Genomic DNA, 60,948 nt, shown 5'->3' on the forward strand with positions numbered 1-60,948 from the left:
GAAACTTCTCATTAAACATTCTTTAATTGTTACTACCTCCTTAGGGTTGCCTCTCTGTCCTTCTGGAACTCCAATAATTCCTATGTTGTTTCTCTTTCATTCATCTCATATGTCTCTTACTCACCCCTGAGCTATTTTAAAGTATTTTTCCATCTTTCTGCAGCTCATCTTCAAGCTCACTGATTCTGTCTTCAGCTATTGTTATTCTACTGTTGAGGGCACTCACTGAGTTTTTAATTACATCTACCAAATATTTCACTGGTGACACTTCTGTTTGTAGCTTTCTTATTTCTGCTCTCATTTCTTAAAGTATTTTATTGTCTGTCCGTTTTACTGTTTCTTTTATAAACTCTTGTATTTTTGGATGCCCATTCCACTATTCCTTTGAGCTCATTAAACATCCTCACCATTTCATCTCTGAATTCTTTATCAGATAGATTATGTTTGTGGGTATTCCTTGTTAAGGCTTTAGGGCTCTTTTCTCCAATCACTCCTGTAGTGGAGATCTGACTCTTTCATCATGATGCTTTAGTTGTATGGAGGTGAATTCCTCAAGTTCACCAATATAACATAGTTTTAAAGAACAGAAAAACCTCAAAATACATCCCCTCAACCAGGGCTATGGACCAAATGGAAGAACAGTTGTATGACTGAGGCCCTGGGTTCAATTCATAGCACTAACTATCCCTCCCCAGTACTGCCAGGTGTGGTCCTCTTAGCAATTAAGCACCAAAGTAATGGTAGTACTTATGGGTAGGCCGCTGCTATTAAATATATGTGTATAAACATATATACATATATATTTGTGCACACATAGATAAATATAACATAGTTACTTTTATGTATTAAATACTTTCAGCAGAAGGAAATTTATCATGTATAAGGAAGGGGTCAGTTCTCCAAGAATATATAACAATCCATAATGTATATGTGAGCTGGAGCGATAGCACAGCAGGTAGTGCATTTGCCTTGCACACGGCCGACCCGGGTTTGATTCCTCTGTCCCACTCAGAGAGCCCGGCAAGCTACCAAGAGTATCCCACCCGCACGGCAGAGTCTGGCAAGCTGCCCGTGGCTGTATGTGATATGTCAAAAACAGTAACAACAAGTCTCACAATGTAGAAGTTACTGGTGCCCGCTTGAGCAAACCAATGAGCAATGGGATGGCAGTGATTAAATATTTTATCAAAAATATTAAAATTTGGGGTACACAAAATGTTAAAACTTTCAATGATTGAAAATTGAGTTTGAATAGATTCAACACTTTAGTTTTAGAACTGTTCTGGCTATAACTGAATATGGAGAGGGTTAGAATTTTGAATGCAAGGAAAATATCAAAAAGGCAGTCCCATATAGATAACCATACAAGTAAGTGATATGTGTATACATGGGAAACTGTGCAAATTTGTAGTACATAAAACTAATGGTATTTTAACTTCTAATCTTTCATTAGGAGCAGTAGAAATGAGCAATGGAAGTTCTATCATGGACTTCACCCTTCTGGGGTTCTCTGAATGGCCCCAACTGGAACGCATCATCTCGGTGATTGTCCTCATCTTCTATGTTGTGATTCTGGTAGGAAACACAATGATCATCCTGGTGTCAAAACTAGATCCCAAGCTCCACACACCCATGTACTTCTTCCTCTCCAATCTGTCCTTCTTGGATCTCTGTTTTACCAACAGTGTTATCCCCCAGATGCTAGTAAATCTGTGGGGTTCAGATAAATCCATTTCTCATCTTAGGTGTATGCTCCAAGCTGTCATCGCTCTGGACCTGGGCGCCACAGAGTGTCTGCTCTTGGCTGTGATGGCCTATGACCGCTATGCTGCTGTGTGCCAGCCTCTGCACTACACGGTGATAATGCACCCTCAGCTCTGCCACAGGATGGTCATAATTTCCTGGTTAGGTGCTTTGGGTGCCTCATTATCTATTTCACTGCTGACATTCTCATTGCCAAGATGTGGGCACCAAGAGGTGGATAATTTCTTCTGTGAGATCCTGGATCTCATCAAGACTGCTTGTGTCTATTCAAAAGTACTTGAGGTAGTTATCCTTTCTCTCTCAGTGGTATTTCTTCTGGCACCACTATCAGCAATTCTCGTCTCCTATGGTGTCATCACTCGCACTGTCATGAGAATCAAGTCAGCAACAAGATGGCAGAAGCTCCTCAACACGTGTGGCTCCCACCTCACCGTGGTGACCCTCTTTTATGGAGCTCTCATGTCTATGTACATGAAGCCACAGAACAGCTCCACCCAAAATGAGGGAAAATTCATTGCTCTGGTGTACATGATACTTATACCAAGCCTTAACCCACTCATCTACTCCTTAAGAAACAAAGATGTAAAGAATGCAGTCAAGAAAATCCTGTGTGTCAAAATCTGGTCAGCAAAATTATGAGAAACATGAAAAATCAGTGCAGTGAGCTACAGAAAAAAATACTGGTCTTGAACAACAGAAAGAGATATTGTTCAATATTTTTCAAAGACAATTGCCTGGGATTTTGCAATGTACCAATAATTTTACTATAGATGTTTTGTAGAGCGACATGGTAAGAAGAGATTCAAATGTATAAATGAAATACAACTCATTAAATTTCACAGTAGGAAAATTTGGAAAAATTTCACAGTTCTTGGTAAATGCATAGAGAAAAATGTAATGAATGCGTGTGGTAAGCCAGTTCTAGATATGTGTACTAATTTTGGAGAATACATTTTAAGTAACACTTGTTCTAATATTGGATAACTCTGGACAATGACTTTATTTCACATGGTTGCCACTCTCTTCCATTCACCCATTACTAACTTTCTTCTACCTTCAGATCCAATTTAGCTTGGCAACATACATAGGTGAATTTTTTTTTGAAGAAAAGACATTAGTGAGCTTTTCCTCAATGTAGATTTCTCTGTGTGTAATCTGTTTTCTCACAAAAATATTCCAAAAATGCCTGAGTGAGCAATAACAAGTTCAAAAAAATCTATAAAAAATTGTTATGTATTTTATACATATAACAAATGTTTTTTAATGCTGTCATATTGGGTGCTCTTTCTGCATCAGGCAAATGAGGCCCATTGTTGTTACTGTTGTTGGCATATTGAATTCGCCACAGGTAGCTTGCCAGGCTCTGCCATGCGACAGGGTACTCTCGATAGCTTGCTGCGCTCTCAGAAAGGGATGGAAGTTTTTAGGGCGGCCCCTAACTGCCCTTACTGGTGTTCCTATGTTTCAGACTATGTTTGAAGTCCATCAAATATATGGAAAGTGGGTATTAAGTGTTCTATGCTGTGTCAAGCAACTGAATTGCGGCGGCACGGTCTGGAAAACATCCTGGAGTGTGGTGGTGGCTGGGTAGTGGAGGAGTAAAAGGAGCAAGGCTGGGTAGCAAGGAGAGGCTGATAAAATCTCAAGGATGAACTAGACTGCCAAAACGAAGAAAGACTAAAATGACTGTCTGTACTTTCAATGCACGTACGCTCGCACCAGAAGCATACATCAAGGATCTGATGGTGCAAGCACAAAAGATCAAGTACGACATCATTGGTCTGACCAAAACAAGAAGGCATCAATCACATCCCGCCATTTTTGACACTGGAGATGAACTGTTCCTCAAAACATGCAACAACAGAGGCGTCGGTGGTGTCAGTGTCCTTGTCAACATGAACTTGGCCATGAGCACTGATTCATTCAAATGCCTAACAATCCAAATCAGACGATTATGCTTGAATAGATGTGACTCACTGCTGGCAATTTCTATCTTCATCATCTACACACCAACATCCAACTACGATGAAGAAAAAATTGAGAGGTTCTACATGAAGCTGGAGAACTTCTATAAAGAAGCCCACACCTTCTCTAAAATCATTGTTGGTGATTTTAATGCCAAGATAGGATCAAGAATGTCGCCCAAAGAACTCTACATTGGGTCCCATGGCCTAGAATGGAACGAACAGAGTGAGAGACTGTCTGAGTTCATCATGTCAACCAAGACCATGCATGGCAACTCACAGTTCCAGAAGGCTGAATCTAAACATTGGACATGGGTGTCTCCGGTGGACAGTTCCACAATGAAACTGACCACATCGTATTCAATAAAAGGTTTTGCCTGGTGGATGTCGCTGTTGTCCCAAAATTCCAAACGGGATTGGACCACCATCTCCTTCATGCAAATTTCTGCTTAACAGAGCAGGGAGAAAGGACTGCAAAGTTTAAGTTTGAGAACTCCCAGAATGACCACCAACTGGGAGCTCTTTGGCACTATTGCAGCAATGTGGGAAAATGCCATCATTGACAACATCGACAAGGAATTTGATTGACTGGTTCAGCACCTCCATGATTGTGCAAAAAATGCCAAGAGTAGGAAAGCCACAAACAGATGCCTTTCCTTGGAAACTCTTGAGCTCATTAGCCAACGTGGTTTGACACGAGCCTCATGCAACCACAAGCTAATGTCCGAGCTCACAAAGCTATGCAGAGAAGTGATAAAGGAAGACCTCAAAGAGAGAAGAGCAGCAGTGTTGGCCAATGCGGCATGCTCGCCTGTCCTTCGCCAACTACAAGACCAAGATGACTGTCCTCCGACTGACCTGATGGATCTACCGCATCTTCCAGAGGGGCAATAGAGATGATTATTCACGACTTCTACTCGGATCTCTTCGACAGCCACATCCATCTGCCCACATACCAAATTCCACAGGATGGATATGTCATTCCCAACGTCCTCCCTTCCAAAATCCGATACGCCATTTTGTCAGTAAAGATGAATACAGCACCCAGTCCAGACAAGGTCAGACCCAAACACCTGAGGAATCTGCTACCAGTACTCATCAATACACTGGCCCTGCTCTTCACACGCTACCTGTCTGTATGCAAGGTTCCATCCCAATGGAAATCTAGCAGGACCATTCTGTTGTACAAGAAGGCAGACATCCAGGATATCGGCAACTATCGCCCAATCTGCCTGTTATCCATCATCTACAAGTTGTTCACTCAAGTCATCCTGAATAGAATAGGCAGAAAACTAGACAAAGGGCAACCATGCAAGCAAACTGGGTTCCAAAAAGGATTTAGCATGATCGACCATATCCACATGGTGACCAAACTGATAGAAGTTTTGCGAGAGTTCAAGATGCTGCTCTGTCTAAACGTTCATTGATTTAAAGAAGGTCTTTGATTCTGTTGAGACTGAAGCAGTCTTCAGAGCCCTAGCCAAACAGGCATTCAAACTCAATACATCAAGATCCTCCACTAGCTGTATTACAGATTCACCACCAGGATCTCACCATTCTACAAGGAAGTTATCATTGACATAAAGAAAGGGGTTTGTCAAGGTGATACAACTACCCTTTCTGAAAACATCACAAGGTAGCAACATAAAAGTTGTCTTACAAAAATAGAAGCTAATAGACTAAAAATACCTACACAAAACCATGTTTGGTTGGGTCAAGAATCAAGAGACCCGGAGTTGTTAACATGATCACTATCACGAAATCCCGTTAATCTTCGATTTCTCGAGTGGGCTCAGTAACCTCTCATTTCGTCCTTTCCCTGAGATCTTAGAAGTCTATCTCGACTCAGCCCTCCCAACAATGTCTCACTGGGGGCTTTTTCAAAGTCTGGGGAATGAGATCCAGCTTGTTACTGGATTTAGCATATGAATACACCATGGGAAGCTTGCAAGGCTGTCCCATGTGGGCAGGAAACTTTCAGAAGCTTGCCAGTTTCTCCCAGAGGGAGAAGTAGGCTACTGGATATCACGCAGCCACAAAGTGGCCGCGTGCTTCTGAAAGCTTGCTTTTAAGTCTCTCTCTGGATGTTGGCCATTGATGGGATTACACACACCTGGGTTCCTCTGCCGGTACCTTCATGCATGAGGCCTGTCCAAACATGTGCAGAGGTGCCTCAAGCATGGCTGTAGTTAGGTTCCGGTAGTCTTCGGCCGCTGGAAGCTCTGCTCTGGGTGGGGAGGGAAGCTGGAGCCCATCCCCTCCAAGGGGTCCCAGGGAAGACAGCCAGGCGTGCGGGCAAGAGACTCTCTATAGTTGTTAACAGGTTATATATATAACCTGTCTGTAGTAGGCTGCACCATCGATTCATCTCATTGTAATATACAATACTTGAACAAAACAAAATCAACTAACTGTGCATTCCTCTGAATATATGCCCTATCCATCCACCCTGACCATCTGACAGACCCTCTCATGGCTGAGTGTCATCAAAATAGAGGTAGAAGGGCTGGAGCGATAGCACAGCGGGTAGGGCGTTTGCCTTGCACGCGGCCGACCCGGGTTCGATCCCCGGCATCCCATATGGTCCCCCAAGCACCGCCAGGGGTGATTCCTGAGTGCATGAGCCAGGAGTAACCCCTGAGCATAGCTGGGTTGTGACCCAAAAAGCAAAAAAAAAAAAAAATAGAGGTAGAAGGCCGAGGGAGATGGCACATGTCTTCATGAGCAAAGATCTGTTTATAATCCAAAGCCGAGCAATCACTCTCACAGAAATGTCCCAAGTGACATACACAACATTGTCCATCATAACTCAGTCTTCCATAGAGGCCAAAAGTGTAAATTTTTAAAATTACCATCAAGGTGTCAACAGACAAAAATCACTGTATTATCTGAATGAAATCTTAGCAGTAGGAAATAATAGAGCACGGGTATATTAAATCAACATAGCAATAAAAGGTTAAGTGAAAAAGAAAATGACCAAAATCATAGATTCAGTAAAGTCCCATGTAAAGCTCAAAACCAATTCAGATTGACTCATCGTCTAGGAATCAGGTGACCTGTATCACTTGGGGAGCCATTTAGAAGAAAACCGAGGTATCTGCAAGAGAAGAATTTCCAGGAAAATAAAGAAAAGAAAAATAAAATTTTTGAAAATTTTAAAAAGAAAAATTTCCAGTAACTCCATGAAAGTTTTACCATGTGTGTTTTAACAAGAGCCCAATAAGCAATTTCTGGACTCTATTAAGACTATGGTAGCATGAGATTTTACACCATACTTACATACACCTACATTTTTCACCAGCATAAATAGCTCCAGAAAAAGAAACTTAACCATACTCTCATTAAATCTTTAAAAGAGTGAAATCCCCAAGGGAAATATAAATCATGCAGGCAGGTAGGGGGCCCTGAGTTTCTTTGAAATCATTGTATTTCTTTCATCCCGTTGCTAATCGATTTGCTCGAGCAGGCACCAGTAATGTCTCCATTGTGAGACTTGTTACTGTTTTTGGCATACAGAGAAATTTCTTTGTCACCAGCCATGAAGTAACCTAACGGCACACAAGCTATAGACTTCTGAAGGTGCAGAAACAGACACCAGCCAAATCAGTAGAGACCCCACAGGAAAGGAGAAGCCTTAACATGAACAGAAGTCTGTGGTAAGAACATGAAAAGACCACTGAAATGTCAAAACTCTTCCCCTGAAGACAATGCCCTACCAACAGACTATTTTCTTCATAGAAAGGCCAATAGTGACGATTAGGAAAAACCCTATTTAAAATTTACCATAGCAAATAAGACATAAACCCTATTCTGTCGGCGCTCATATCTTAACCTGTGTCATTCCTTTCTTATACTTTATGTATCTCAATTCTTATAATTCCCTAAGTTGGCAACAATATAAATTCTGCAGGCTATTTGTTCAATAAAATGTAATTAAATGCAACGATTTATATATTAATAATGTAATCACCCACAAGAGTTTCACATGCATATCCAATTGACATTGACAATACACAAAATTGTTTTCCATAACTCAGTCTTTCACCTAAGTAAAAAGGAGAATTAGCAAAAATTACTATCCATGAGCTAAATGGCATATAATTATAATATATTTTCCCAATGGAATCTAATACAGAAGTTAAAATAAAAGAACTACAGCTATACCAAATATATTGGATCATCCTAGCAATAAAATATTAAGTAAAAATAAATTCCAAACCAGACGTCAAATATAGTCTTCTTGTAAATTCAAAAGCAACTAAACTGGGGCCAGAGCAATAGCACAGCGGTTAGGACATTTGCCTTGCACGCGGCAGACCCAAGTTTGATTTCCCCAAGTGCCACCAGGAGTAATTTCTGAGTGCAAAGCCAGGAATAGCCCCTGTGCATTGCAGGGTGTGACCCAAAAAACAAACAAACAACAACAACAAAAAAAAAACTAAACTTTAAGTACATGCTCTCTAGGCAATGTTGTGTATATGAGTGTGTTAATACATAAATTATATCCAAAACCAATATATAATAAACAAAATTTTTCAGGTGTGAAGGAGAGTTTATTAAAAAAAACACTTATACAGTTCTAATAAGTAATATGGTACATTTCAGTACTGAATTGATTGCAAGCCTCCAGATATTCATACTATTATTTTAATTATTTTCAATATCATAAAGATATAGCTCATGGGGGCTGGAGTGAAAGCACGGCAGGTTGGACGTTTGCCTTGCAAGTGGCCAATCCGGGTTAGGTTCCCAGCATCCCATATGGTCCTCTGAGCACCGCCAAGGGTAATTCCTGAGTGCAGAGCCAGGAGTGACCCCTGTGCATGGCCAAGTGTGACCTAAAAAGCAAAAAAAAATAATAAAAATAAAAAGATATAGCTCATGAGCCTAGAGTTTTAATTATTCTGGATTCATATTTTTAATCAAGGACAACCTTGTGGAGATAACTCCTAGATAGTTGCCTGTAATTTCCAACTTGTTGAAACTGAATTCATTGGATAAATCAAATTTATATATATAATATATATATTGATATATATAATATATAATATAAATTGATATATAATATCAATTGATATAATAAATGTGTTAATTTCTTACATTCAATCACAAAAAGCAAATTTGAAACAAGTCAATTTATCCGATAAAAATTCTTTGTCAAAATAATAGAAAAATATAGTACCTAAGGATATATCCATAGCATGGCTATTTGGGTAAAGCTTTGCTGCTAGACATAGGTTTCTTAATCACCTCTGAGAGCACAAGTCCCTGTGGTCTAAATGCTTCGACATTGTCACCTTTAGTATTGCACATAAATACTTCCTGGCTGCGAAGTAATGAGTCTTGAAGTGCAGAGAGATCAAAATACCCTCCTTATTCATTTAGGCAAAAATCTACCTATACATGTGTCCAATAAGAATATATTAACAGAGTATCTTGGGCCAAAATGTAGCTCAATGGTAGAGCACCTTAGCACATGTAAGGCCCTGGGATTAATCCCTGGCAATACAAAAAAATAAGAGTGTCCTATCAAATATGCATATGCCTAAATTCATCAACTCTGACTTGCATCAGTCTTACCTTTAACTTTGGTCCATTATCTATATTCTGTATTTAGTTCAGCCTGTGCATTCACAAGTGAATGTGATTACAGCAGTAACTGAAGAAACTGATAACTAATCCAATATTTAGAGATGGTCATTTCTAACCAAGAACTTTTCTGAATACCCAGTGAAGGATCATTAGAATTAAAACGTGAATACATTTGAACCACAAGAGATCATGACAACTGTGAATTCTTCCCTGATCAAAACAAGATAATTTTGCATATTTGGCTCATCTGGTAAGTGTTCTCTGCTATCTCACAAAAAATACAGTCAGACTGATCTAATGTTGCAAAGATCTCAGCATAGGCCTCAGTATAGGGAATAAAAGAGGTAATCAATGTGTGAGTTAAAAAATAATTACCAAAGTTGTAGAGATAGAAATAGTAGGTAAGGTGCTTACTTTGCACATAAGCTACCTGAGTTCAATTCCTGGAATCCCATATGGTCCCTGAGCACTGACCAGAGTGATTGCTGAGTGCAGAGCCAGAAGTAACCCCTGAGCATCACCAGGTGTAGCCCAAAAACAAACAAAATAATTATTTTTAATAATTAAATTTCTTAATTAAATAAAAATTAATTTTTAAATAATAATGTTATCTCAGGGATACTGATTATATTAAATGTTTGCAAGACAGTAGTTTTTCAATTGCTGAATAGTTGCTGATGTGTAAACAGGCACACAATATTTTCTATTTCATGCACTGCACTGTAGCACTGTCATCCCGTTGTTCATCGATTTGCTCGAACAGGCACCAGTAACGTCTCCATTATGAAACTTGTTGTTACTGTTTTTGGCATATCGAATATGCCACTGGGAGCTTGCCAGACTCTGCTCTGCGAGCGGGATTCTCTCGGTAGCTTGCAGGGCTCTCCGAGAGGGACAAAGGAATCATACCTGGGTTGGCTGCGTGAAAGGGAAACGTCCTACCTGCTGTGCTATTGCTCTAGTCCTTCTATTTCATACATTATTTTAATCTTTTTCATAAGGTTTCTAAAGTCAGATGATATTAAAACCAAAGTATGCAGATAAGAAAACTCAATTATCTTGCTCAGATTCATGCAGTGAAGAAACAGACAATCCTGCTGTAATACAGACAAAATGATCAGACCTGAGTCTGGCTTCATTGGTTACTCCCAGATCAGCACTGAGGAATTACTCCTGGCTTGGGAGACCATATGGGCTGCCAGGGATTAAAATCGGTTCAGTTGTGAGAAAGGCAAACACCCTACCCTTTGAAATATCACTCTGACCCCCTTAACTCTTCTTAAACCACCCTCTCCTTTGACAAGTGTGACTGCAATAATATATTTCCTACTTTGAAAGAAATATAAGAAAAATGTCACAGAATTATAAAATTTTGCATCCAGTTTTCTCTGAATATCATTACACACATCCAAATTATATTTAAAAGTGTTTTGTTTCCATTATCTTATATGTCACAGCAAATACAATCTGTAAAATTATGTTCTTGTTAGAAATTGTATCTATCCAATAAAATTTTTAAACTATATTTCAACTAAAAGTTACCATACCAATATTTAGACATTTGTTTTTTGACAGAAGCTCTCTTTCTTTATATTATCATACTTAGATTTAAATGAAAATGAAAATTTACCCAAAAATTGAGATCCAGTGGGCAAGAGACATGTGTGTAGGAATTCACACCCTAACCAAAAAAAAAAAAAAACCATGGGATATGCTCCTAAGTAAAATAGTTTAGGTCTTATAATGCAAACGGTTTGCAAATGTGCACCTCAGAAAGAATAGAATAGTGTGCAAGTGAGCATAGAATAAAACTGTTTAGGACTTTTCAGATGTGCAGAGCAGCATGGGAAAAAATAGGATAGGAAATTATCACAATTTTATGTTTTTAAAGGTGCTTGCTGGTTTAAGGGTGCCTGCTGATGAGCTGTGTGAAGTACCACAGCCTCTCTCTAACTGTCATGTATCTATTGTATGTTAGTGTTTCTGTCAACTTAAGCCATGTCAGCCAGTAGGGCAGCGATACTGTGTTGAATAAATGTCCAGCCATCTTGAGTTAACAAGAGCGCTTATAAAGTAGCTCATCCGGAGACCCAGCGCTCTTGTTAACTCAATTATCTGAGGATACGAAAAATCCATGTGTGTGGAATACCATGCAGCTGTTAGGAAAAATTAAGTCACAAAATTTGCCTATAAGGACATGAAGAGTATGCTGAATGAAATGAGTCAGAAGGAAAGGGAATGATATACAATGACTGCATTCATTTGTGGAATATACAAATATACATATAGTAGAAGACTAATATCCATGGCCAGAGGGAACAGGGACTAGGAGGACTGGTCAGTTGTTGGAACTAACCACAAGTGTATGTGGGGCTGATGATGGGTAAATAGAGAAGGGACCAGTGTGACAATAAAAGCTGGGAATGATAACACTGGACAAGAAGTGAGGATTAAAAGTAAAAAGATATCCTTTATAACCTTTCAGCATCAATATTGCAAACCACAATGCCCAAAAGGAGAGAGAGAGAGAGAGAGAGAGAGAGAGAGAGAAAGAGAGAGAGAGAGAGAGAGAGAAGAAAGACAGAGACAGAGAGAAGAAGAGCGCCTGCCATAGAGGCAGGCAGTGGAGGTTGTGGGAGATTGATGGGAGGGAACCTGGGGACACTGGTCCTGGGAAATGTACACTGGTAGAAGGAGGGGGGTGGAACACTGTATGACTGAAATCTAATTATGAACAACTTTGTAAGGGTCTGTCTCACAATGATTCCGTTAAAAAGTTAAAAAACAAAAAGAGAAAAAGAAAGAAAAATCCATGTGATTTTCTGAGGCACAGTTGTGAACGAGAATTTATTTTTATGTCTCTTTCTTCTCATCATTTGCATATAAGAAAGCCATGCACTGTTGGGTATTGATTTCATTACCTGCCACTTTACTATATAAGCCTATTGTTTTTAGGAGCTCCGTAGTAGAAGATGTAGGGTTCTCTAAGTATAGTCTCATGTCATCTGCAAAAAGTGAGAGTTAGACTTCTTTCTTTCCTATCTGGAAGCCCCTAATATCGTTTTCTTCTCCAATTGCTATGGCAAGTACATCCAGTACTATTGAACAGAAGTGACAAGAGTGAGCATCCTGCCTTGTCCCTGCTTTTGCTGTGTCTGGTAGCTCGTGTCCTCATTCTCATTCGTTTCCAGGAATCCTCTGATTTTTTCATTGATTTCTCTCTGGTTGTTCAGCATTGAGCTGTTAAATTTCCAGGTGTGTCATTTGATTCTCCATTTCTTTGTGTGATTAATGTCTATCTTCAGTGCATCATGATCTGAAAAGATAGTTGATACAGTTACTATCTTCTTTATTCTATGAGGTGGATTTTGTGGCCCAGCATGTGGTCTATCTTGAAAAATGTTCCATGTGCATTGGAGAATAATGTGTATTCAGATTTGGAGGGAAGAAAAGCCCTGTGTATATCTACACTCTCTTCCATTTCTTCCTTCAGAGCCAACACTTCGCTGAGTTTCAATCTTATTGATCTATCAAGAGGTGATAAATTGGTGCCGAAGTCTCTGACTACTATTATGTTGCTACAAAAATTAAATATATATATATACATATATATATATATATTTGTAGCACTGCAATCCCGTTGTTCATCAATTTGCTCCAGCAGGCACCATTAACGTCTCCATTGTGAGACTTGTTGAGTCCTTTGCATAGTTTATACTATGTAAGAGACTCAAGGAGAAGAGAAAAACAATACTTACAAGTCAACAGAACACTAAGAAGGAAGTTTCATATAAACACAGAGGAATGGGAGCACGGTGATGGAAGTAACCCAGTAAACCTAAACTACCTAAGGCTATGTTATCCTACATCCCTTGATTATTAAAAAACGGTCTTCATTTCCCTTCTAGTCTTTTTCGGTCTTAAATCTATGTTGTCGGATGTTAGCATGGCCCTAAGTTTTTTAAGGGATATTTGCTTGAAGGACTCTTTTCCATCATGTGACTTTGAGACTGTGTTTGCTCTGACTATTCAAATGTGTTTCTTATAGGCAAGAATGTTGGATTCAGTTTTTTAATCCATTTTGCCACTGTGTGTCTCTTAATTGGTGCATTTAGACCATTGACAATAAGAGAGATTATTGTCATGAGATTTTGTGCTATTTCTGTACAAGATTGTTGTGTTTGTGGGTTTTATCTTGTCTTACAATAACCCCTTCATATCTTCTTTTACATTCAATTTTGAATCTATGAAGTTCCTGAGCTGCTGTTTACCCATAAAGTAGTGTATCATTCCTCTGATTCTGAATGAGAGTCTAGCTGGATAAAGTATTCATAGTTAGGTGTTCATTTCATTGAATTTCTTCACTATGTCACACCACTGTCTTTGTGGCCTGGATGCTTTCATCTGATAAGTCAGCTGTAAGCCTAAGGGATGTTCTTTTGTATGTGATGTCCTTCTTCGATCTTGTTGCTTACAGTATTGTGTCTTATCTATGCTATAAAAGGTTCTGATTAAGGTGTGTTTTGGATTCTTTTATTAGGGTCTCTTTTTTCTGGTATTCTACAGTCCTCTTAAATCTGGATGCCTGCATTCTCAAACTCTGGGAACTTCTCAGCAGAGATTCTTTAATTGTTACTACCTCATCGAGGTTGCCTCTCTGTCCTTCTGGAACTCCAATAATTCCTATGTTGTTTCTCTTTCATTCATCCCATATGTCTCTTACTCACCCCTGAGCTATTTTAAAGTATTTTTCCATCTTTCTGCAGCTCATCTTCAAGCTCACTGATTCAGTCTTCAGCTATTGTTATTCTATTGTTGAGAGCACTCACTGAGTTTTTAATTACATCTACTGAATATTTCATTGGTGACACTTCTGTTTGTAGCTTTCTTATTTCTGCTCTCATTTCTTAAAGTATTTTATTGGCTGTCCATTTTACTGTTTCTTTCATAAACTCCTGTATTTTATTGGATGCCCATTACACTATTTCTTTGAGCTCATTAAACATCCTCACCATTTCATCTCCAAATTCTTTATCAGATAGATTATGTTGAGATTTCAGGGCTCTTTTCTTTTCTCTTTTTTTTTCTTTTTTTTTAATTAGTGAGTCACAGTGAGGGTACAGTTACAGATTCACACATTTTCGTGCTTGTTTTTCCCTCATGCAATGTTTGAGAGCCCATCCCTTCACCAGTGTCCATTTTCCATGACCAGAACCCAGTATCCCTCCCACCCACCCCCCAAATTCCATCCCCCCACCCCACCCCGCCTCTGTGGCAGGGCATTCCAGTTTGATATCTCTCTTTCCTTTTGGGTGTTGTGGTTGATTCAGGGCTCTTTTCTCCATCCACTTCTGTGGTGGTGATCTGCACTCTTTCACCATGATGCTGTAGTAGAATAGAACTGGATTCCTCAAGTTCACCAATACAACGTAGTCTCAAAATAGAGAAAACCACAAAATACATGCGCTCAACGCCTGCACTGCCAGGGGTGACCCCCTTGGCAAATAAGCACCAATGTAAGGGCAGCACTTATGACATATGTGCATAAGAAAATAAATACATATGTGTGTGTATAACCCACATAAATATAAGATAATTACTTTATGGATTAAATACTTTATCAAAAATATTAAAACTTGGGTTACACAACATGTTAAACCTTTTCAATTGAGTATGAATAGATTGAACACTTTACTGTTAGAATTCTCATGGCTGTGATTGAATGTGGAGAGGTCTGAGATTTTTTTTTAATTTATTTTTCAATAAGTGAGTCACCGAGAGGGTACAGTTACAAATTTACCCATCTTCATGCTTGTGATTCCCCATACAATGTTCAAGAACCCATCCCTCCACCAGTGTCCATTCTCCACCACCAATGAACCCAGTATCCCTCCCACCCTCCAGTCCCATCCCCCTCATACCCCACCCCGCCTCTGTGGCAGGGTATTCCATTTTGTTCCCTCTCCTTTTGGGTGTTGTGGTTTGCGATAGGGGTCTTGAGTGGCCATCATGTTCAGTCTTAATTCTACATGTAAGTAGGTGATGTGTGTATACATGGGAAAGTGTGTAGATTTGTAGTACCTAAAACTGATGATATTTTCACTTTTAATCTTTCACAAGGAGCAAGCAGTGAAAATGAACAATGGAAGTTCCACCATGGACTTCATCCTTCTGGGGTTCTCTGAATGGCCCCAACTGGAACGTATCATCTCAGTGATTGTCCTCATCTTCTATGTTGTGATTCTGGTAGGAAACACAACGATCATCCTGGTGTCTAACCTAGATCCCAAGCTCCACATGCCCATGTACTTCTTCCTCTCCAATCTGTCCTTCTTGGATCTCTGTTTTACCAACAGTGTTATCCCCCAGATGCTGGTAAATATATGGAGTCCAGATAAATCCATTACTCATCTTAGTTGCATGGTCCAAGCTGCCATCGCCCTGGACCTGGGTGCCACAGAGTGTCTGCTCTTGGCTGTCATGGCCTATGACCGCTATGCTGCTGTGTGCCAGCCTCTGCACTACACGGTGATAATGCACCCTCAGCTCTGCCACAGGATGGTCATAACTGCCTGGTTCGGTGGTGTTGGTGCCTCTTTATCTATTTCACTGCTGACATTCTCATTGCCAAGATGTGGGCACCAAGACATGGATAATTTCTTCTGTGAGATCCTAGATCTCATCAGGACTGCTTGTGTCTATTCAAAGGTACTTGAGGTCGTTGTCCTTTCTCTCTCAGTGCTATTTCTTCTGGTGCCTCTAACAGCAATTCTCATCTCCTATGGCGTCATCACTCGCACTGTCATGAGGATCAAGTCAGCAACAAGATGGCGGAAGCTCCTCAGCACCTGTGGCTCCCACCTCACCGTGGTGACCCTCTTTTATGGAACAGTCATGTCTATGTACATGAAGCCACAGAACAGCTCCACCCAAAATGAGGGAAAATTCATTGCTCTGGTGTACATGATACTTATACCAAGCCTTAACCCACTCATCTACTCCTTAAGAAACAAAGATGTAAAGAATGCAGTCAAGAAAATCCTGTGTGTCAAAATCTGGTCAGAAAAGTTATGAGAACATGAAAAAACAGTGCAGTAAGTTACAGAAAAAATACTAGTCTTGATAAAGAAAGAGATATTGTTCAATATTTTTCAAAGATTATTGCCCGGGATTTTGCAATGTACCAATAATTTTACTAGAGACGTTTTGTAGAGCAGCATGGTAAGAAGAGATTTAAATGCATAAATGAAATGCAACTGCTTATTTGGAAAAATTTCACAGATCTTAGTAAATGCATAGAGAAAAGTTTAATGAATGCGTGTGATGAGCCAGTCCTAGGTATGTTACTAAGTTTGGAGAATAGATTTTAAGTAACATTTGTTCTAATATTGGATAACTTTAGACAATTACTTTATTTCACATGGTTGCCACTGTCTTCCATTCACCGGTTATTGACTTTCTTCTACCTCCAGCTCCAATTTAACTGGACAACATACATAGGTGAAGTCTAACTTCCACCAACACAAGGCCAGGAGAGTGATATGTGCAAATTTCTGGTCATATGCCCAAATAAAAAGTTCTTTTCCTTACTTGCGTGTTGCATGATAGCAAATGGGAAGTGTAGTTGGCTTTGAAAGAACTTCGGAGAACTGCTAGGGAAGGAAGGAAGGAAGGAAGGAAGGAAGGAAGGAAGGAAGGAAGGAAGGAAGGAAGGAAGGAAGGAAGGAAGGAAGGAAGGAAGGAAGGAAGGAAGGAAGGAAGGAAGGAGAGGCAGGGAGGGAGGAAGGAAGTAAGGAAGGAGAGAAGGAAAGAAAGAATGAAAGAGAAAGAAAGAAAGAAAGAAAGAAAGAAAGAAAGAAAGAAAGAAAGAAAGAAAGAAAGAAAGAAAGAAAGAAAGAAAGAAAGAAAGAAAGAAAGAAAGAAAGAAAGAAAGAAAGAAAGAAAGAAAGAAAGAAAGAGAGAAAGAGGAAATAAAGAGAGAGAAAGAGAGAAATAAAGAGAGAGAGAAAGAGAGAGAGAGAAAGAGAGAGAAAGAAAGAAAGAGAGAAAGAGAGAGAGAAAGAGAGAAAGAGAGAGAAAGAGAGAAAGAGAAAAAGAAAGAAAGAAAAGAAAGAAAGAAAGAAAGAAAGAAAGAAAGAAAGAAAGAAAGAAAGAAAGAAAGAAAGAAAGAAAGAGAGAGAGAAAGAGAGAAATAAAGAGAGAGAGAAAGAGAGAGAGAAAGAGAGAGAAAGAGAGAGAAAGAAAGAAAGAGAGAAAGAGAGAGAGAAAGAGAGAAAGAGAGAAAGAGAGAGAAAGAGAGAAAGAGAGAAAGAAAGAAAGAAAGAAAGAAAGAAAGAAAGAAAGAAAGAAAGAAAGAAAGAAAGAAAGAAAGAAAGAAAGAAAGAAAGAAAGAAAGAAAGAAAGAAAGAAAGAAAGAGAAAGTCAGAAAGAAAGAAAAAGAAAGAAAGAAAGAAAGAAAGAAAGAAAGAAAGAAAGAAAGAAAGAAAGAAAGAAAGAAAGAAAGAAAGAAAGAAAGAAAGAAAGAAAGAAAGAAAGAAAGAAAGAAAGAGAAGCCTCTAGAAATTTAAAATATAGCTTACATTCTCTTGGAAATGTGAATTAGTGAGCTCTGGAAAAGAATATCAATTTTTCATTGTGAAAATGACTGATAACTAATCTTGAGGTTTTTTAATTTGTCTAAGCCCTCTGTCTTCTACACTCAGTTGAAATTTTAGTTCATCATCTGAGATCCTTTTATGTAGCTAATTAATTCATCCTATCAAGTCTGTACAAAATAGGTTCACATCGGTGTTTTGGCTATCTTTCACTTTCTGTCCTCCTTTGGATTATATTTGAAGAAAAGATATTAGTGAACTTTTCCTCAATGTAGATTTCTCTGTGTGTAATCTGTTTCTCACAAATATATTCCAATAATGTCTGTGGAGTGAGCAATAATAAGTTCAAAAAATCTATTTAAAATTGTTATGTAATCTATACATATAACAAATATTGATTTTATAATGAATAATGAAGCATCTTTGTAATCTTTTTTTAAATCTAAAACAGTAAAACACCAGAGACTTTAGGGATGAGAAGAACAGTTTGGCTTTTCTCTCATATCTATCATACTATAGTATCTTCATCATAACCCTTGAAGTATATGCAAGAATGTGTTTGTAACTGGAAAAGAAATAAATAAAAAACAAAAGTTCCTCATTTTCTCATAGTCACGATAGAATAGTCACTAACATTTCAGGTAATGCAAAAATTTAGATAACACCATGATTGGTGGTCCTCCAGTAAGCCTGCATACAAACATCCACCATGTATGTAACTGTGATTTTTTATAAACCACTGGAGAGGCTGGAGCAATAGCAAAGAATTTAGGGCACTTGCCTTGTATGTGGCTGATTCAAATTTGATTCCCCACATCCCATATGGTCTGAGGAGCCAGCCAAGCCTGAGTGCAGAGCCAGGGGTAACCTCTGAGCATCACCAGTGTGGTCCAAAACTTAAAAACATAAAATAAAACTAAAAACTACTGGAAGGGAGATGACAATAATAAAGAAAAAGCAGATAGGACCTAGACATTGTGGTGGAGGGACAATGACAATCGTGCCGTGTGCAGTACAGTGACACTGTCTTTCTAACTCATCAGTAGTAACAGGATAATACTCATGGTACCTAATGTTTTAACTGGTTTTAACAAGTTATTAGAACTCTGTCTCAGAAGTACAAGTTAAATGATTGAAGGCCCTCGCATCCAAATTAAGGTTTTCTAAAGCAATATTAAAAAATGAACAAAACAAAAAAAATGTTCCCTAAACACAGTAACACTGTCATTCCATTATTCATCAATTTGCTAGAGCGGGCACCAGTAATGCCTCCATTGTGAGACTTGTTGTTACTGTTTTTTATTTGATTTTGGCATAACCCCCAGCTTTGCTGAGGGCTTTCTTCTGGCTCTGCCCTCAGCAATTACCCCTGGCAGGATCTAGGGTGCCCTATGAGATGCTGGAATGGAACCTGGGTTGACAATAGGCAAGGCAAGTGCCTTTACCCCTGTGCTCTCTCTCCAGCCCATCCTGCCAACTTACTGACTGGAAATATTATTTCATCTAACTCCCCCAACCGTATGGTGGAGCCTGTCAAGCTCCCCGTGGCATATTCCATATGCTAAAAACAGTAACAATAGCAGGTATCATTCTCCTGACCCTGAAAGAGCCTCCAATCATTGGGAAAGATGAGTAAGGAGAGGCTTCTAAAACCTCAGGGCTGGGATGAATGGAGACGTTATTGGCACCAGCTTGAGTAAATCGACAAACAATGGGATAACAGTGATACAGTGACAGTGAAAGCAATATTAGTGGTAGTATGAAGATAGACCTCAATAGTTCTTCATTCTTTTAACTATCTCATGTTTAAAAAGTTTAAGGAAACAATAGGAACTTCTAGAAATTATTAATGCAGATATAGTCCCTTATCTACACTGACAGCTATTAAATATCTTGGAAAATAAAAATGTTCCTATGAACTAATTTACAAAGAAATATCTGAAGCTGATTCTGTTCTTCCTGCTATTGCTTCTTAGTGTTGAGAAATATTTTGTGAACTCGGAATCTAAAACTGACCTATTAATTTTTCTTTATGGTTATTATTATCCATTTTTTCATGAACCTATTGCAGTACTAACAGAAATTCAGTGTCTTCATTTTGAATTTTCCTATCATGAAAACTATATCAAAATTCAAAATACAAAAGAGTCCATCTGAGTTTTCAGACTATTGCCAGAATTAATAAATAAATACCCTTTCTGAAAACATCATAAGGTAGCAGCATAAAAGTTGAACTTCAAGATAGAAGCTAATAGACTAAAAATACCTCCACAGAACCATGTTTGGGTGGGTCAAGGATCAAGAGACACCGGAGTTGTTAACAGGCTATATCATATAACCTAAGTCTGCAGTAGGCCACACCATTTAGTTTCATGTCATTATAATCTACAATGATTGAACAAAACAAAATCAACTAACTGTGCATTTCTCTGAATATATGCCCTATCCATCCACCCTGACCATCTGACAGAGCCTCTCACACTCACAGTCATCAAAATAAAGAGGTAGAAGGCCGAGGGAGATGGCACATGTCTTCATGAGCAAAGATCTGTTTACTAATCCAAAGCCGAGCAATCACTCTCACAGAAATGTCCCATGTGACGTACACAACATTGTCCATCATAACTCAGTCTTTCATAGAGTCCAAAAATGTAAATTTTAAAAATTACCATCAAGGTGTCAACAGACAAAAATCACTGTATTATCTGAATGAAATCTTAGCAATCTTAGAAGAAATAATAGAACACAGATATATTGGATCATCTTAGCAATAAAATGTTAAGTGAAAAAGAAAATGACCAAAATCTTAGATTAAGTAAAATCCCATGTGAAGTTCAAAACCAACTCAACTTGACTCATTGTCATTCTCTCTCAGAAGAGAGCATAAAATAACACTGTGGTAGCCATGCCACTGGACCCTGCGCCAGGCTGTTTCATCTGGGTCACCCAGGAGGGGTGCGGGGGAGGACTGTCCCAGCACCAAAGGACCCAGCTCAGGCAGCCATGCTCATGGTCGCTCTCCACACCCTCAACCCAAGCTCACCCACGAATGAACTTATCCATGAAACGCATGGCCACAATCTCATAACCTCACACCACTCATACTCCAAGAGTAGCAATGTAAAATTTTGTGTTTGAATTGCCTGTCTTGCTAATTTTGTTCAATATCCAATGATTAGGAGCCATACACATGGTTGCTTAGTGATATCAAAAGTTTCTGGAATTAGTTCAGTTTTTAACTGAAAAAAAAATCAATAAGACATTTTTCGATGTCAGGAACAAGAGTTTTCTTGATCAAGGGATCTGTACAGCAGGAAGAACTCACACTCCTGTGTATGCACTTAACCCTAACAAGGGACCAGCAAATACTTAAAACTACTACTCATAGACATGAAAAAATACATTGATAGCAACACAATACTAGTGGGAGATTTCAACACCACTTTATCACCTCAAGATAGATCAACCAGACTCAAGCTTAGCAAGGACATACTCTATTTGAGGGAAGAAATGGAATAAAGGGGTTTAATAGATACATACAGGACACTTCATTCTCAAAAAGCTAAATACACATTCTTCTCAAGTGTGCATGGGACATTCTCCAAGATATACCACATGGTGGGCCACAAAACATACCTCCATAATATCAATAAGAAAGAGATTGTATCAACAAGCTTCTCAGACCATGATGCGCTGAAAATAAAAGAAACAGAAAATCAAAACAAACACGTGGAAATTAAACAGTTCACTACTGAACAACAAGTGGCTTAGAAAGAAATCAAAGAGGAAATCAAAAGATTCCTGAAAACGAATGAAAATGAGGACATGAGTTACGAGAACTTACAGGACATGGCAAAAGCTGTGTTAAGAGAAAAGTTTCTAGCTCTACAAGCATTCCTCAGGAAGAAAGCATGAACCCACATAAGTAACCTAACCTCACAGCTTAAGAGCTTGGAGAATGACCAGCAAAAGGAGCGCAATCCATGCAGGAGGAAGGAAATAATAAAACTTAGAGCAGAAATTAAGAAAATGGAAGTGAAAAAAAAAATCCGAAAGATCAGTGAAACCAAGAGCTGGTTCTTTGAGAAAATAAACAAGATTGATAAACTTCTAGCAAGACTTACAAAGAAAGAAAGAGAGAAAACTTGACCCTAATAAATGGAATCAGAAATGAAAAGGGGGACATCACAACAGAAACTACAGAAATTGAAAGGATCCTCAGAATTTAAAGTATCCTCAGAGATTACCTTGAGAAGCTTATGCCACGAGACAAGAAAACCTCGAAAATGGATAAATTCCTGTATTCCTATAGCCTCCTGATGCTGAACGAAGAAGACCTGGAATACTGAAACAGACCTATCACCATCAAAGAAATTGAAATGGTAATAAAAAGTCTCCCCAAACACAAAAGTCCTGGCCCAGATGGATTCACTGGTGAATTATTCCAAATCTTTGAAAAGGACTTACACCCAATTCTTTTAAAGTTTTTCCAGAAAATTGAAGAATCAAAAACACTTCCAAACAGTTTCTAAGAAGCACATATCACTTTCATACCAAAAGCAGACAGAGAAACCACAAAGAGTATTACAGGCTTATATCCCTGATGAACACAGAAGCAAAGATCCTCAACAAAATCCTAGCAAACAGAATCCAACAGCTCATCAAAAAGATCATACACATGTGCAGCCCTTCCATAGCTGAACACCCATGATCCTTGAAGCCACCTAACTACTTTCGGCACCAGCAGCTTCTTGCAGAAATGCCTCTAGACTGTGAACTAAGCCATGGCCCCATGCTGCCCCAGGAGGGGAAAGGTTTTTCTCTCTCAGCTTTTCCTTTCCACGGTGGCGACTTGGTGACCACCATCTTATAAGGCCCACTAAACATCAGTACCTTGCAATGATGCAATTTCTGGAAGAAATTTCCCTGGACTTAGTTACTAAAATACTAAAATACAGAAATCCAAAACCTCTTATCTCTTCATTCTCAGCGATGGAAAACAAATTATTAAATGCTGCCCTTTCAGAAGGTCTGTTTTTTGGGGGGAAGCTCCAAACAATAATAGTGAGTTTTCTGTTGAAGTATTGAATGTAATCAAAGTAAAGAGAAAGTAAAGTGAAAATTATCAGCTACACGGGCCGGGGGGGGGGGGGGGCGTGGGGATAGGATGGGAGGTATACTGGGGTTCTTGGTGGTGGAACATGTGCACTGGTGAAGGGATGGATGTTTGATCTTGTATGACTGAGACTTAAGCCTGAAAGCTTTGTAACTTTTCACATGGTGATTCAATAAAAAATTTTTAAAAAAAACTTTTCTTAAGGAAAATAAAAAAAAATAATAAAATTTACCATAGCAAATAAGACATATACCCTATTCTGGGGGCTGCTCACATCTTAACCTGTGTCATTCCTTTCTTATATTTTATGGGTACCTTTTGCTCTTTCTCCTCTGGGAAAGATTCTCACTCTCAATTCTTATAATTCCTGAGTTGGCAACAATTAAAATCTGCAGGCTATTTGTTCAATAAAATGTAATTAGGGGCTGGAGCGATAGTACAGCGGGTAGGGTGTTCGCCTTGTGGTCAACCCAAGTTCGATCCCCGGCATCCCATATGGTCCTCCAAGCACCGCCAGGAGTAATTCCTGAGTGCAAAGCCAGGAGTAACCCCTGAGCATCGCTGGGTGTGACCCAAAAAGCAAAATAAATAAATTAATAATAATAATAATAATAATAATAATAATTTTTTTGCTTTTTGGGTCACACCCAGTGATCCTCAGGGGTTACTCCTGGCTCATGCACTCAGGAATCATTCCTGGCGGTGCTCGGGAGACCATATGAGATGCTGGGAATCAAACTCGGGTCAGCCGCATGCAAGGCAGATGCCCTACCAGCTGTACTATCACTCCAGTCCCTAATAATAATCACTGTCATTGTCACTGTCACTGTCATTCCATTGCTCATTGATTTGCTCGAGCGGGCACTAGTATTGTCTCTCATTGAGAGACTTCTTGTTACTGTTTTTGGCATATCCAATACGCACGGGTAACTTGCCAGGCTCTGCCGTGCGGGCTCCATACTCTCGGTAGCTTGCCGGGCTCTCTGAGAGGGGCGGAGGAATCAAACACGGGTTGGCCGAGTGAAAGGCGAATGCCCAACCACTGTGCTATCACTCCAGCCCTAAGAATAATAATTTTTTTTAATAAAATAAAATAAAATGTAGTTAAATGCAACGATTTATGTCTTAATAATGTAACTTAAATAAAATCACTTTGGGGATTATGATTTACAAAGTTTATAATGTATCATTCCCAAACCCAACAATTACTCCTATAAGTAATCAGCCAGAAGACAGTGTCACATACACATCTGATTCACATTCACAAAATTGTTTTTCATAACTCAGTACTTCAGATAAGTCAAAAAGAGCAATTAGCAAAATTTCAGATAAGTCAAAAAGAGCAATTAGCAAAATTTACTAGCAAAATTTACTGTCAATAGGCATATAATTATAGTATATTTTCTCAATGGAATCTTATACAAAAGTTAAAATAAAAGAAGTACAGCTATACCAAATATATTGGATCATCCTAGCAATATTTGTTTAATTTTATGCAATTAAATATTAAGTAAAAATAAATTCCAAACAGTATGTCAAATATAATCTTGTGAACTCAAAAACAATAAAACTTTAAATACACGCTCGCTAAGCAATTGTGTGTATGAGTGTTAATACAGAAATTATATTCAAAACCAATGTATAATAAACAAAATAATTTAGATATGAAGGGGAGTAAAAATATATATATATAATTTTAATATGTAATATGGTACATTTCAACACTGAATTGATTGTAAACTCAAGATATTCATACTATTATTTTAATTCCTTTCAGTATATTAAAGATATAGCTCGTGAATGTAGAATTTTAATTATTTTTGACCCATGATTTTTAATTGAGAACGTCTCTTTCCTCTGGAAACAACTCCTATATAGTTGCCTGTAATTTCCAACTCCTTGAAAATAAATTCATTGGACAAACCAAATTGCAAATAAATGTGTTAGTTTATTACGTTCATTTTAATCACAAAAGGCAAATTTGAAAAAAGTCAATATCTGATAGAAATTATTTTTTTTTAATTAGTGAATTACTGTGAGGTGTAGTTACAGGCTTACAAACTTTCATGCTTGCGTTTTAGTCATACAATGATTGAGTACCCATCCCTCCACCAGTGCCCATTTCTTTGTCAAAATAATTTTTTTAAATAGTACCTAAGGAAATATTCATAAAATTGCTATTTGGGTAAACCTTTGTTGCTAGACATAGGTTTCTTAATCACCTCTGAGAGCACAAGTCCCTATGGTCTAAATCCTTCCACATTGTCACCTTTAGTATTGCACATAAATACTTCCTGGCTGCGAAGTAATGAGTCTTGAAGTGCAGAGAGATCAAAATACCCTCCTTATTCATTTAGGCAAAAATCTACCTACAAATGTGTCCAACAAGAATACATTAACAGAATTTCTCGGGCCAAGATGTAGCTTTTGCATATGTAAGAGCCTGGGTTTAATCCCTGGCAATTCAAAAAAATAAGAGTGTCCTATCAAATATGCCTATGCCTAAATTCATCAACTCTGACTTGCATCAGTCTTACCTTTAACTTTGGTCCATTATCTATATTCAGGACTTCTATTAAATCTGAGTTCAGCCTGTGCATTCACAAGTGAATGTGATTGCAGCATTAATAGAAGAAACTGGTAGCTAATTCAATATTTAGAGATGATCATTTCTAACCAAGAAATCTTCTGAAATCCCAGTAAACTGAAGGATCATTAGAATTAAAATGTGAATATATTTGAACCACAAGAGAACATGACAACTGTGGATTCTTCCCTGATCAAAACAAGATGATTTTGCATGCTTGGGTCATCCGGTAAGTGTTCTCTGCTATCTCACAAAAAATACAGTCAGACTGATCTTACATTGCAAAGATCTCAGCATAGGCAAAAAAAAGAAGTAATTGATGTGTGAGTTAAAATAACTACCAAGGCAGAAGAGATAGAAATAACAGGTAAGTTGCTTGCTTTGCACATGAGCTGTCTGGGTTCAGTCCCTGGAATCCCATATGGTCCCCAAGCACGTCCCAGAGATACTCCTGAGTGCAGAGCCAGGAGTAACCCCTGAGCATCACCGGTGTGACCCAAAAACAACAACACAAAGATGTATTTTAAAAAATTAAATCACTTATTTAATTTAATAAAACTTAATTTTTAAATAATTATCAATGTTATCCAGGGATACTGATTATATTAAATTTTTGCAAGACAGTAGATTTTTAGTTGCTGAATATTCTCTATGTGTAAACAGGCACACAATATTTTCTATTTCATATATTATTTTAATCTTCTTCATAAGCTTCCTAAGGTCAGGTGATATTAGAACCAAAGTATTTAGATAAGAAAACTCAATTATCTTGTTCAGATTCATGCAGTGAAGAAATAGACAATCCTACTCTAAAATAGACAAAATGATCAGACTTGAGTCTGGCTTCATTGGTTACTCCTGGATCAGCACTGAGGAATTACTCCTGGCTTGGGAGACCATATGGGATGCCTGGGATTAAATTTAGTTCAGCTGTGAGAAGGGCAAACACCCTACCCTTTGAAATATCACTCTGATTCTCCCTTAACTATTCTTAAACCACCCTCTCCTTTGGAAGTGTGACAATATTCTTCCTACTTTGTAATTCATCATCATCATCAACATCATCATCACCATCATCATCCCTTTGACTGTTGATTTTCTCCAGAGGTCTCAGTAACGTCTCCATTCTTCCTAGCCCTGAGATTTTAGAAGCCTCTCTTTACTCGTCCTTCCCAATGGTGCCCATTGGAGGCTATTTCAGGGTCAGGGGAATGAGACCCATCATTGTTACTGGTTTTGGCATATGAATACCACGGGAGCTTGCCAGGCTCTCCCATGTGAGCAGGAAACTCTTGGTTATATTAATTTGCAATTAATATTATTATATTAATATACTAATTTGCAATTAATAGAATATAAAAATGTCACAGAATTGTAAAATTTTGCATCCAGTTTTCTCTGAATATCATTCTACACATCCAAATTATATTTAAACATGTTTTGTTTCCTTTATTTTACATGTCACAGCAAATGTAATCTAAAAAATTATATTCTTATTAAAAACTGTATCTGTACAGTAAAATTTTTAAACTCTATTTCAACTTAAAGTTACCATACCAATATTTATACATCTATTTTTTGACAGGTGCTCTCTTTCTTTTTATCATCATATTTAGATTTAAATTTAAATAAAAATTTGCCCAAAAATTGAAATCCAGTGGGCAAGAGACAAGTGTGTAGGAATTCAACACCTCCCCCCACCAGACACACACACACACACACACACACACACACACACACACACCAAACCATGGGATATGTCCCTAGGTAAAATAGATTAGGTCTTATAATGCAAATGGTTTGCAAATGTGCACCTCAGAAAGAATAGCATAGCTGGCTAGGCTAGACTAGAAAGTAAATATCTGCAGGGTGCCAATGTGTGCCAAGGGAGCACAGAATAAAACTGTTTAGGACTTTTCAGATGTGGAGAGCTGCATGGGCAAAATTAGGATAGGAAATTGTCACGATTTTATATTTTTAAAGGTACTTGCTGATTTAAGAATGCCTGCTGAAGTAGCACAGCTTCTCTTTAATCCTCATGTATCTATTGTATGTTAGTGTTTCTCTCAACTTAAACCGTGTCAGCCAGTAGGGCAGCGATACTGTGTTGAATAAATGTCCAGCCTGGATAGACTGCCTGCCGAGCTCAGCTAAAGCTTGAACAGGCTCGTGTGTTTGTCTCATTCTCGGCAACTGACCCCTGATAGAGGCTGAAGGTCTCCATCCAATAGGCATTAGACACGTGTCTCCACAGTAAAGCAGAGAAAGAGAGAGACAGACAGACAAAGAAAGAGAGAGAGAGAGACTCAAGGACTAAAGTATATGAAAAAGAATATTAAAATTCATGAATAGCTTCTATTGGGGCTTAAAACATTATATCACACAGAGAATATTAATGTTTTGACCATGCTTCTAATCGCTGGGCTTCTACCTGACCTGACAGCGAACTCATTCAGTCATATTTTTCCCTGTTTAACATTGCTGACATGTATTTCAGAAAATGTTTGTAGATCATAGATATTCATGCATCACCTTATAAAGAAGCTCACCAAGAGACTATGTGTTTTTGTTAACTCAATAATCTAAGGAATTGAAAAATCCATGTGTATGGAATGCTATGCAGCTGTTAGGAAAAATGAAGTCATAAAATTCACCTATTGCCCGAGCTCTTATAGGTATAGGGTCGATCTCACAGTGATTCAATAAAAAAGTTTAGAAAAAAAGAAAAAAGAAAAAAATCCATATGTGTCTTAACTGTTAGTGTCAAGAAAGGCATAGTAATAAAAAATGCATGGTATGAGTGGATGAGGTGCTAGGAAAACAAACTAGGAGATGGCCCAATTAAAATGTTTATATTGGAGCCAGAAAGACAATAGAGCAGGTAATGCTGCATTGTTTTGTTTTGTTTTGTTTTGTTTTGTTTTGTTTGATGGGGAGGCAAGAAAGTGGTGGGTTTGGGGCGCACCCAGCGGTGTTCAGGGCTTCCTTACTCTCCTGGCTCTGCACTCAAGATTCATCCCTGGTGGGGCCAGGGCTCTAACCCAGGTGGGACACAAACAAAGCCCCTGCTCTGCCCACTTACTATCTCTCTGGTGCCCAGGGCAAGGACATCTTGCACGTGATGACCCCAGTCACCACATTAGCCCCCTGAGCCCCACCAGAAGAGATCCCTGACTGCAGAGACAGGAGTAAGCCCTGAGAACCACTGGGAATGGCCCAAAAACCAAAGGAAAGGAAATAGATCTCAACCTACCACAGTGCCAAAGCTCTCATAAGTATCAACGCTCTCATCTCTCCTTTGAGGATGGAGATAGAGTCGCTTAATAAGTAAATTATTCCAAAAACAGGTTAGCTAATTGCACAAGGTTCCACTCTGCTTCCAACTTTAAAACTGGGGATTGATCAAAGCGACTAAGTCTAGAAATCTTAAGCTTAGTCACTGTTTAACTTAGCTCACATATAAATTCTTTGATCTCTTTCTTTTCTATTTTTGGGAGGTCACACCCGGAGGTACTCAGGAGTTACTCCTGCTTTTGCACTCAGGAATTACTTCTGGAGTTGCTCAGGTGACCATATGGGATGCTGGGGCCCAGGTCAGCCATATGCAAGGCAAACTCCCTACCGGCTGTACTATCACTCCGGCCCCAGCTGTGCACTTCTTAATTAAAATTGATTAACTCACCAAGCATCACTAAACTAAACGTGGCCATGGAGGTTCCTGGCTGTAGAAGCACAAACAATGCACTGCCCCCAGGCCACATTCTCTACCATATAGTCCCAAAGCCAATTGTCACTAAAAGGTGGAGTGGGCACTTGAGTAGAATTTAAATTGCCCTGGGGGAGAGACAGACAGAGAGACAGAGACAGAGAGACAGAAAGAGATAAAGAAATATATGACCTCTGTGATTACCAGTGAGTAATCAGGAAAGATTATTTCTCCTTAGCATAAAAATAAATAAAACATGTGTTGTAAGCAGGAACACAATAAATAATATAGAAACAACCAGAGTGCAATACTGACTCAGAGAAAAATTATGAAGAGGAGAAGATTGGTAGTGGTGGTGATTACGGTGATGAGTAAGACTCATAGTGGCTCTATAGAAACTTGGGAGCAAATACAGAAAATTATTCTGCTACCAATGAACAGCATATCCCAAAGAGTAGACCATTTCACTTTTACCTTAATCTCACACCTTTGACAGTAGAAAGATTTATTGTGACTAATGACATTTATGACATTTCTTTTTTTTATTTTTGTATTAAATAGACCTGTGAGATAGACCCTTACAAAGCTGTTTATGACTAGTTTCAGTCATACAATGTTTCACTATCCATCCCTCCACCAGTGTACATTTCCCAGCTCCAATGTCCCCAGGTTCCCTCCCATCAGTCCCCCACAAACAGTCTGCCTCTATAACAGGAACTCTTCTCTCTCTCTCTCTCTCTCTCTCTCTCTCTCTCTCTCTCTCTCTCTCTCTCTCTCTCTCTCTCTCTCATATCCCTCTGTCCATCTCTCTGTTTCTCTCATCCCTCTGTTGATCTATTGCTCTCTCTTGTCCCTCTCTCTCTCTTTCTCCCTCTTTCTCTCTCTCTCTATGTCTCTCTCCTTTTGGGTACTGTGCATTGTGGTTTGCAATACAAATACTGAAAGGTGATCAGGTATATCCCTTCACCTACTTTTAATACTCAGGTCTTGTCCAGCATGATAATTTCCAGCAATTATTGTCATATTGGTCTTTTCTCTATTGTTCCTACACTCTGCCCTACACACACTTGTGGTTGATTCCAGTCACTGACCAGTTCTCCTATTCCCTGTTTTCCTTGGCTATATTACTCATATATATATGTATATATATACATATATGTGTATATATATACAGAGAGAGATAAACAGAGACATATATACCACAAATGAATTCAGTCATTCTATATCTGTCTCTATCCTTCTGACTCTTTTCACTCAGCATGATACTCTCCATGTCTATTCATTTATAGGTAAGTTTCATGACTTCATTTTTCCTAACAACTGCATAGTATTCCATTGTGTAGATGAGCCATAGCTTCTTTATCCATTCATCTGTTCTCAGATGCTCGGGTTGTTTCCAGACTCTGACTATTGTGAATAGTGCTACAATAAACATAGGAGTGCAGATGGCGTTTCTGCTGTGTGTTTTTGGATCCCCAGGTTATGTTCCCAGAAGTGGTATTGTTGGGTCAAATTGGAGCTCAATTTCTAGTGTTTTGAGAAGTGTCCATATTGTTTTCCAAAAAGGGCTGAACCAGATGGCATTCCACCAGCAGTGAAGGAGAGCCCCTTTCTCCCCACATCCGTGCCAGCACTGGTAGATCTTGTTCTCTTGGTTGTGTGCCAGTCTTGTGGTATGAAATAATATCTCATTGTTCTTTTGATTTGCATCTCATTGATGATTAGTGATGAAGAGCCTTTTTCATGTGACTTTTGGCCGTTCAGATCTCTTCTTTGAGGAAGTTCTTGTTCATTTCATCGCCCCATTTTTTGATGGGAGTGGATGGTTTTTTTGAAAGTTTAATCAGTGCCTGCTACATATTTGGTATGAACCCTTATCAGAAGGCTTTTAGGTGAATAACTTTTCCCATTCCATAAACTGTCTTTGTATCTTGGTCACTGTTTCTTTTGAGGTTCGGAAGCTTCTTGGTTTAGTATAGTCCCATTTGTTTATCCTTGCTTCTACTTGCTTGGTCAGGGGCGTTTCTTCTTTGAAGATTCTTTAGCTTCAATATCGTGGAAGGTTTTGCCTACATTTTCTTTATTGTATCTTATAGATTCCGGTCTGATATTGAAGTCTTTAATCCATTTTGATATGACTTTTGTGCATGGTGTTAGATAGAAGTCTGAGTCCAGTTTTTTTGCATGTAGCTCTCAAGTTATGCCAGCACCATTTCTTAAAGAGGCTTTCCTTACTTCACTTCATATTTCTCATATTTCTTGCTCCATTATCAAAGATTAAATGATAATACATATTAGGATTTGTGTCAAGATATTCCATGCTATTCCACTGATCGGTGGGTCTACCTTTATTCTAATACCATGCTGTTTTTTTAACAGCCAATTTTATTTATTAATTTTAACTTCCACAATTCCTTTGGTCAGAAAAAAAAGTAACAATATGGAAGATAGAAAATTTGATCATTGGCAATATTTATAATCTCTCAAATTGGCCTGCCTATCCAAAACTGGGGAAAAAATCTTTGTGACCTTTTCCTTTAAAAAAAAATGAATCACCATGAAGTACAGTGAAAGACTTACAAACTTTTGTGTTTACGTTTCAGTCATACAATGATCAAGTATCCATTCCTTCTCCAGAATGATCCCAGGATCCCTCCCACTACCCCCACCCCATCTCCCCCACCCCACCCCACCTCAGTGGCAAGGCTTTCCCTTTTGCTCTCTCTCTCCTTACGGGTGTTGTGATTTGCAGTAGAGGTATTGAACAACCCCATAAGAAAATGGGATGATGAAATGGGACGATATAACAGAAACTTTCTCAAAGATGAAATCCGAAAGGCCAAAGCGCACATGAAAAATGCTCTTCATCACTAATCATCAGGGAAATGCAGATCAAAACAATAATGGGATATCATCTCACACCACAGAGTCTGGCCCACATCCAAAAGAACAAAAGCAACCAGTGTTGGCAAGGATATGGGGAGAAAGGAACTCCCCTTCACTGCTGGTGAGAATGCCAACTGGTTCAACCCTTTTGGAAAACAGTATGAATGCTTCTCAAAATATTACAAATTGAGCTCCCATTTGACCCAGCAATACCACTTTTGGGAATATATCCCAGAGAAGCAAAAGAGTATAGCAGAAATGACACCTGCTCTTGTATGTTCATTGCAGCACTGTTTACAATAGCCAGAATCTGGAAAAAATCCGAGAACAAATGACTGGTTAAAGAGACTTTGGTACATCTACACAATGGAATACTCTGCAGCTGTTAGAAAGGATGAAGTTATGAAATTTGCATATAAGTAGATCAACAGGGAGAGTATTACGTTAAGTAAAATGAGTCAGAAAGAGAGGGACATACATAGAAAGATTGCACTCATTTGTGGAATATGAAGTAACAGAATGAAATACTTACACCCAAGAATAGTAGAGATGAATACCAGGAGGATTGCTCCATGGCTTGTAAACTGGCCTCACATGCTGGGGGGGAAAGGCAACTCAGATAGAGATGGGAACACCAAGTATGGGGTACTTGGAGGGTCCGCTCAGAATGGGAGTTGTGTGCTAAAAGTAGACTATAGACCAAATGATGGCCATTCAATACCACGCTGTTTTAATTACTACCACTTTGTAGTGTAGTTTGAAGTTGGGGAAGGTAATGCCTCTCATTTTCTTTTTTTCAAAGATTGCTTTAGCTATTCATGAAAGGATATGTTTTATATGAATTCCAGGAGTATTTGATAAATTTCTTTGAAAAATGTTCTGACTATCCTTAGGGATCTGTATCTTAGGGATTTGAATCTGTATAATACTTTGAGGAGTATTTCCATTTTGATAATGTTACTTCTCCCAATCCATGAGCAGGGGATGTGTTTCCATTTCCTTGGGTCTTCTTTTATTTCTTGAAGTAGCATTTTGCAATATTCTTTGTACAGACACTTTACCTATCCTTAGTTAAGCTGATTCCGAGGTACTTGATTTTCTGAGGCACAATTGTGAATGGGAATTTTTTTAATGTTTCTTTCTTCTCTTTCTTCATTTGCATATATGAACACCATGGACTGTTGGGTATTGATTTTATAACCTGCCACTTTACTATACAAATCTATTGTTTCTAGGAGCTTCTTGGCAGAGGTTTTAGGGTTCTCTAAGTATAGTCTCATGTCATCTGCAAATAGCTAGAGCTTGACTTCTTCCTTTTCTATCTGGAAGCCCTTAACATCTTTTTTTTCCTAATTGCTAATGCAAGTACTTCCAGGACTATATCTAATAGAAATGGCAAGAGTGTACATCCTGCCCTGACCCTGATCTTACAGCTAAAGCTTTTATTTATTTCCCCATTGATAATAATATTTGTTGTGAGGTTGTGGTAGATGGCTTTGACTATATTGAGGAAAGTTTCTTCAATTTCCATTTTGTTTAGAGATTTCATCATAAACAGGTGCTGGATCTTGTCAAATGCTTTCTCTGCATCTACTGATATGATCATATGGTTTTATCTTTCCTTTTATTGATATTATGAATTGTGTTAATTTACTTTCAAATTATAACTGCTATTATTTATATAGATTATATAATTATTAATTTATATGATGAATTATCTGAATTGACTTGTGAAATCATTCTTGCATCCCCAGGATAAATTTCACTTGGTCCTGGTGTATGATATTCTTGATGAATCATTGAATTCTGTTTGCTAGAATTTTGTTGAGGATCTTTGCATCTGTGTTTATCAGGGATATCAGCCACGATTTGTTTTGTAGTGTCTCTGTCTGCTTTTTGGTATCAGGATGATAGGTGCCTCATAGAAACTGTTTGGGAGCATTTCTGTTTCTTCAATTTCCTGGAAAAGCTTGAAAACAACTGGTTATACTTCTTCTCTAATGTTTGAAAGAATTCACTAGTAAATCCATCTGCACCTGGTCTTTACTTTTGGGAAGACTTTTGATGACTATTTCAATTTCCTTGATAGTGATAGGTCTATTCAGATATTCCAAATCTTCTTGGTTCAGCCTTGGAAGGTTACAGGAATCCAGGAATTTATCCATTTCTTCTAGGTACTCTTGTTCTGAGGCATATAGACTCTCAAAGTAATCGCTGATGATCTATTGAATTTCTGTGGTTTCTGTTGTGATGTCCCTCTTTACAGTTCTGATTCAGTTTATTAGGGTTCTCTCTCTCACTCTTTCTTTGTGAGTCTTGCTAATGGTTTATCAATCTTGTTTACTTATACAAAGAACCAGCTCTTGGTTTCATTGATCTTTTGGATTGTTTTTGGGAATCCAGCTCATTGGTTTCTGCTCTAAGTTTTATTATTTCTTTCCTCCTGCCTAGTTTGGGCTCCTTTGGTTGGTCATTTTCTAAGATCTTAAGTTGTGAAGTCAAGTTGTTGATGTGGGCCCTTTCTTCCTTCCTGATAAACACTTGCAGAGCTATAGACTTTGCCCTTAACACTGCTTTAGCTGTGTCCCGCAAGTTCTAGTAGCTCATGTCCTCATTCTCATTCATTTCCAGGAATCTTCTTATTTCTTCATTGATTTCTCCATGGGTTTTCAGCATTGAGCTGTTAAATTTCAAGGTGCTTGATTTGATTCTCCATTTCTTTGTGTGATTAATTTCTATCTTCAGTTCATCATGGTTTGAAAAGATAGTTGATACAATTTCTATCTTCTTGATTCTATTGAGATGTTTTGTGGCCCAGTAAGTAGTCTATCTTGGAAAATGTTCCATGTGCATTGGAGAAGAATGTGTATTCAGATCTGTGGGGATGAAATGTCCTGTGTATATCTACTAGCCCACTCTCTTCCATTTTTCCTTCAGAGCCAGTACTTGCGCTGAGTTTTAGTCTTGTTGATCTATCAAAAGTTGATAAAGTGGTGCTGAAGTCTCCGACTACTATTTAATTGCTACCAATAGCCTCCTTAAAGTTTTTTAGCAGTTGTTTTCAGTGTTTTTCAGGCAACTTTTTGGGTATGTATATATGTGTGTGTGTGTTTATATATAAACATATATATTTTAGGAATGTAGTTTCTTCCTAATGTACATATTCCTTGATTATTAAAAAAATGGCCTTTGTATCCCTTCTAACTTTTCAGTCTGAGATCTATGTTTTCAGATGCTAGCATGACCACCTGACTTTTTTGAGGGAGTTGTTTGCTTGGACTGGTTTCCATCCCTTGACTTTGAGTTTGTGTTTCCTCTGACTTTCAAATGTGCTTCTTATAAGAAAAAGAAGTTGGATTCAGTTCTTTAATCCATTTTACCACTCTGTGTCTCTTAATTGGTGCAGTTAGACCATTGACATTGAGAAAGATTATTGTCATGAGGTTTTGTGCTCTTTCTGTAGATGTTTGTTTTGTTTGTAGGTTTAATTTTATCTTACAGTAGCCCCTTCAGATCTTCTTTTAAGGTTGGTTTTGAGTCTATGAAGTTCCTAAGCTGTTGTTTATCCATGAAGTAGTGTATAATTCCTTTGAGTCTAAGTGAGAGTCTAGCTGGATAAAATATTCTTGGTGAGGCATTCATTTCATTGAGCGTTTTTCACTATATCACACCATTGTCTTCAGCCCCGGATGGTTTTGTCTGATAAGTCTGCTGTAAACCTAAGGGATGCTACTTTGTCTGTGATTTCCTTCTTTGATCTTGCTGCTTGCAGTAATGTGTCTTATCTATGATATTCATCGTTCTAATTACAATATGTCTTGGAGATTATGTATGTGGGTATTCCTTGCTGAGGCTTCAGGGCTCTTTTCTTCATCCACTCCTACATTCTTTTACCATGATGCTAGAGTAGTATGGAGAAGGATTCCTCAATTTCACTAATATGATATGCTTTCAAAAAAAAGAGAAAAACCTCAAAATACATCCCCTCAACCAGGATGATGGCTCAAGTGGCAGAACAGTTGTATGATTGAGACTCTGGGTTCAATTCACAGACCAACTATCCCTCCCCTGTACTCCAGATGTGACCCCCTTGGCAAATAAGCACCAATGTAAAGACAGTACTTATGAGGAGGTCACTACAATAAAATATATGTGTATAAATAAATATGTATATGTGTGTATATCCCACATAATATAAGATAATTACTTTATGGATTAAATACTTTACAGAAATATTAAAACTTAGGTGACGCAACATGTTAAACCTTTTCAATGGTTTATTACAAATTGAGTATGAATGGACTCAACACTTTAGTTTTAGAACAGTCCTGGCTGCGATTGAATATGGAGAGACCTGGAGTTTGAGTGCAAGGAAAATATCCAAATGGCAGTCCTATACAGATAACCAAGTAAGCAGGTGATCTGTGTATACACAGGAAACTCTGTATATTTGCATTACCTAAAAATGATGGTATTTCAACTTCTAATCTTTCATAAGGAGCAGTGGAAATGAACAATGGAAGCTACAACACAGACTTCATCCTTCTGGGGTTCTCTGAATGGCCGCAACTGGAACGCATTATCTCCGTGGTTATCCTCATCTTCTATGTTGTGATTCTGGGGGGAAACACAATGATCATTCTGGTGTCTCACCTAGACACACAACTCCACACACCCATGTACTTCTTCCTCTCCAATCTATCCTTCCTGGATCTCTGTTATACCAACAGTGTTATACCCCAGATGCTGGTAAATCTTTGGGGTCCAGTAAAATCCATTTCTCGTCTTAGGTGTATGGTCCAAGCTTCCATCTCCCTGGGACTGGGTGCCACAGAGTGTCTGCTCTTGGCTGTCATGGCCTATGACCGCTATGCTGCTGTGTGCCAGCCTCTGCACTACACGGTGATAATGCACCCCCAGCTCTGCCACAGGATGGTCATAACTTCCTGGTTAGGTGCTGCTGGCTGTTCCTTATCTGTTTCACTCTTGACATTCTCATTGCCAAGATGTGGGCACCAAAAGGTGGATAATTTCTTCTGTGAGATCCTGGATCTCATCAAGACTGCTTGCACCTATTCAAAGGTACTTGAGGTAGTTGTCCTTGCTCTCTCAGTGGTATTTCTTCTGGTGCCTCTATCAGCAATTCTTGTCTCCTATGGCGTCATCACTCGCGCTGTCATGAGGATCAAGTCAGCAACAAGATGGCGGAAGCTCCTCAACACCTGCGGCTCCCACCTCACCGTGGTGACCCTCTTTTATGGGGCTCTCATGTCTATGTACATGAGGCCACAGAATAGCTCTACCCAAAATGAGGGAAAGTTCTTTGCTCTGGTGTATGTGATACTTATACCAAGCCTTAACCCACTCATCTACTCTTTAAGAAACAAAGATGTAAAGAATGCAGTCAAGAAAATCCTGTATGTCAAAAACTGGTCAGAAAAGTTATGAGAAACATGAAAAATCAGTGCAGTGAGCTACAGAAAAAACATTGGTCTTGGACAACAGAAAGTGATATTGTTCAATATTTTTCAATTATTATTGCCTGGGATTTTGCCGAGTACCAATAATTTTACTAGATCTGTGCTTTTTAGAGAGATATGGTAAGAAGAGAGTAAAATGCATAAATGAAATGCAACTCATTAGTGGGGAAAGCGTCATGATTATTAGAAAATGCATAGAGAAAAGTGTAATGAATGTTTATGGTGAGCTAGTCATAGATATATGTACCAAGTATTGAGAATAGATTTTAAGTAACACATGTCCTAATGTTGAATAACTCTGGACAATGACTTTATTTCACACAGTTGCCTGTCTCTTCCATTCACCTGTTACTAACTTTCTTCTACCTTCAGTTTCAATGTATAACTTCCTTCTACCTTCAGTTTCAATTTAACTGGGCAACATACATGGGGGAAGGCTAATTTCCATCAACACAAGGCCAACAAAGTGATAAGTGCAAATTTCAGGTCATCTGCTCAAATTAAAAGCTCTTCCCCCTACTTGCTTGTTGAATGACATAAATGAAAACTGTAGCTTGCTTTGAAAGAACTTTGGAGGATTGCTGGGTGTGGGAGAAAGGAAGTAAGAAGGAAGGAAGGAAGGAAGGAAGGAAGGAAGGAAGGAAGGAAGGAAGGAAGGAAGGAAGGAAGGAAGGAAGGAAGGAAGGAAGGAAGGAAGGAAGGAAGGAAGGAAGGAAGGAAGGAAGGAAGGAAGAAAGGAAGGGAGGGAGGGAGGGAGGGAGGGAGGGAGGGAGGGAGGGAGGGAGGGAGGGAGGAAGGAAGGAAGGAAGGAAGGAAGGAAGGAAGGAAGGAAGGAAGGAAGGAAGGAAGGAAGGAAGAAAGAAGTGAGTTTTAGGAAGGAAGAAGAAAGAAAGAAGAAAGCTTGCCTCTAGAAATTTAAATTTTACTTTCCAAAGTTACTTTCCATTGGAAATGTGAATTTTTGAGCTCTGAAAAAGAATATCAATTATTCATTGTGAAAATAATAATAACAAGTCTTGCAATTTAAGTTTAGTTGCTTAAATCCTCTGTCTTCTATGCTCAGTAGAAAATTTGCCTCATCATCTGAGATGCAATGCTCTTACATAGCTAGTTGATTCATCCTATCAAGTCCATACAAAATATATCCACATCAGTGTTTTGGCTTTCTATCATTTTATGCGCTCCTTTGTATTTATATTTAAAGTAAAGACATTAGTGAGCTTTTCACCAATGTAGTTTTTCAGTGTCTAAATTGGTTTCTCACGAATATATTCTAACAATGTCTGTGGCAATAACAAGTTCAAGAAATTATAAAAATTTTTTGTGTAATCTGTAGCATTGTAGCATTGTCGTCCTGTTGTTCATCGATTTGCTCGAGTGGGCATCAGTAATGTCTCTATTGTATGACTTGATGTTACTGTTTTTGGCATATCAAATATGCCACAGGGAGCTTGCCAGGCTCTGCTGTGTGGGCAGGATACTCTTGGTAGCTTGCCGGGCTCTCTGAGAGAGACAGAGGAATCAAACTCGAGTTGGCCGCGTACAAGGCAAACACCCTACCCACTGTGCTATTGCTCCAGTCCTTTGTGTAATCGGTACATATAACAAATGTCTATTTGGGGCTGGAGTAATAGCACAGCAGGTTGGGCATTTGCCTTGCACACAGCCAACCCAGGTTTGGTTCCCAGCATTCCAAATGGTCCCCTAAGCACTGCCAGGAATAATTCCTTCGTGCATGAGCCAGGAGTAACCCTTGTGCATTTCTGGGTGTGACCCAAAAAGAAAAAAAAAGTTTATTTGATAACAAAAAATGGGGGGCCGGAGAGATAGCACAGCGGGTAGGGCGTTGACCCGGGTTCGATCCCCAGCATCCCATATGGTCCCCCAAGCACCGCCAGGAGTAATTCCTGAGTGCAAAGCCAGGAGTAACCCCTGAGCATGGATGGGTGTGACCCCCCAAAAAAAAGATAACAAAAAATGAGTATCATCTTCATTATTTTTTTTACATCTAAGAAAATGAAACACCTGGAACTTTAGGAGTGAAAAGGACAGTTGAGTTTTTCATGTCTATCATATAATAGAATCTTCATCATAACCCTTGACTTCAATATACACAAATGTGTTTGTAACTGGTAAAGGGAAGGGAAAAAGCAAACATTCCTCGTTTTCTCATAGACAAGATAGAATGACAACTAACATTTTGGGGTAATGCAAAAATTTAGGTAGCACCATGATTGGTGGTCCTCTAGTAAGCCTGAGTACAAATATCTACCATATAATTGTGATTTTATATAACCTCTTGAGGGGTCACAGCAATGACAGAGCAGTTATGGCACTTGCCTTGTATGCAGCCAATCCAAATTTTATCCCCAGCATCCCGTATGGGCCCCCGAGCCTGCCAAGAGGGATTCCTGAGTTCAGAGCCAGGCGTAACCCCAGAGCATCACAAGGTTTTGGCCCAAAACTAAAAAAGTAAAATAAAACTAAAAACCACTGGAAGGGAGATGATGAAAATAAAGATAAAGCAGATAGGGCCTGGACATCGTGGTGGAGTGGCAATGGCTCTCGTTATGTGTGCAGTACAGAGACACTGTCTTCCTAACTCATCAGCAGTAACACAATAATAATCATGGTACTTGACCTGTTATCAGAACTCTGTCTCAGAAATACACGTTAAATGCTTGAAATGCCCTGGCACTCAAATTAAAGTTTCCTACAACAATATATTGTTGGTAGTGTGAAAATAGACCTCATTAATCATTTGTTCTTTTATTTATCTCCTGTTACATAAAAATTTGTCAAAAAAAGAACTGGAACTTCTAGAAATGATTATTGTGGATAGAGTCCCCTACCCACACTGAAAACTCTTAAATATCTTAGAAAGTAAAAATGTTTCTATGTTGACATCATGAAACAATTTATTTTAAAAAATCTAAAGCTGGTTCTTTTCCTACTGCTATTGTTTCTTAGTGAGGACATATGTTTTGTGAACTCAGAGTATAAAACTGACCTACTTATTTTTCTTTATGGTTATTATTTTCCAATTTTTTTCATAAACCCTATTTAACTACTAACAGAAATTCAGTGTCTTCATCTTTTCTGTTATGAGAACTATACCACAATTCAAAATTCAAAAGGGACTCCATTGAGTTTTCACACTCTTGTCAAAATAAACAACTACCATTTCTGAAAACATCACAAAGTAGCAAGATAAAAGTTCTTCTGCAAGATATAAGCTAATAAGCTAAAAATAACTACACAAAACCGTGTTTGGGTGAGTCAAGGATCAAAAGACAATGGTTGTATTATGACCTAAGTCTGCAGTAGACTGAACCATCAAGTTTCATGTGTTTAGAATCTATAATGTTTGAATAAAGCAAAATCAACTGTATACTTCCTTGAATATATTCCCTATTCCATCCACCCTCACCATCTGACAGAGCCTCTCACAGCTGGCATCAAATTAAAGAGGCAGAAGGCAGAGGGAGGTGGCTCATGACTTCATGCGAAGATCTGTTTACTAATCCAAAGCCCAGCAATCACTCTAACATAAATGTCCCATGTTACATACATTAACATTGTTCATCATAATTCAGTCTTCCACAGAGACCAAAAATTTAAATTTTTAAAATTACCACCAACGTGTCAATAGATAAAATCACTGTATTTTCTCAGTGAAATCTTCGTAGAAATAATAAAACACAGATATCTGGGATCATCTTAGCAATAAAAGGTTAAGTGAAAAAAGAAAATGACCGAAATCATAGATTCAGTAAAATCCCATGTGAAGTTCAAAACCAACTCAACCTGACTCATTGTCATTCTCTCTCAGAAGAGAGCATAAAACGACACTGCCGTAGCCGTGTCACTGGACCCTGCACCAGGCTGTTTCATCAAGGTCACCCAGGAGGGGTGCAGGTGAGGCCCCTCTCCGCCCCAAAGGACCCAGCTCCAGCAGCTGAAAGCCTCCAGTACTCAACCACTGCCATGCTCGTGGCGGCTCTCCACACCGTCGACCTAAGTTCACCCATGAGTGAACCTATCCTCGGACTGCATGGCCACAAATCTCATACCTCACACCACTCATACTCCAAGAGTAATGCACCACATTTGATGGGGTTTAAAATAGAAGACACCAATCTTAGAGGAAATATATTTTTACAGATACATATATACATGGGCGTAGTGATAGCACAGCGGGTAGGACATTTGCCTTGCACTCGGCTGACCCGGGTTTAATTCCTCTGTCACATAAGTACCCAGAGGAGTACTCCACAGCTTGGAAGCTGACCTCACATGCTAGGTGAAGAAGCAGCTCTGATAGAGAAGGGATCACCAAGCAAAGGGTGCTAGGTGGGCCCACTAGGGATGGGAGATACTGGCTGAAAATTGACTATAGACCGAACATGATGCCTACTTAATACCTCTGTAGCAAACCACAACACCAAAGAGAGAGAGAGCAACTGGGAATGCCCTGCCACAGAGGCAGGGTGGGGTGAAGGGGACAGGGTGGGGGTGGTGGGAGGGATGCTGGGACCATTGGTGGTGGAAAATGGGCACTGGTGGAGGGATGGGTACTCAATCATTGTATGACTGGAACGTAAGCATGAAAACCTGTACGTCTGTAACTTTGTCTCACAGTGATTCACTAATTAAAAAAAAAAAAATTTCTCTGTCCCTCTCAGAAAGCCTGGCAAAATATGGTGGTGGGAAGGTGTAATGGTAGTGGGATTGGTGTTGGAAGGTTTAATGTAATCAAATATTCTGAACTAATCTATAAAATAAAATTAAATTAAAATTTAAAAATAAATAGAAGTTCAATGACTGAAAAAAAACACTATACTTTAGCTACATGCTATTTAGGTCATTATATGTATATAAGTGTACTGATATAGAAATGATATCCATATACAGTCTGATGAATCAAAATGGGTTGAGGAGGCAAATAGGAAAATGAAAATGCATATCAGTAGCTCTAAAGTAGCCATAAACATCCTCTATGGAATAGATATATAGTATCACTGTATCACTGTCATCCTATTGCTATTCGATTTGCTCAAGCGGGCACCAGTAACATCTCCATTGTGAGACTTGTTACTGTTTTTTGGCATATCGAATATGCCATGGGTAGCTTGCCAGACTCTGCCGTGTGGGCGAGATACTCTCTACTCTCGGTAGCGTATCGGGCTCTCCAAGAGGGGAGAAGGAATCGAACCTGGGTCTGCCACATGCAAGGCAAACACCCTACCCACTGTGCTATTGCTCCAGCCCAGATGTATAGTATAACAAAGATATTTTTGTGAACCTAAATTTCTTATTTCATAACTTTTTATCAAATGTTCTTTTTCCTGTGGACACAAAACATACATAACTGCCTGTATTTAGCCAACTTCCTGCTAATGCATGTACTGAATAGAATTGCAATTGAATGTGCCAATATAACATATTACATATATTTTAACAGCATAGTGAAGCATAAAATCATTTGATTAAATATTCCATGTTAGAAATATACAAGGATTAAAAACATGAAACTAACACCCAAGGGAACTTCCTATACAATTGTTTTTGGATTAATTCTGTTGTTATATATGGATTTCTTAATGAAGAAATTCCTTTGTGAGCACCAGTCTCCAAGGTCTTAATCACATTAACACAGTTTTCTTTTGTATTGTACATAAATTTTTCCATGTTACAAAGAATGATTCTTGCATCATGTACAAGTGAACATATTAGACTTCTCTCAGAGTTAAGCTGAAATCTACCTGCAAATGTGTCTCTAGGAGCACATGAAGAGAGCATCCTGGCCTAGGAGAAGAGCTCAGCAGAAGAGCACTTGCCATATGTTTAGGCCTCTGGGTTTGACCCCTGGCATCGCTCAAAATAAAGAGGCAGCACATCAAAAATACATTTACCAGGACTGGAGCAATAGCACAGCAGGTAGGGCATTTGCCTTGCACAAGCCCACCCGGGTTCGATTCTCATCATCCCATTTGGTTCCCTGAGCACCGCCAGGAGGGATTCCTGAGTGCATGAGCCAGGAATAACCCCTGTGCATCGCCAGGTGTAACCCAAAAAACAAACAAACAAAAAAATACATTTACCTAAATTCATCAGATCTTTTACCAGTCTCACATTTAGCTTCTTCCCTTGTTTTAATAAAGAATTCTATTACATTCTGGTGCCCCCTTTGCAACCAGATGTGAATGTGACTGTGGTGTGAGTGGAAGGAACTAGTGACCACAGCAAGAGTTCGAGAGGACCATTGCCTATGAAGAGCTTCTCTGAAAAAGCAGAGAAGTAAGAATCTTCACCACAGGACCATGAGACACTGAGCCACAGGAGAGGGTGACAGTTGGGACTTCTTCCCTCGTCCAAACAAGATGATTTCCTATAGTTTTGTTTTCTGGTAAGTTTTTTCTATCATATCATAAAAAATATAAGTGAAACCTCCTCCAATGCACTAATTTCAGACAACAGAGGCTACAGGATAAAAAACAAAAAAATTGTAAAATATGTGTGAGTTACCAATAAGTATCCATGATGTCTCAGGGTTGGAAGTTCAATTAAATTTCAAAAGGGAGTTACTAGAGTTTTCAACTGCCGAATAATCTCTGTGTGCCAAGAGGCACACAGTATATTCCATCTGTCATTTTAATCTTCCTCATAACCACCCTAAAATCAGGTGATAGTAGGAGAAAAAGTGATCTGAGAGAGCTCAGTGCTCTTGTTCAAATTCATAAAACGTTTTCGAACTGATGCTGCTCTCAGAGTCCCCATACTGTGCCCTCTGAAATATTTTTAAGCATCTTCTCCACTGACTCACTGTGCCTATAGTACTATGTACTTCTTCCCTTGTGATGAATGAAACATCAAAAATGTCAGACCACTGTGACATTTTGCTCCCAGTTTTCTCTCACTATCACCATAGACATTCAACTTATGTTAAAATGTTTGATCCGATTTGTCTGAAATGTCACTGAAAATTCAATATGCATAAACTATTAGAAATAATTAGAACTATTAAAAATAATAGAAATAATATCTGTACCATCAAAATTAAAAACTGCATTTCATTTTTAAGAGTAGCACACCAATATTTAAACAAACTTTCTTTGACATATGCATTTTGTGTTTTTAAAAACATATTCACCTTAGGGATGGGTGTTCAAGCATTGTGTAACTGAGACTTAAGCTGAAAGTTTTGTAACTTTCCACATGGTGATTCAATTAAAAAAAAAAATTCACCTTATCCCTGGCATCCCATATGGTCCCCCAAGCACCACCAGGAGTAATTCCTGAGTGCAGAGCCAGGAGTAACCCCTGAACATCGCTGGGTGTGACCCAAAAAAGGCAATATATATATATAATATTTTATATATATATAAAAAATTGAGATCCAAAAAGTTGAGGATATGGCCCAGGTCCAGCCATTGTTTGACTTGTATAAGAACTACTTCAATTCCCATCACCAAAATGTAAAGAGAGAAAGAGAGGGGGACAGAGATCTTCTGACCTTAAAATTAAATGTGAAATATGTATGTCACTGTCACTGTCATCCCGTTGCTCTTCGATTTGTTCGAGCGGGCACCAGTAACGTCTCTCATTGAGAGACTTATTGTTACTGTTTTTGGCATATCCAATATGCACGGGGAGATTGCCAGGCTCTGCCATGCAGGCTCAATACTCTCAGTAGCTTGCCAGGCTTTCTGAGAGGGGGGGAGGAATCGAACTCAGGTCGGTAGCGTGAAAGGCAAACGTGCAACCGCTGTGCTATCGCTCCAGCCCAAAATATGTATGAATATACATAAAAATGATTATCCTCTATTTGAGCTTACAACATTAAACTACATACATAAAGAATACATCCTGATTTAACAGGATTTCTTTTTCTTTTTTTGGCCTTTGGGGTAACACTCCGCGATGCTCAGGGGTTACTCCTGACCCTGCACTCAGAATTACTCCTGGCAGTGCTCAGTGGACCATGTGGCAGGCCCAGGATGGAATCCCAGTCAGCCTCGTGCAGGACAAATGCACTTCCCACTGTCCTATCGCTCCAGCCCCTTGATAGCAATTCTAGTCTCTGGGGGTTTATGTGCCAGAGAGGAAATGGGCTCAGTCATGTTTACATTGTTCAGCCTTGCTAACATATCTTCACACCGAACTCTGTAATTAGTGCATCAGAGTACCAATGTGTTTAGCTCATCAATCTGAGACACTGAATACCATGGATGTCTAATTCGTTAGCAATCAGGAAAGCAGGGGACTAATGAACATACATGCTGAGCATCTAAGCAAATATCTAATAAACATTCCTAATATTAATAGTTAGTTAAAAGACATATTAAACTCTAAAAGGTGACAACCCATCATCAGCACTGGGACTATTTATTTAGGCCACAGAAATGACTGTGACTGGGATGAAGGATCAACAGAAGCTACTAAAGTGATCGGCAATATCCTACTTTTGACTTCAGTTCAAGTTACACAAATAACCACCTTCATTTTATGACTTTTATGTTTTTATGCGTTCCTGTTTGATAACAAAACAATTTTTTAATTCAGGTTACATGGGAGTGACTATTTTGTCCTAGTCAGAGATTTTCCAAACAATGAAATAGTCAAATCTGGGTGCCAAAACAAGTATCTTTAAACTCAACATACAAAGTCAGTATGGGGCATTGATTAAGGAAAAGAGATTTCTTTGTATGTAACTGAAACCCCAGTTACTGAAGAAATAAAATAGAAAATGTTGGAGATTTTGTGAGGCCAACCAAGGAAAGAGACTGGATCTGTGACATTAGGATTCCAATTTGATCCTAAAATTTTGTATGTTTTAATACCTATCACTAAGGACAGTTTAAAGTGCCAAATGAATTTAGTAATTTTGGAATTTTGATTTGAAAGTTTTTGCTCTCCTCTTTTGAGATTTACCAATTCAAGATGTATGCTGGGATCATAAGTATTCTCTTATCGTATGTATGTTTTGCATTTTTTAAGTTACGTAGAAAATTTCAGGCATTCCAGTTTGGGTCAAAACCCTCATTATAACATCAAAGCGAAAACAGAAGAAATAAAGGTTTTAGAGAGTAAAAATTATTTATGGGTAAATGTTTTAAATTTTCAGTCTTTAAAAAATAAATGTAAACCTTCCACAGTGCCAAATATTCTCAGAAATATTAACACTCTCACCTTTCCTTTGAAGGAACTAATATCTTCACGTAATAAACAAAGAAATTGTTCTGAAAATACGTTACTAATATCCCAGAGACACATTGCTTCCAACCTTGAAACTAGGATTTAACCCAAAGCAACTGAGTCCAGAATCTTAAGTTGAATCTGTGTAGCACTGTAGCACTGTCGTCCCGTTGTTCATCTATTTGCTCAAGCAGGCACCAGTAATGTCTCCATTGTGAGACTTGTTGTTACTGTATTTGGCATATCAAATGTGCCACAGGTAGCTTGCCATGCTCTGCTGTGAGGGCAGAATACTCTCGGTAGCTTGCCGGACTCACTGAGAGAAATGGAGGAATCGAACCCAGGTCTGTTATTTGTGCAAGACAAATGTCCTACCTGCTGTGCTATCTAATGCAAAAGAAACAAATATTATAAATTTAAAGTACCCAAAATATATAGTCACAACAATATGCATAAAAATATAGTAATTAACTCAGTCATCAAGCATTTTAGTTATCTCATTTTGGGTACAGTATTCAGAAGTAGTGAGATTGGTGTCTTATTTCATATTTGTATTCCCTTAGAATGAAAAGATTTGATTGGATTTAACTATAGAACACAAAGGAGCCAGATAATCAACATCCATAACTAATAAATTCCATGGGAAATAAAAATACTGAAAATGGAACGAAGTATTTTATTTAAATTGCCTGTCTTGTTAATTTTGCTCAATATCCAGTGATTAGCAGCCATACATATGGTTGCTTTGTGACACAAAATGGTTCTGGAATTAGTTCAGGTTTTAACTGTAAAAAAAATCAATAAGGCTTTGGATACAATGTAATATCAGGAACCAGAATTTATCACATAAACATATGGGGGTGATTCATAACACTATGGGGGTTAAGACTTGTGCTTGCATAGACCCAACCATGATGACACATGGCCTCTGACCATCGAGCATCACCAGATCTCCATAGCCATGGGATGTTCCTGGCAATGCAGGGCCCCAAGCAGCACCTCCCCCACAAGCCCTGGCACTCCAACGTTAGCCCACTGGAGGAGAATATTGAGTATGGTGCCTGGGCAGCACCTGAGAGGTCCTATCTCACAAACAAAGAAAAAAACATATACCCTCTGTACATGCACATAAAGGTAAATATTAGGAAAGATTGTTTCTCCACAGCATCAAAAATATATACAAAAAGAGCATTACAGTAGGTAACACAGAAGTCGATGCAGCAACACCAGAGGACAACAGGGAATAAAAGGAATGCTGTGAAGTCTGGTACTCCTGGTACTTACTATTATGAATGTGATTATAATTATGATTAGGGGTTGACATGTAGAAATTTGGCAGGAATTATGCATAGTGAGTTGGCTTATTGCGATTTTAATGGTGGATTTTAAAGGGGAAGGTTATCCCCTTCACTTTTTACTTTTTAATCATACTCCTTTGATAGTGGAAAGGTTTGTAAGTTATGTTTGACATAGTTTTAAGAAAGACCCAAGTCTCATATTACATCCCCTCTGGCCAGGGATGTAGGTGTGATCAAAAATGTGACTTTAGGAAAATGTGCCAGAGTGAGAGATGGCCCTGACATAATCAAATATTCATAATTGACAGCATGTATTTATACCTACCTGTGCATATCTTTATAAAAACTGAAAAGTTTGTAGATGAATGATTTTCCAAATATATTGAAATTAAGTTGAAGTAACATATTAGCTTTTTTCAATAGTAAACAATTAAATATGAATAGATTTAACATTTTACTTTCACCACCTTTCTGGCTATAAAGACATGTGAAGGGCCTTGGGGCTTGAACACCAGCAATGCATTTTGTTAAATTTCCTGTTGAAAGAATCAAGAAGGGATAGCAGGTGGTGCCTATGAGCAATTTTTGAATATCTGTGCTTCAACCTAGGACGGACGGTAAATTTAACTTCACCTAGTCTCTCATAAGGAGCAGTGGAAATGTACAATGGAAGTTCCAACATGGACTTCATCCTTCTGGGGTTCTCTGAATGGCCCCAACTGGAACGCATCATCTCGGTGGTTGTCCCCATCTTCTATGTTGTGATTCTGATGGGAAACACAATGATCATCCTGGTGTCAAATCTGGACCCCAAGCTCCACACGCCCATGTACTTCTTCCTCTCCAATCTGTCCTTCTTGGATCTCTGTTTTACCAACAGTGTTATCCCTCAGATGCTGGTAAATATGTGGGGTCCAGAAAAATCCATTTCTCATCTTAGTTGTATGCTCCAAGCTGCCATCGCCCTGGACCTGGGTGCCACAGAGTGTCTGCTCTTGGCTGTGATGGCCTATGACCGCTATGCTGCTGTGTGCCAGCCTCTGCACTACATGGTGATAATGCACCCTCAGCTCTGCCACAGGATGGTACTAGCTGCCTGGTTAACTACTGCTGGCTGTGATGTACTTGTTTGCACTTTGACTTTGAGGTTGCCAAGATGTGGGCACCAAGAGGTGGATAACTTTTTCTGTGAGATCCTAGATCTCATCAAGACTGCTTGCACCTATTCAAAGGTACTTGAGGTACTTTTCCTTTCTCTCTCAGTGGTATTTCTTCTAGTTCCTCTAACAGTAATTCTCGTCTCCTATGGAGCAATCACTCGCGCTGTCATGAGGATCAAGTCAGCAACAAGATGGCAGAAACTCCTCAGCACCTGTGGCTCCCACCTCACCGTGGTGACCCTCTTTTATGGGACTCTCATATCTATGTACATGAGGCCACAGAACAGCTCCTCCCAAAATGAGGGAAAGTTCATTGCTCTAGTGTATATGATACTTATACCAAGCCTTAACCCACTCATCTACTCCTTAAGAAACAAAGATGTAAAGAATGCAGTCAAGAAAATCCTGTGTGTCAAAATCTGGTCAGCAAAGTTATGAGAAACATGAAAAATCCATGTAGTGAGCTACAGAAAAAAAATGGTCTTGAACAATAGAAAGTGATATTGTTCAATTTTTCAAAGATTTTTGTCTGGGATTTTGCCATGTACCAATAATTTTACTAAATATATGTTTTGTAGGAAGACTTGGTAAGAGGCGATTCAAATGCATGAATGAAATGCAACTTATTTGTGGGGAAAGATTCACGGTAATTAATAATTACATTGAGATGAAGTGTAATGAGTGAAATAGTGAGCCAGTCATAGATATGTATATAAAGTATTTAGATTAAATTTTAAGTAACATGTGTTCTAATGTTGGATGGACAATGACTGGACAATGACTTTATGTCACACGGTTGCCACTCCCTTCCATTCACCTCTTACTACTCCCTTCCACCATCACCTCAAATTTAACTGAGTAACACACATACGTGAGGGCTAACTTCTACCAACACATGGCCAGGAAAGTGATATGTGCAATTTCCAGGTCATCTGTTCAACCAGAAAAGCTTCCCCCTCCTCACTTGCTTGTTACAAGATAGCAAATGGGAAGTGTACCTACCTTTGAAAGAACTTTGGAAGGGAATGAAGTAGCTAGAGGTACATGGACCACCCCCGCAGAGCAATGTCTCCACACTAGAAAAGATCAAACAGATATAGTGTTCAGTGATAACCTAGCCCTGGAGTTTGGAATTCCTATGTTAAACTAACTTAACTGTCATTCTTATATAGCCCCATTACATTTATACATATTTCTGTACAGTAGCATCAACATTACCTGGCAAGTTATAAGAAACATAATGGAGGTAGGGCCAGAGAAACAGTACAGCCAGAAAGGTACTTGCTGTGAGAGCACCATTCCTCCAGGAGTGATCCCCGAGCAGAGAGTAAGAAGCAAGACTTGAGCCACTGGGTGTGGGCCCCCCAAAAAAAAGAGAAAAGGGGGAGAAGGGGAATGCAACTTCCCGAATACTAACTCAGATTTCCTAGATAAATTGGGAACTTGATAAGTACTCAGGATGACTGATTGAACTTTAAGAACTGCTATTATATAGAATAGAGACATACTATTTCTGAAAGAAAATTGTCTTGTTATTCATTTATGATAGAGAAGTTCAAGTTGGTTGATCTCTAATTTCTCAATGGTTTTGTTAGAGTTTTATGACTTTCTCAAATTTGAAATGCCACACTAAAGTCTGTCCAAGATAGACTTGGGTACAATCTTGATAAAGTAGGGAAAAAAAGGTTCACCTGAAATTTAACAGTCATTAGAAAAGGTTGTTCCTATGTCAATATAATTTTCTGGCATGGTTTATTTTTTTATTGAATTACCGTGAGAACAGTTACAAAGCTTTCAGGTTTAAGTCTAGTCATATAGTGAACAAACACCCATCCCTTCACAGTGCACATGTTCCACCACCAAGAGCCCCAGTATGCCCCCCATCCCAGCCCCTACCCTGCCTGTGTGGCAGATGATTTTCACTTTACTTTGATTACATTCAATGTTTTGACAGAAAACCCATTGTTTTTATTCTTTTTTTATTTTATTTTATTGAATCACTGTGAGATAGTAACAAGCTTTCATGTTTCGGTTACAATCTCACAATGATCAAACACCCATCTCTCCACCGGTGCACATTCCCCACCACCAATATCCTAGGTATACTCCCCCTTTCTCACCCTCCTCCTGCCTCTATGGCAGACAAAATTCCCTATACTCTCTCTCTACTTTTGGGCATTATAGCTTGCAACACAGACACTGAGAGGTCATCATGTTTGGTCCATTATCTACTTTCGGCATGCATCTCCCATTCCAACTGGTTCCTCCAGCCATCATTTTCTTAGTGATCCCTTATCTATTCCATCTGCCTTCTTCCCTCTACTCATGAAGTAGTCTTCCAGCTATGGGCGATCCCAATGGCCCTTGTATCTACTGTCCTTGGGTGTCAGCCTCATGTGATGTTATTCTATACTCCACAAATGAATGTAGTCCTTCTATGTCTGTCCCTCTCTTTCTGACTCATTTCACTTAAGCATAATACTCTCCATGTCTATCCATTTATAAACAAATTTTATGACTTCATCTCTCCTAACAGCTGCATACTATTCCATTTTGTAGATGTACCAAAGTTTCTTTAACCAGTCATCTGTTTTAGGGTACTCAGGTTGTTTCCATATTTTGGCTATTGCGTACAGTGCTGCAATGAATATGTAGGTACAGATGTCATTTCTACTGTGCTTTTTTGTATCCTTGGGATATATTCCCAAAAGTGGTATTGCGGGGTCATATGGAAGCTCAATTTCTAGTTTTTTAAGGACTGTCCATATTGTTTTCCAGAAAGACTAGACCAGTCAGCATTCCCACCAACAGTGTGAAGGAGAGTCCCTTTTTCCCCACATCCACGCCAGCACTGGTTGCTTTTGTTCTTTTGAATGTCTGGCAGTCTCTGTGGTGTGAGATGATATCTCATTGTTGAGAAAACCCATTATTATTATTTGGGATTTTCCCCCCAACAATCAGACCTGCCGAAAAGGCATCATTTGATAATTTGTTTTCTATTGCTGATAATGAAGAACATACGATGTCACGCAGTCACTGTTTCAGCCATGCAGTTTTGGATTTCTGGTATTTTAGTAATTAAGTCCAAAGGGATTTCAGCCAGAAGACACTGGGTTCTGAAATTGGCTTGTGTGCCTCTGGGATCATGGCTGTTCAGGAGCGGAGGAGCCCTTCATGGGCAGCCACTAGGGTCTTGTCTGGGGGAGGAGCAGCTCCAAGATTTCCCCTGCGCCCCGTCACTGCAAATTCGTACCTCTGACCAATAGGTTCTGAAAGGTGGTGGTCACCATGCTGCTGCTGAGATGAGAAGGTGGAAGGGACAACGCCCTTCCCCACCCCACCCCCACCCCGGGCCGGCATGGGGTCGGCTGTAGCTTAGTTCACAGTCTAGAAGCATTTCTGTATGGCACTGGTTTATAAGTCCTTTTCCTGCTGAATAATGGTGCTATAAATGATATTTTATTGGAAAACTTTGTATGGTCTTATTTCACAAAATAAAATTTTAAGAATCTCAAGTTTGCTAGCCAAATGTTTTTATTTTGCTTTAGTGACTAAAAATATTCAAATTCTGGATACTCTGATGATAGAGAATAAGCCACTAGAGTTTCCCCACCTAGGGCCCATTTTAGAAATTTAAAATCCTCTTTATAAATAAATACTTCTCATGTTTATATTGCCCATGCTGCACCATGTCTGAGGCAGAACAAAGTCACCATCCACGTCAAGTACTAACGTTGGGTAGGAGAGACCAGTAGGGTTATGATTTATTCTCTCTGATCAGTACATTTGTTGCTTCAAATTTACACATTCTTATGGTATATCTTACTTTGAATTATTCTGTGTGTAGGTAATTTTTACAGTGGACATTAGTGAACCATTGAAAAAAATTAAGAATCTGCTAGAGAATGAAGAAACCAAATGATAATAAAAGCATAAAGACAATATTTTTCTTTCATGTGCATCCTTAAAAGTACATGTAAGAATATATTTGAAGCTACAAAAGAGGAGAAACAAAATGCGGTTACAAATTTTCTCACAGCTCAGATATAATGAGCACTCACCTTTAATCATTTGATTTCATGGATTTCTATCTCTATTAAAGCTTCTGTCACATTCAGAATGCTGATTTACTTCTCCCAATGTGTTTATTTATACCCAAACATCTTCTCTGATGGGTATATATTGACTCTCAGGGAAATGCAAAAACCCTAGATGGGCGACTAAACAATCCAGTATATTGTGCTCCTCAAGCAACCACCACACAAACATATTTACACTGGACTGTGATACTTAAAAATATCACACAGAGGTGACACACTACAGACATGTGTCCGGATTCTGTGCCAGTCTGTCTCATGGGGGCAACCCAGAGGGGGACAGGTGAGTCTCCCAACAGAGCCCCATCAGCCAAAAACCTCCAGAATTCATAGATGTCATTCTCAAGGCCCATCTCCACAGGCTCAGATGAGCCTCATCCATGAGTGAATCTGCTCAAATATCCAGATATGCAAGATTTTTGAATGAAATCTCTAGGATCACACAAAGTCAAGGAGAGGAACCTCCCCCCATCTCCTTGCACTTCCAGTAGCCTGGCAGTCACGTCCACAAACTGCCTCTGGAGCCATATAAGTTCATTAACAACCATGATACAGAGACTCACAAATAAATTTCTCAGAAGACAGCAACATGAGAGCGACATGCCACATACATGCCTCCGAACCTCAAAGTCACCATCCAGTTAAAAAAATTAAGTTCACTAAGCTGTGTCACCATATTTTAAATTTTAGAATTCCTGGAGCAATATCTATATCACTAATGATGTACCGAGAGTAGCACACCACATTTCATAGGGTATAAAGTTGAAAACAACAAATCTCAGGGCAGGAGCGGGGGGAATGTGTATATATACATATACACCAGGCTTAACCTTTAACAACAGGTTAGTAATCTCTTATACAAGGGCTTAATGGCTCAAGGATGAAATACAACGATGTTCCCATTCTTTCTTCTAAGGAAATGTTTTGGCATCATTTTAGCAGATTATTCATAACAAGCTATACAAAATGAATTATATATGTCCTGCTTTGAAGGCAGATTTGGGTGTTGGGGTGGAAACATTCAAAATACAATGGTGGGAATGTGTAATGGTGCTGGTATTGGTGTTGTGAATTGTAACACTATAGCACTGTCCCACTGCTGTCCCACTGTTCATTGATTTGGCACTGATATGCCAAAAACAGTAATAAGTCCCACAGTGGAGACATTACTGGTGCCCGCTTGAGGTGTTATGAACAACTTTATAAAAATTAAAAAATACATACCAATGGGAGAAAGATGGTGAAAATGGAACAAAAGATTCACTTGTATCACTTGTAATCATGTTGTTCTTCGATTTGCTCGAGCAGGCGCCAGTAATGTGTCCATTCGACACTGTCAAGTGCTAGTGTTGCCCTATGACATCTGCTCGCTCCAGGAACAGGAAGAGCCTCAAACCATTCATGCAGAGTTTTGACGAAGAAGTCTGACAATCTCAATGGAGGGTGGCCATGCAGTCTTTTGATGTCCCGTGGAATCCAGTCAGTAACAGCCCTAGTCCAGCGGTTGTCTCTGAATCACATTACATGTCCAGCCCATCTGATTTTCGATGCCATGGCAAATGAGACAGCGCCCCTGATTCTTGACCGTTGAAGGAGGTCGGAACTCCAGAATCCTTCTCTCACTTGAGTGAAATTGATACTTTACGAATAGCTCTTTTGGGGCCGAAGCAATAGCACAGCGGGTAGGGCGTTTGCCTTGCACACGGCCGACCCGGGTTCGATCCCCGGCATCCCATATGGTCTCCCAAGAACTGCCAGGAGTAATTCCTGAGTGCAAAGCCAGGAGTAACCCCTGAGTATCGCTGGGTGTGACCAAAAAAAAAAAAGAATAGCTCTTTCAATTCCTCTTTGGAATACCTGAATAGCATTCTCGTCCTTTTTTCATAGGGCCCAGGCCTAAGGCGTATTTTAGTGCCAAAAGAACAGTGGAGTTGAGAAGATGTGCCCAGAGCCAAGATTCTTTGTCCTCTTAACCACTTCTTCAACTCTCTTGAAGGTGTTCCACCTGCTCTCTTCCTCCTGCGCAGTTCTGACGCCAAGTTGTTCCTCATGTTGAGTTCTCAACCCAGGTACACATATAGCTGCTGCATTCAGATATGTTCATTCCATTGAGAGCAAATGGAATGTCAGGGACTAGTTCATTTTTCATGAACATTGTCTTGGTGAGATTCAGCTGCAGTCCAACCTTTCCACACTCATGGTCGAAGTCAGCCAGCTTTGTGCCACTTGACTAATGTTTGGTGTTATCAGAACGATGTCATCAGCGAAGCTGAGGTGGTGTAGTTGCCAACCATCTATCTTCACTCCCATTCCTTCCTGTTCCAGTCATCACATGATGTTCTTGAGGGTAGCACTGAAGAGTTTCTGTGAAATGGTATCACCCTGCCTCTCTTTACATCAATGATCACTTTCTTATAGAATGGTGAGATCCTGGTCGTGAATCTATAATACAGCTCGCAGAGGATCTTGATGTTTGAATGCCCTGTTTGGCTAGGGCTTTGATGACCACTTCAGTCTCAATAGAATCAAAGGCCTTCTTTAAGTCAATGAACGTTAGACAGAGCGGCATCTTAAACTCTTGCAAAACTTCAATGAGCTTGATCACTGTGTGGATATGGTCGATTGTGCTGAATCCTTTTCAGAACTTGACTTGCTCACATAGTTGTCCTTTCTCTAGTGTTCTGCAAATCCTATTCAGGATGACTCGAGTGAACAACTTGTAGACTAAGGACAACAGGCAGATTGGGCGATAGTTGCTGATGTCGTGGATGTCTCCCTTCCTGTACAACAGAATTGTCCTGCTGGTTTTCCATTGGAATGGAAACTGCATACAGACAGTAGTGTGTGAAGAGCCGAGTCAGTGTATTAACTAGTACTGACAGCAGATTCTTCAGGTGTTCAGGTCTGACCTGTGTAGACCATGCGCTGTGTGCGTCTTTACTGACAAAATGGCATGTCGGATTTCAGAAGGGAGGACATTGGGAACAACATATCCATCCTGCACAATTTGGTATGTGGTTGGGTGGAACAAAATATTTGAAATGTAATATATTGTTATGGCATATTGTAGGATGACATTACTTTGCCCTTTCCCTCCTTGCCACAAGTAGCTTGTCCCGTTTTACCCTGAGTTTAGACTTACCCCAGTCTCACCCATCAAGGTGTTCCCGAATCTCTTCCATCCCTTTGTTTAGCTATAATCACTTCTCCATGCTCTCTTCCCCAAAAGAGTTAATCCTCGGCTTTCCCTTAATCTGACTCTGCTAATTTGCAAGGTCAGACCTTCCTAGGATACTGAATTTATATTATATAAGTTAATATTGCCTTTCTCCTCTTCTTGTGCCTTTTGAATAATTTACTTTAAAGCTATGACTGTTTTGTATAGACACAAGAAGACAATATTATGTTTTTATAACTTGGGAATTAATTGGCCTCGAATATTATTCCCTCCCGGGCCTCTGCTTTCTCCACTTAAGCCTAAGTTGCCCTCAGTTCCTAGCACCCCAAAGTAGGGTCCCCGACGTGGGACAGGAAGGATCCAGGGCAAGCGGTGAGTTATGTGCTACCCTGGCATCGAGATGGGCCTGGCCAAAGTGCCTAATTCTTAACTATAAGTTAAGAGCTTGATCATAGACAAATGCTGTCATGATCCAATAGTAATTATGAGACTGGGACCCTGCCAGGGATAGGAAAGACTGATCTGGCCTGAGCACTGTAGTCTGAGATTGAGATGGCCCCAGGAGAGCAATTCTATAAGCTTTAATGCATCTCTTATTGTGTCCATACAAAATAATTAATATTATGAATTCTTATATGTTTGCTGGCTGAGGAGAAGAGAAACACATTCATGGGACTCCGCCCTTGGGTGGATCCTCCTGCTGAAAGAGAATTAAGTCCTAGGAGAAGCATCCCCTAAGGGAAAGGAACCTTACCCTATTGATGGTGACCACACCTACGTGTATGCCCCAACCCCCTGATGCTGTGGAGATTTAACTAGGCTGTGAGAGTGGGTTGGGGGGCCAGATCCACGAGCCAGATCCACGGGGCAGATCCACGGAGAGAGATCCAGGAGAGCGGGAGAGAAGCGGAGGGAGAGGATGAAATAAACGGATCGAGCAACCAGTTTGGCCTTCTTCCTTCTTTCTTCCGTCGCCTGCCCTCGACTAACAGCACACACAGCGGTTCTGGGGCACTGGACGCGGGCGGTGAGACAGAGCCGCCCGGAGAGCCCGCGAGTGCACGCGCCCCCTCGGCGTTCTTTAGTTTTTTACAGCATATGATTTTTTATTTCAGAAGTTTAATCTTTAAGTAATCCTTTAGGTCCAGTTAATTTACAAAGGTACATAGAGGCAGACTCCAGCACCTAAGAGAAGCAGCTATAGTCTTTCTGGGTTATAATACTGGATTATTATAACCCTGATAGTTTGCCTGCAGAGCTGAATCTGCTTAGGATGGGTTGGAGTAAAATTGGAAACTCCAGCTTATGAGACATTTAAAGCAGCACTCTAAGGGAACTTCATCAGGAAACAAAAATAGATGTAAATGAATGACCTGACCTCAAATGAATGACCTAATCTCAAGAAAATATATAACGGGGAAAAGAGGTAGTACAGCAGGTAGGGCATTTGCCTTACAGCTCATATGCTCCACAGAACCTCATATGTTCCCTTGAGCCCCACCAAGAATGATCTCTGAGCACAGTTATCCCAGAAGTAAGCCCTGAGTACCACTGAGTGTGGAGGGAGGGAGGGAGAGAGGGAGGGAGGGAGGGAGGGAGGGAGGGAGGGAGGGTTAGATACCATGATTTTTATCATGTTACTCTGATCTTTTTTATGAAAACAATGTCACTACACTATATACCGCACGAGAGCCATTGTCCCTCCACCAACACGTGTAGGTCCTATCTGTTCTTTCTTCATTATCGTCGTCTCCCTACCAGTGGTTTTAGTTTTATTTTACTTTTTCAGTTTTGGGCCACACCTGATAATGCTCAGGGGTTACTCCTTGCTCTGCACTCAGGAATCCCTCTTGGAAGGCTTGGGGGACCATATGGGATGCTGAGGATCAAATTTGGATTGGCCACATGCAAGGCAAGTGACCTAACTGCTCTGCCATTGCTCTGACCCCTCCAGTGGTTTTTATAAAATCACAGTTACCTGGTTGATATTTGTATGCAGGCTCACTGAAAGAGCACCAATCATGGTGCTATCTGAATTTTTGCAATACTTCAAACTGTTAGTGACAATGCTATCTTGACTAGGAGAAAATGAGGAACTTTTCTTTTCCCTTTTTCATTTACAAACACATTCTTGTATATACTTCAAGGATTATGATGAAGATTCTTTAATATGATAGACATGAGAGAAAAACTAAACTTTCCTTCTCATCTCTAAAGTACTAGGTGTTTCATTGTCTTAGATGTAAAAATAAACAGTTAAGTTGATGCTTCATTGTTAATCTAACAAGTGTTAATCTAATTAACATTTGTTGTACTGTATAGGGAAAATAAAAATTTTCTCTAATTTTGTTGAACGTGTTATTGCTCACACCACAGACATTTTTGGAATATTTTCATGAGAAACCAATTTATACATGGAGAAATCAAAATTGAGGAAAAGCTCACTAGTGTCTTTTTTTTTTTTTGCTTTTTGGGTCACACCAGGCAATGCACAGGGGTTACTCCTGGCTCTGCACTCAGTAACCACTCCTGGCAGTTCTCAGGGGACCATATGGGATGCTGAGAATTGAACCCGGGTTGGCAGCATGTAAGGCAAATGTTCTACCCACTGTGCTATCACTCCAGCCCCCTAATGTCTTTTCTTCAAATATAAACACAATGGTCTAAATGCACCAATCGAGAGACAAAGAGTGGCAAAATGAATTCGGAAACTAAACCCAACTTTCTGTTGCCTACAAGAAACACATCTGAACAGTCAGAACAAACACAGGCTCAAAGTCAAAGAATGGAAAACAATCCTGCAAGCAAACAACAACCTCAAAAAGGCTGGGGTCCGACAACATAGATTTCAGGTTGAAAATGATTAGAAGGGACAGCAAAGGTCATTTTATATTCAACAAGGGATATGTACAACCGGAAGAAATCATACTCTTAAATGTATACACACCTAATGAACAACCAGCTAAATACTTAAAACAACTCCTAACAGACTTTAAGGAGGACATTGCTAGCACCACAATAGTAGTCGGAGAATTCAACACTGCCATATCACCTCTGGATAGATCGACAAGAACAACACTCAGCAAGGAAACAATGGCTCTGAAGGAAGAAATGGAGGAGACAGGGCTAATAAACCTATACGGGGCTGTAAACCCAAAAAAGAAAGAATAAACATTCTTTTCCAGCGCACACGGAACAAGAACAAAACTCAGCAAAAAAACAATGGCTTTGAAGGAAGAAATGGAAGAGACAGGGTTAATACCTATACAGGGCTTTACACTCCGAAAAGAAACAATAAACATTCTTTTCCAGTGCACACGGAACATTTTCCAAAATAGACCACATGCTGAGTCACAAAACATACATCAATAGTATTAGGAAGATAGAAATTGTATCAACTATCTTTTCAGACCATGATGCGCTGAAGATAGAAGCTAATAACACACAGATGCAGAGCACCAAATCGAACACCTGGAAATTAAACAGCTCATTGTTGAACAATGAATGGGTCAGGAAGAAAATTAAGGAAGAAATCAAAAGATACCTCGAAACAAATGAGAATGAAGACACGAGCTACCAGGACCTATGAGACGCAGCCAAAACTGTGTTAAGGCGAAAATTTATAGCTCTGCAAGTATTCCTTAGAAAGGAAGAAAGGGCCGACATAGATATCTTGACTTCACAGCTCAAGAACTTAGAAAAGGACCAGAAAAAGGAACCCAAACCAGACTGAAGGAAAAAAATAATAAAACTTAGAGCAGAAATTAACGACATGAAACCCCAAAAAAATCCAAAAGATCAATGAAACAAAGAGCTGGTTCTTTGAGAAAATAAGCAGATTGATAAACCACTAGCAAGACTCACAAAGAAAGAGAGAGAGAGAACCCTAATAAACCGAATCAGAAATGAAAAGCGGGACATCACAACAGAAACCAATGAAATTCAAAAGATCATCAGAGACTACTTTGAAAGTCTGTATGCCATGAAACAAGAGAACCTAAAAGAAATGGATAAATTCCTTGATTCCTGCATCCATTAATATCAAGGAAATTGAAACTATAACCAAATGTCTTCCCAAAAATAAAGCCCAGGCCCAGATGGATTCACTGGCGAATTCTTCCAAACATTTAAAGAGGACCTGTTCTCTTTAAACCCGTTGCCAATTCTCCTCAAGCTTTTCCAGGAAATTGAAGAAACAGGAACTCTCCCAAACAGTTTCTATGAGGCACATATCTCCCTAATACCAAAAGCAAACAAAGACACCACTAACAAGGAAAACTACAGGCCAATATCCCTGATGAACATGGATGCGAAGATCCTCAACAAAA

General features: G+C 39.2%; 4 protein-coding genes across 4 annotated transcripts; all 4 read left to right on the forward strand.

The window, feature by feature from the left end:
• The first annotated feature begins 1,464 nt into the window (after nt 1-1,464).
• Nucleotides 1,465-2,403, forward strand: LOC129401957 (putative olfactory receptor 2W6). The gene has a single exon (XM_055125497.1). The coding sequence runs from the start codon at nt 1,465-1,467 to the stop codon at nt 2,401-2,403; it is 939 nt and encodes a 312-aa protein (XP_054981472.1).
• A 13,052-nt stretch (nt 2,404-15,455) lies between these two features.
• On the forward strand, nt 15,456-16,394 carry LOC129402453 (putative olfactory receptor 2W6). The gene has a single exon (XM_055129091.1). It carries the CDS (start codon nt 15,456-15,458, stop codon nt 16,392-16,394), a length of 939 nt encoding a protein of 312 aa, XP_054985066.1.
• Nucleotides 16,395-36,718: 20,324 nt separating this feature from the next.
• On the forward strand, nt 36,719-37,657 carry LOC101540795 (olfactory receptor 2J3-like). Its single transcript, XM_012935840.2, has one exon. The coding sequence runs from the start codon at nt 36,719-36,721 to the stop codon at nt 37,655-37,657; it is 939 nt and encodes a 312-aa protein (XP_012791294.2).
• Nucleotides 37,658-48,844: 11,187 nt separating this feature from the next.
• Nucleotides 48,845-49,783, forward strand: LOC129401933 (olfactory receptor 2W1-like). The gene has a single exon (XM_055125248.1). It carries the CDS (start codon nt 48,845-48,847, stop codon nt 49,781-49,783), a length of 939 nt encoding a protein of 312 aa, XP_054981223.1.
• Nucleotides 49,784-60,948: the final 11,165 nt, after the last annotated feature.

The sequence above is a fragment of the Sorex araneus genome, chromosome 2 (assembly GCF_027595985.1).
Source record: "Sorex araneus isolate mSorAra2 chromosome 2, mSorAra2.pri, whole genome shotgun sequence".
Taxonomy (NCBI): Eukaryota; Metazoa; Chordata; class Mammalia; order Eulipotyphla; family Soricidae; genus Sorex; species Sorex araneus.

What these genes read in the sequence shown, in the direction of transcription:
- LOC129401933 (XM_055125248.1), top strand. Translation starts at nt 48,845, where the DNA reads ATGTACAATGGAAGTTCCAACATGGACTTCATCCTTCTGGGGTTCTCT.
- LOC129402453 (XM_055129091.1), top strand. Translation starts at nt 15,456, where the DNA reads ATGAACAATGGAAGTTCCACCATGGACTTCATCCTTCTGGGGTTCTCT.
- LOC101540795 (XM_012935840.2), top strand. Translation starts at nt 36,719, where the DNA reads ATGAACAATGGAAGCTACAACACAGACTTCATCCTTCTGGGGTTCTCT.
- LOC129401957 (XM_055125497.1), top strand. Translation starts at nt 1,465, where the DNA reads ATGAGCAATGGAAGTTCTATCATGGACTTCACCCTTCTGGGGTTCTCT.